Source organism: Homalodisca vitripennis, unplaced genomic scaffold, assembly GCF_021130785.1.
Source record: "Homalodisca vitripennis isolate AUS2020 unplaced genomic scaffold, UT_GWSS_2.1 ScUCBcl_7342;HRSCAF=14994, whole genome shotgun sequence".
Taxonomy (NCBI): Eukaryota; Metazoa; Arthropoda; class Insecta; order Hemiptera; family Cicadellidae; genus Homalodisca; species Homalodisca vitripennis.
Window position 1 is genome coordinate 1 of NW_025783523.1, and position 72,068 is coordinate 72,068.

The 72,068-nt window shown below is 32.2% G+C and overlaps 2 protein-coding genes across 3 annotated transcripts; both read left to right on the forward strand.

Moving 5' to 3' along the window:
- The first annotated feature begins 14,574 nt into the window (after positions 1-14,574).
- LOC124374168 (gastrula zinc finger protein xLCGF3.1-like) lies at positions 14,575-19,854 on the forward strand. Of its 2 annotated transcripts, none has more exons than XM_046832429.1 (2): positions 14,575-14,847; positions 18,940-19,854. In XM_046832429.1, the coding sequence occupies exon 2, from the start codon at positions 18,991-18,993 to the stop codon at positions 19,852-19,854; it is 864 nt and encodes a 287-aa protein (XP_046688385.1). In that variant the 5' UTR covers positions 14,575-14,847; positions 18,940-18,990. The 2 variants fall into 2 exon arrangements, with proteins under 2 accessions (XP_046688385.1, XP_046688386.1); XM_046832430.1 differs by having other exon boundaries at positions 14,589-14,674.
- Positions 19,855-19,906: 52 nt separating this feature from the next.
- On the forward strand, positions 19,907-20,874 carry LOC124374169 (zinc finger protein 513-like). Its single transcript, XM_046832431.1, has one exon. The coding sequence runs from the start codon at positions 19,907-19,909 to the stop codon at positions 20,516-20,518; it is 612 nt and encodes a 203-aa protein (XP_046688387.1). The 3' UTR covers positions 20,519-20,874.
- The last annotated feature ends 51,194 nt before the right edge of the window (positions 20,875-72,068 follow it).

Genomic DNA, 72,068 nt, shown 5'->3' on the forward strand with positions numbered 1-72,068 from the left:
TGAAAAAAATTGAGGCTTGAGGCGGTTTTTCATGACCCGATTGATTAACAAAATCTTTCTGAATATTTGGAAGCACAAATCTATCAACAACACTTATAAAAAAAGTCATTAAAATATATTTACCAACAAGAATTTGGTCTGATATGGATATGCCATCCCGGACTAATTGTATGTTTATCAAGTGATTCTTGGTGCCATTATTGATTTCAGATTTGATAACTTTCCAAGTTATTTTGACTTATTTGTAGATTTCTTAATTTTACTGTCAAAAAAACCTTTTTTTGTCATTGTTTATTTGAATTTTATTTTCAATTTTTAGTTGCTTAATTAATTGTTTTTTAATCATTAGTTTTTCCAAACCCTATATGTTTTCTTCCAATTGCGCAAATTTTTCCTTTTCAATACTTTACATCATCTGAAATCAAACTATTTAGGTATTTCTCTTTTTCAACAGATATTAATTTAGGAAAGCTAATTTAAAAAACATGAACAAATATTGAGTAAAAAAAAATCATACTTAAGTTTTTTAACGCTAGCCTGGTAAACTTCTAACCAATTTTCACTAGCCAATAGCCTTAAAAATAAATCTGTGTTAGTTTTTGAAAACTTTCTACAATACCTTTTACAATACATAATGAAGAGTATTTTGTACACCAAGAATTTCAAATAATTGCCCATCATGGTCTGATATACATGTTATAAGGCCAGTGTTTTTAATTTCTTAGTTGTAATATTAGTGAGGAAGTTGTCTATGCTGGTTTCTGAATCGGAGGTAACTCTAGTAGGGAAAATTTACTTTATAAACTAAATCATAAGAATTTAAAATACTAACAAAATTCCTATATGTACTGTCTTTGTTCAAAACATTGATGTAAAATGTCCTGTTATGATAATATTCTTGAATTTATCATTTATTGTATTACATAACAAATCAAGTTACTCGGCGATACTGAGTGCAAACACTGGATACTTGAAACCAACATTATTTCCTAACTGTTCACGTTTTAAATACTAGAACTCTAAATCAGTATTTTATATTTGTAACGTTTTAAATACTAGAAGACTTTAAATCAGTATTTTTAACGCTTAAAATACTGAGAATATTCCCTAATAAACACAGTTTTATAAGTACTCTCAGGACTAGTAAAGTAATCCGTACGAGAAAAATATTTGTACCTTGTAACAGAGTACTAGATACAAAGTACCTGTTATCTGTATTTTTAGTTCTGAGTAACCGTTACAGATACTGTAGAAAAGTAACCGTTACAAAGTACTGATTACTGAAATACCGTCTCACCGCTAGTGGTTCGGCATCTCCGGTATTTATCAGTGAACCGTCCCTGGCGTAGGTTTATTCTATTTAATTCTGCACGTGCAATATATTATAATGAAAACTGGCAGAAGAAACAGTATGGAATAGTTGTTATTAGTTGTTTAGTGTAGTGTTTAAAAAGTGTAAAAAGTAGTGTGTTAAAGTAAAAGTAAAAGTTAGTGTGTTAAAGTAGTGTTAAAAAAGCTCAACCGGCTTAGTCTTCATTACTACAAATATGACGGTTAATGCACACAATTTTCTGTTTAAAGTGGCTACAATATGTATACGAGGATTAACCTAAATATGCTCTACGATTTTCCAGGTGAATTGATTTAATAGATTAGATTTTTTAGCACATAACCTAGATAGATTGGTTTTTGTCAGCACTTGGCCTATAAAGTTATTGTGGCTCCGGAAATGAGGCTTGTATTTTAGTATAGTAGACCATGTAGTGAATGTGTATAGAAAGTGTGATCAAAATTGGTTCGTACGTTTTTAAGGTATGAGCCCTTTTATAGGGTTTCTCAAAACTTGCCTTTTAATTGAGTATAGTCTTGAAAATTGCCGCTATAAAAGGGGATTTTCATAAAAGTACTGTTTGTTCATTTAAAATCTTCATTTGTAGTATTTATATTCACGTTATTAATTAAACATATATTTTGTATGGTTTGAGTTGATGAACTAGGTTAGGATTCATTTCGGAACTAGTTCCCGGTACTCGTTTCTTTTTATGGATGGAATCTATGGCCAGTTTCACGTTGGTGTATATTCTTATGAGTGATAGCCATAATAATAACTACAGTATATAACTCTTTAGGATAGAACAAAAGGAGTAGGCCTAACATGATTTTGGCTATTTATAAAAACTTACAGAATAAAATAAATGTTACAACTTGTAATTTAGGTACTCTTCCTCCACTATGTATTTACTTACGAGTATTTTCATTCAGTGGGGACCTTCAACGATTCATACTAACTTACTTCAGAAAGTACTTTTATTTTTAATGCAAACTGATATAAAATATGCATAAAAATATTACATTACACTTATGATAAATGTTCTTAAAAACGTCCGGTAACCTAGATGTTGGCACTGATGGGGTTAAACAATATTGAGGGAGAATTTAATAAGCAACTTACACTTCTTAGTCGATTATTATCGAAAGAATTTATATATTATCCGATATCGATTTTATATTATAATTTTAGGCAATAAGAATTATATTACATTAACGACAAAAATATTACATTATGATTCTAAAGAAAATAAACATGACAATAAAATTAACAAACAACAAAACCAACAAACTATTGCCTCTAGACCTAAGCGCTCTTCTCACAGTTTTTTTCCTCTTCTTTTAGGCTATGCCTTTTTATCCTTGCTGCCTCGCAGTTCACTTTTGTGGTTGCTTCACCCTTAGATTGAATTGTTGATTATGATGATCTACAATTAGATACAAACAAACATAAGTTAGTGTTACATAATGATTTTTGATTTAGCAATTTTTGTTAATCAGTGGTCAATAGGTTGACTTTTAACATACATATATCACTCAACATAATTCCTAGTGTTATTTTGTCTTTTTAGTGTTGAAAAAGATCAGGATATCTAAGAAAAGAAGGGTTTTCAGAATGGAAAAGGTGGGTCACTTTTCTTTGCTAGGGGCCCATCAAGCTTTCCTATCCCAGAAATGGGGAGGTAGGCCGCGGATGAAGAATCCCGAATGGATACCACATTAATGTGTTAGTGTTGGAGTGAGTTTGTGTGTAACTTTAAAATTACATTTTTCTTTTGATTTGTCTAAGGAAATTAGTTGTATCGTTATATATTTCAATTTGGTTTGATTTACGAGCTTGGGTTAGATTGTGTTGGTATTTTTTTTTTATATTTCTTTCAGATGCTGGTTTCTGAAAGTATAATAATGTGGGCATTCAAATATCAAATGTTCTAGCGTTTCGTCTTGATTTAGTGTGCATTGTAAACACAAAGGTGTAAAGTATTGATTTTTAGAATGTAATATTTTGTTAACTCTAGCATGGCCTAGTCTTATTCTACAAATTGTAATTGTGTCTTGTCTGTTCAGAGTTATTTGTGAAAACCAGGGTTTTTGGGGAATGTCAGGCTGTATTTTTTTGTGCCATCTGCCTTTTGGGGACTCTTTTATTTCCATATTATATTTTCTAGTTATGTCTTTCTTTCTCCCTCGCATGTAGTCTTCTATGGGGATTGTTATGTCCTTTACAATATCTCCACTAGTTGAGGCATCTTTGGCAAATCTGTCTACTGCTTCATTGTGTGTTATTCCAACGTGTGACGGTATCCAATGAAAAATGAAATGCTTTTTACTTTTAATTGTCTCAATGAGAATTCTATTGAGCAAATCATTGTCTTGTTTTTTATTTCCATAGTATTTTAGAGCATTTATCGCTGATTGTGGGTCTGTGAATATTACAATATCTTTGTTCTGTAATTCCCTACAGTATAATATACTTTTGTAAATGGCGTATAATTCAGCTGAATAATTTGATATAATTCTGGGTAATTTATATTTGGCTATGAAATGTAGCTGTGGTATATAGAAGGCAGCCCCTGTCCCTTCCTCTGACTTTGATCCATCAGTGTAAACAAACAAGTTATTTCAGTTGTGCTTTCGAATCGGTAGAGTGAGTGAGTATTAGAAATAGTTGTGGTTGCCATTACAATCTTGTACTAACAACTCTATTCCTGTACACTAACCTTAAAGTGATTATGTCGAAATAACTATTTCTAGCATAATAGCTAAGTAATAGAGCATGAATTAAATTTGATTTTCTGGAATTTTAATTTCTGAATAAATACAATTAACACATACATTGAAAATACCAAAAATATTTATTGATAGGCTGGACCTTCGCCATGGCGTAGGGTCTAGCCAACCCTAATCTTTCAAACGAAATGGAAACAGAGTTAGCAGTGGCCACAATAATTGAAATCCAAAACAATAATGATGTTCTTAACACATTTGATAATACGAATTTAAGTATGTCACCCTGTAATGTAAGTAGTAGAGGAAGGTTGCCTGAATCGTACCACTTTTTACATTTTATTTTTTTTATACCTTATACAAAAGAACACTTCAAAAGTTCCAATACCCTTCAAAGTATTGGTTCTTAAAACAAGTAAATCTTATTTTTACTAACTAATATGGTGATATTTAGCTGAGATATAAAGCTTTTTGTAAAGCTATGCAATCGGTACGATTTAGGAAACCAGTTGCCTAAATCGTACCACCTATTTCCTAAATCGTACCACCTGGTTACAGCTGGAAATAAAAGGAGTCAAGGAATAAGACGAATAAGAGTGTATTACCAGTAAACATTTAATACTACAGTATTCTATTACAAGTTTAGATACATTTAGATTTTTAACTTGTTTTTAAGCTTAATTACTGTTTTATATGAGTGTTTTTTTTTTCAAGAACTACAGTTAGAGCATACATATTTCTTTATTCTTGCCTTTGACCCAGCACAACTTTCGTGGACCCATTTACCGCAAAGCAAGCACTGCACCATATCCTCGATAGCATTTTCCTCGCAAACTGAGCAGAACCACTCATCAGGATTAATTTCAACCATCACATCACTCTGGGCAGAAGATCCAGCTTGGTTTAGGACTAATGGATTTTGCTTCACATTTAACCCAATAGTTTCCTGAACTGGTTGGCATTTTCTTATCGGTATCTTAGTGGTCAATGTTTTTGATGCGTTACAAGACATGCCTGAAACCTCTTAAATATACCTTAAATAAAAACATGTCAAGCTTTTCATTAGAGCTGTTTGCAATATATAGAGCAATTTCCCATGCAAATAAATTAAATAATCAAGAAATAATTATATGCTCAGATTCTCAAGCAGCTATTAAAACAATCGAATCTACAAGCTATACCGGTAAGGGTGAAGGGATAATTATGAATATTATTGCAGACCCTATTATGACTAAGAAAAAAATCACATTTCAATGGGTTCCAGGACATGTAGGAATAACAAACAATGAAATAGTTGACAAATTAACCAAAGAAGCCATAGATAATGGCGAAAAATGTGATACAACACAAATACCAATGGAAGACTTTAGGATGTACCAAAGGAATTATCATGTTAATAAATTTATGAAAGAAGTTGAAGAGAATAAATCAGGTCAAGGTATAAAAAAGTTCAACCTAAATTTTCTAAATATCCTTGGTTTCAAAACAATAAATTACAAAGATGGAAGGTAATAAACTTATGTAGACTAAGATTTGGACATGCTAGGGTAAATTATCATCTTTTTCGAATCAAACAATATTTTACCCCATTGTGCCTACAGTGTACTATGGGAGTAAAAGAAACTGTAGGCCATCTAATCATGGAATCTCCTAAGCAACATTTTGCTAGAGAGCAATGCTTTAAAAAAATTAATAGCTATATATAAAGCAGTGCAATATCAATAAAACCCAATATGATAACGTAGTTTATATGTACAGATTCTCAAGCTCCTGTTACAGCAATATCTAATTATAGCAAAGATAAGAGTAAAAGCCAATTAATTATAAGCATAGTATATGAGCTGAAAGCCTTGAATAAAAATATAGTATTCGTATGGATTCCAGGACATGTTTCACTGGACTTTAATGAAAGAGTAGATAATTTAGCCAGGGATACAATAACGACAGGTGTAAAAATTCCAGAAATTAATATCCCTTTGGAGGACTTTAAAGTAGCAAGAAAAAGAAAGGGGATGGAACACTATCAGGTAATCTTTGAATTAACTCCAAAAGCTCACTGGTATAAAAATATTGTAAAAAAGCTAAGTTATGTCCCTTGGTTTAAAAATAGTAAACTATTAAGAAAGGAAATCGTCACAATATCTCGTTTGAGACTGGGCCATGCCAGAGTTAACGGTAAGTTGTTTGCAATAAAAAAGTACTTTACTCCATTATGCTTAAACTGTTCTTTAGGTGTAGAAGAAACAATAAACCATGTAGTACTACAATGTCCACATTATGAATATGCTAGAAAAGAATGTTTTAAACTAATAGCAGGTAAGTTCAAACATGTAAACTATGACATAAAGGATGTTCTTAAAACCAATGATTTGAATATATATAAGGAACTAGGAACATTTTTTGTTAAAATTAAAAAAGACATTTAAAAATAAAAACAATTATTATCTCTTCCATTCTGTCACATAATTGTTACCCTACCTGGGAGTCTTAACAAAATAAAAAAACCGAGGTCCAAATCTTTTCGGGTTAGGAAGCTGGCCTGATGGACCCCTGGCCATGAAGATTCCAAAAGAGCCCTGTCGTTTTAAATTCACTCCCTTAATTATCACATTCCTCTTTTAAAACTAACAAATACACAACATTAATGTAATTCCCACTCCATTAACATTGAATAATTAACATATATTATGGAACTACGAGGCTGCATGTATTTTACGAAGCCTGCTCTTTTGAGCAAACCAGAAGAAAACAAAAAAAAATCGTTCAAGGTCCCCACCGAATGAAAATACTCGTAAATACATAGTGGAGGAAGAGAACCTAAATTACAACTTGTAACATTTATTTTATTCTGTAAGTTTTTATAAATAGCCAAAATCATGTTAGGCCTACTCCTTTTGTACTATCCTAAAGAGTTATAATATAGTCATAAGCGTGAGAATTTCAGTGTCAAATTAAAAGAGAAAAATACTCTTTTTACATTTTATTGTTGTTATTTATTATTTTTCTTGTTGTAAAACATAAATGTTTTAAAAATTTGCCAATAAATAACAAAGTTATGACCTTTTCTAATAACATATGCAAATGCTAAAATTTTTGCATGGCACTTTTGGATACATGTGCAAAAATACCTTTGACATTATTCACCAATATTCCAAAATAATGTCTGGCACTGAAATGTTAAAATGAATGAACTACGACTTTTTAATAAATGTATGTAGTTCTGATATCATAAGTATGTGCAAAAATACCAAAACATATTGTCTATAATTGTAAAAATGTTTGTTTTGTATAGTTATAAAAATAAGTATAGTATTATTTTCTATAATATTAACTTAAATGGGTAAGGTACGATAAGCGGACCCGGTTTTTTATATCGGAATTGGCAATCGATATTACTTATCATAACCATCGATATAATCAATCGATACTAATTAATTATTTTGAACAATTAATTAATTAGCTTAAGTTATATACATCAACAGCTGCAAACACTTTCAAATAATACACGTAAGGTAATATTTCAATTTTACAACATTACATTATGAAGAATGGCAGTCAATTTTAGAAAACTACACAACAATGCTTTGAAAGATGATAGGACATGTTTTACGTGGGTTCAACACGTTGGACTCGTACCGAAACACCTATTATGTGAAATTTGTGAGAAAGAAACATATGTGACTGTGAGAGGAGCAAATATGGTCGTCTTATGTTTTCCTAATTTTGGTCACAATAATTTGTTTTATCATTTTTAATGTCAAATTCAAATTTTAATTTAAAACATAAGTTTGTTATTGGGGACTATAGATACTTATATATCGATTGATAGTCTAGGATTTGAGATGTGAATATTAAGTATCGATGATTACATTCTTCGATATAAAATACTGGGTCCGCTTATCGTACCCTACCCACTTAAATGCCTATATTTCTTTTACGTTAAAAATATAGTTCACTATAATACAATGTTAAAAGCCTAACACTCAATTTGGTTCAACATTATTGGGCTGAAGTATAATAACCAGCTCCCAACACAATCGAACCAACACTTGAATGACCAAACTTTTGATTAGAACGATTTAATGCTGTCAGACATGTGTACCATGTAAAGGGATAAGTAAAAGTACTACGCCCCTTAAACTTAGTATAGATAAAGTTGTGGTATATTCTATACCACATATATAAAGTGTATATAGTGAAATATATAAAGTGCATATATTTCTTTTACATATGGAAATATAATACAATCTTTAAAGTCTTAACGTAATTCAATTTGACATCATTGTTCCAAATTAATCCAAACAAAATTAAATTATTTGATTAATGGCCGCTAGAGACGGAAAATACTCTTGTTTGTCAAAAACCTATTAGAAATTAACGTGTTGAGATATTATATTCCAGTAACCTCTTACCATTGTAACTGATCTAAACCAACGTAATCTGACGTCGTAGAAGTTGGATGATCTGTTACATGATCTGAGGTCAGGAAAGCACCAGCCAGAAATGCCCTTGGCCATCAATTCGGGCTGTGGTGGCGCCTTTTGCACTCCCAGCACTTGTGAAAAATAAAGAAAACAACCCTCGAGATAGTAACCAAATTCAAACTCAGATTACATGATCCCTTGTAAAGGTTATCTTTTAACTTTGGTACTACTAGTAACATATTTATGATAACCTATTCTAAACCTACTTATATCGCATAACATTAATATTTAATATTTCCATTCCTAGTCTCATTGTTTTTACGAAATGACTGCGGCTGTTATTATTAGAACAAAACATTCAGCCCAGTTGAAATGCTGTAGATGGAGCTTATATTGGTTACTGTTAACTTAAATACATTAAAACATAAATCCAATATTTAATAGTACTTTTATTTTTTTTGTGATGTGTTTGAAGAAGATAGCCTCGCTATCGAAAGACCTCACAAAAAATATAAGTATTAAATATTGGTTTTATGTTTTAATATATTTAAGTTATTTAGCCTAGTTGTTACTGAAATAACAATATCCCCTTAAGTTTTCTACCGAATAACCTGTTACTGCCACTAATACTGCCTATCTGTAATGGAACTATATTGTTATTTGAAATACCTATTGTGTACTTTGGTTCGACATTTTGTTTTAAGTATTTTTAGATAGACATGAATATCAAGGAATAATTCTATTGGTGTGGTGGCTGCTTATTATACTGCAATTATTATTGTTCACAATTAATTCAAACTAAGTAACATTTTAGTAATGGTATTGACTAATGGCCACAAGTACAATGGTAATGTACATGTATTATTTGAGTCACAAGGTGTCAGACAAGTTTATCCTCCAAAATAACAAAAAGTAGCTAAATGTTACATTGTTTTATTTGTTACATTTGGTTCTTTCTACATCAAATCAACAAATAAAAAGAGTTTTTACTTTGAACATTTCAAATTTTGTTGAAACTTGTAGACACTAGTTTTGTTAAAATAACCTTTGAAACAGACAAGCTGCCAGGAGTAGTCTGTTTAAATTATGTCAGGATGCAAATTGAGCCATATATAATTCCGGTGAAACAATGTTTTCGTTGTTTCTCCTATGGCCATGTAATGAACTCGCCATGTAATAAAACACGTGTTTGTCTGGATTGTGGTGATAATTATCATTCAGAAGTGTTCCAAGCCAAAAAAATGTGTGCATTGCTATGCCCCTCATAGCAGTAACTCCAGGCAGTGTCCTGAATATATAAGGCAAAAACAAATAAAGGAGCGCATGAGCACTATGCGGGAGGATTACTTTACAGCTAGTAAGTACTTTCCGATTACTTATAAAAAAACTAAGTACGCTAGAATACAAACTTATGTCGATGTTACAAAATCTCACTTAGATTTTACAAGCAAAGTAAGCTACCCAAACTTAAAAAACAACATACTAAGAAATTTAACCCCGACAGAGACAGGTAGTAAGTACAATATATCCACTACTAATAGCTTTAATAGCCTAAGAGAGATAGAGGAAATAGAAGAACATGAGGAAGGCCAGGATAACAGCTCATACATCAAAATAGGCAGCTCCAGATCTAGAAAAATAAGTAACACAGGCGCTATTAAAAAAAAATCCTATATCAGGTAAGCAGGATGGTGTAGGTATAAATAAAAATCAAACAAATATGGCAACTAGTAAGGAACTCAGTTCCAAACTAACATTACAAGAAAAAATTAAATTGAAAGCAGCAATCAGTGAAAAAATTGCTGAAATTAGGAAGAAAATCCAAAGTTCAAATATTAAAACTAAAATACAGATAGATGAGGTATTACAATCATATTTAATGAAGATGAGCCTAAAAAAATCCAGAGCATAGTTCCACCAGACAGACAGGGAAAACTCAACAGTACAACAGGTAATTTAAAAAAAAACTCACACATAGTACTTGAAGGAATATGGAAATAAATGAGTTAAACATTATTCAATTTAGTGCGAGATCTCTAAAACCTAATTGGCCAGAGATCATACAACTTTTTAATACCAATAGAATACACATAGGTGTATTACAAGAAACATGGCTACAGAGTACAGACATTTTATTAGATAATAATTATAATATCGTTAGAACAGATAGGTCTGATGGCTATGGAGGAGTAGCTTTTATTATTCATAGAAATATCACCTTTAGCAAGAAAATAAGTTTTAATACTGATAACATGCACCTATTAGCAATAACAATAAATAATTTTAGTGCCCCTATAACCATATACAATATTTATTGTACAAATAGGAAAGTACACAAAAATTTTTGGAAAGACAACTTATTTTCTAAAAGTATAGGCTTTTGCTTATTATGCGGAGATTGGAACGCACATCACCCCTACTGGGGTGCTGCCAAAGCAGACACTAGGAGTAATGATATTTTTAATGCTTACTCAAATTCTGAATTTATATTATTAAATAATAACCAGGTCACTACAGTTCCAACACTATACCATCAGTCATCTACTTTGGATTTAACTTTTGCCACACCCAAATTACACTCTATACTTAATTCTTGGGAGGTAAGTAATGATTGTTTAGGCAGTAATCATCTTCCAATACACATATCTTTGATACTGTTAATTTAATTAAGAAGGAATCCACTACTGTTAATTTTAATATAAGTAGTAGTAATGAAAGAAATTTTAAAAAAGCCAACTGGGGACAATATGCTACTTATATAGATAACTATCTCAAAAACTTAGAGATCCTAACAACAGAAAGTAAAATTGAGGAACTTTATAATACAATAAGCCTAGCAATAGATAAATCTGTTCCCAGACATAAGGGGCCAAGTGTAAATGCAAAAGGATTTAAACCCAAAATGTGGTGGAATGACAACTGTTCAAGGGCGGTAGCCTACCGTAGATTGGCTTTCACAAAATTTAAACAAAAATGACAGTGGAAAATTATCACACCTTTCAAATGGCTCAACTTAAAGCGAGAAATGAAGTACAATTAGCAAAAAAATATGGATGGGAGGATATTTGTAGTAAAATAGATGATAAGAAAAACATATCTTTTGCTTGGAGAATTAAAAAATTACACAATAATAATAGCCTAACTGAACAAAATTAAATACAAAACAACTATGAACTTTGTGAAAAATTTATAAAACACATTGTAGGTAGCTGATAATGTACCCCACTACAACGAGTTGCATAGTCCAAATCTCCCTTTGACAAATAGCCCATTGGAAAAAAAAACTTTACAATAAATGAAATTAAGGTAGACATTAAGTCTAAAACCAGAAATACATCTCCTGGAATGGATGGGGAAAGTTATACAATGATAAAGTATTTACCTGATAGTGCACTAGAACTTATGCTAAGTATTTTTAACGACATCTGGAATGGAATATCAAATATTCCGCAAGAATGGAAAAGAGTCAAAGTAATAGCCCTTCTTAAACCAACTAAAGATAAGCTACAAGAAACTTCATATAGGCCTATATCTTTAATTAGTTGTCTTGTTAAAATAATGAATACAATGATAAACAAACAGGCTAGAATGGATCTCTGAAAAATTAAGAGGGATCCCTCCAACCCAATATGGATTTAGGAGAAAACAAGGTTGTAATGATTACCTTGTAAATTTTATGTCTGATATTTTAACAGCTTTAACATATAATAAGACAACCATGGTAGCCTTACTTGATATCACTGGAGCATATGACAATGTATACATTCCTGAGCTATGCAATAAAATGATTAGACTTAATTTTCCCAGTAAATTTATAAGGTACCTACATAGCTGGCTAACTGACAGACAGGTAAATGTATCAAGTAATTATATATCTTTATTCAGGACTACAACAAGGGGCCTTCCGCAAGGTAGTGTGCTATCACCATTGTTATTCGCTATATATATTTCTCAAATTAATGTAAGTCTACCCAATAAAATAAAGTCCTTGCAGTATGCTGATGACATAGTCATATACTTTTCACACAAAAAAGGAGAATTGGTAAGTAAAAACTTACAGTGTGCACTAAACAAACTGATTACTGCATTTGATAGCCTACAATTATATTTTAATGAATCAAAATGCAACACTATATGTTTTTCAAGGAAAAGACAAGACAATATTGAACAAGTTACAATTAATGGTCACCTGGTTTCAATTAGAGATAACGTTAGGATCTTAGGGGTTATACTGGATCATAAATTAACCTTTAAACAACATATTATGGACCTAGTAAATAGAGGCTCTAAAGATCTTAATATTATTAAGTCTATTATTTGTGGAACAAAGGGCTGCAACCCTAATTTCGCCATACAAGTATATAAAAGCCTAATAAGATCAAAATTAGATTATTGTTGTGCATTGTTTGGTCATGTATCAAAAAGTAATTTGGGTAAACTAGATTTAATTCAAAATCAGGCACTCAGACTTGCCTTAGGCTCCTTTTGCTCAAAACCAGTTATAGCCCTACAAGCTGAAGCCGCTGTGATGCCACTGGGAATCAGAAGAAGTATTCTTACAGATAACTTAGTATATAAGATACTCTTAGAAAACAGTCATCCAGCATTTAGAAATATGTGTTACTTAAATATGTTAAGTCAAAATAATGATTATTGGCAAAAGAAAAAGTTACCCTTATTTATAAAGTCATATAATAATGTAACTGAAATGATGCCTAACATCATGGAAACTGAAGGATTTAAAAATGACTGGGATTTTGAATTACCTTTATTTATGGAAGAAAATAGTATAAAAGGCGATACTAGATTAACAAATTTAGAAGTAAGTAAAAAGAATACGAGTAAAGAAACTCTAAAACAATTGTGGTTAGAAGAAATGTCACTATCATATTTAGGTTATGTTTATGTTTATACTGATGGATCCAAAACTGACGATGGTTGTGGCGCTGCCTTCCTGATTCCTCGGACCAATACCACTGCATTGTATTCTCTTAGCAAATATATGTCTAGTTATAGTTCCGAATTAATAGCTATATATAAAGCAGTGCAATATCAATAAAACCCAATACTGTATGATAACGTAGTTATATGTACAGATTCTCAAGCTCCTGTTACAGCAATATCTAATTATAGCAAAGATAAGAGTAAAAACCAATTAATTATAAGCATAGTATATGAGTTGAAAGCCTTGAATAAAAATATAGTATTCGTATGGATTCCAGGATATGTCTCACTGGACTTTAATGAAAGAGTAGATAATTTAGCCAGGGATGCAATAACGACAGGTGTAAAAATTCCAGAAATTAATGTCCCTTTGGAGGACTTTAAAGTAGCAAGAAAAAGAAAGGGGATGGAACACTATCAGGTAATCTTTGAATTAACTCCAAAAGCTCACTGGTATAAAAATATTGTAAAAAAGCTAAGTTATGTCCCTTGGTTTAAAAATAGTAAACTGTTAAGAAAGGAAATCGTCACAATATCTCGTTTGAGACTGGGCCATGCCAGAGTTAACAGTAAGTTGTTTGCAATAAAAAAATACTTTACTCCATTATGCTTAAACTGTTCTTTAGGTGTAGAAGAAACAATAAACCATGTAGTACTACAATGTCCACATTTTGAATGTGCTAGAAAAGAATGTTGTAAACTAATATCAGGTAAGTTCAAACATGTAAACTATGACATAAAGGATGTTCTTAAAACCAATGATTTGAATATATATAAGGAACTAGGAACATTTTTTGTTAAAATTAAAAAAGACATTTAAACATAAAAACAATCATTTCTTCCATTCTGTCACATAATTGTTACCCTACCTGGGAGTCGTAACAAAATAAAAAAAACCGAGGTCCAAATCTTTTCGGGTTAGGAAGCTGGCCTGATGGACCCCTGGCCATGAGGATTCCAAAAGAGCCCTGTCGTTTAAATTCACTCCCTTAATTATCACATTCCTCTTTTAAAACTAACAAATACACAACATTAATGTAAATCCCACTCCATTAACATTGAATAATTAACATATATTATGGAACTACGAGGCTGCATGTTTTTTTACAAAGCCTGCTCTTTTGAGCAAACCAGAAGAAAACAAAAAAAAAAACAAAAATCGTTCAAGGTCCCCACCGAATGAAAATACTCGTAAATACATAGTGGAGGAAGAGTACCTAAATTACAACTTGTAACATTTATTTTATTCTGTAAGTTTTTATAAATAGCCAAAATCATGTTAGGCCTACTCCTGTTGTACTATCCTAAAGAGTTATATAGTTATTATTATGGCTATCACTCATAAGAAATGTACTAAAGTCAGTAAAAGAAATGGATAAATTATATAATCAAGGTATAAGCAATATTTGAGTTCCTCAAAAAAGTGAGTGACAAAAAATGCTATATTTATATTTTTTGTGATAATTGAATAAAGATTAGTGGATATGTTTAAAATAAAGTATCCTTTAAGTGAGCTTGATTTTATTAAGCGTAAGCATTTTTGTGTGTACTTATTTTAGTGTCATAAACTGAAAGAGAAAAAAATACATTTTTTATATTTTATTGTTGTTATTTATTATTTTTCTTGTTGTATAAGAGGTTTTTGAGTCTATTCAATAATAATATACATATTTTTGAAAAACATAAATGTTTTAAAAATTTGCTAATAAATAACAAAGTTATGACCTTTTCTAATAACATATGCAAATTGCTAAAATTTTTGCATGGCACTTTTGGATGCAAGTGCAAAAATACCTTTGGCATTATTCACTAACATTCCAAAATAATGTCTGGCACTGAAAGGGTTAAAATGAATGAACTACGACTTTTTAATAAATGTATGTAGTTCTGATGTCATAAGTATGTGCAAAAATACCATAACATATTGTCTGTAATTGTATAAATGTTTGTTTTGTATAGTTATAAAAAATAAGTAAGGTATTATTTTCTATAATATTAACTTAAATGGGCAGGGTATGATATACTGACCCGGTTTTTTATATCGAAATTGGCAACCGATCATAACCATCGATATAATCAATCGATACTAATTAATTATTTTGAACAATTAACTAATGAACTTAAATGATATATATCAACAGCTGCAAACACTTTCAAATAATACACGTAAGGTAATATTTCAATTTTACATAAGTAACATTTCATTATTAAGAATGGCAGTCAATTTTAGAAAACTACACAACATTGCATTGAAAGACGATAGGACATGTTTTACGTGGCTTCAACACGTTGGACTCATACCGAAAAACCTATTATGTGAAATTTGTGGGAAAGAAACAAATGTGACTGTGAGAGAAGCAAATATGGTCGTCTTATGATTTCCTAATTTTGGTTATAATAGTTTGTTTTATCATTGTTAATATTAAATTCACATATTAATTTAAAACATAAGTTTGTTGTTGGGGACTATAGATACTTTTATATCGATTGATAGTCTAGGATTTGAGATGCGAATATAAGGTATCGATGATTACCTTCTTCGATATAAAATACTGGGTCCGCTTATCGTACCCTACCCACTTAAATACCAATATTTCTTTTACGTTAAAAATATAGTTCACTATAATACAATGTTAAAAGCCTAACACTCAATTTGGTTCAACATTATTGGGCTGAAGTATAATAACCGGCTACCAACCCAATCGAATCAACACTCGAATGACCAAACTTTTAATTATAAAGATTTAATGCTGTCAGACATGTGTACCATGTAAAGGGATAAGTAAAAGTACTACACCCCTCAAACTTAGTATAGATAAAGTTGTGATATATTCTATAACCTAAAGTGCATATATTTCTTTTACATATGGAAATATAATACAATCTTTAAAGTCTTAACGTAATTCAATTTGACATTATTGTTCCAAATTAATTCAAACAAAATTAAATCATTTGAGTAATGGCCACTAGAGACAGAAAATACTCTTGTTTGTCAAAAACCTATTAGAAAATAACTTGTTGAGATATTACATTCCAGTAACCTCTTACCGTTGTAACTGATATTATCCAACGTAATCTGACGTCATAGAAGTTGGATGATCTGTAACATGATCTGAGGTAGGTAAAGCACCAAATTCAAGCTCAGATTACGTGATCGCTTGTAAAGGTTATCTTTAACTTTGGTACTACTAGTAACATATTTATGATAACCTATTCTAAACCTACTTATATCGCATAACATTAATATTTAATATTTCCTTTCCTAGTCTCATTGTTTGTATGAAATGGCTGCGGCTGTTATTATGAGAACAAAACATTCAGCCCAGTTGAAATGCTGTAGATGAAGCTTATATTGGTTACTGTTAACTTAAATACATTAAAACATAAAACCAATATTTAATACTTTTATTTTTTTGTGATGTGTCTGAAGAAGATAGCCTCGCTATCGAAAGGCTCACAAAAAATAAAAGTATTAAATATTGGTTTTATGTTTTAATGTATTTTACTTATTCAGCCCAGTTGTTACTGAAATAACAATATCTCCGTAAGTTTTCCACCGAATAAACTGTTACTGGCACTAATAATGCCTATCAGTAATGGAACTATATTGTTATTTCAAATATCTATTGTGTTATTTGGTTCAAAATTATGTTTTCAGTATTTTTAGATAGACATGAATATCAAGGAATAATTCTATTGGGGTGGTGGCTGCTTATTATACTGCAATCATTATTGTTCCCAATTAATACAAACTAAGTAAAATTTTAGTAATGGTATTTGACTAATGGCCACAAGAACAATGGTAATGTACATGTATTATTTGAATCACAAATAATACATTTGTATCAAATCAACATTTCAAATTTTGTTGAAACTTGTTTTATTTACACTCTCTGAGACCCTGAACTAAAATATAATTAAAAAAGTCTATCCATTTACCCACCCAACTCCTAACTATAGTTGTACATAACTTCACGCTAAAAATATGCTCTTCTTGCTTGCCTACCAGTGCAGAATCTGTACTGGAGTATTCAAGACAGCAGTAGGTTCCCATTCATGACCAGTTGATTGACACAGCTGACTACCGTGTTCTCTCGCGGAAGCGCCAAATTGAAACTTATAGTAGCACTCGCAACAACATACCACTGTCAGGAAATTTTTGGGATCATTTGAACTTGGTTTCGTTGGTGTTTCGGAGTTCCTTATGAACAAATATTGTGAATTTGTTTTGTTTCTCCCTGAATCTAAAAGTCTATTCTGATCTGATTACTTTCTCGATGCCTTTAAGATATATACTTGTGGAACTTGATAATTCTTGGACGTGCAGAAAAGTGGATCGAATACGAGTATATACCGTACCTATTTAAGTATAACGTTCAGTTACAGAATTACATGGTTAGTCTAAGTAAATAAATTAATTAAGGGAGTAATGTTTACCAATGTTCAAAGATGTTAAAATAATGATTCTTCTAAATCTGTGTATATATATATATATATATATATATAGCTGCTTGATCGATGGTAAGGGATCTTTAAATAACCTACGTAGAAGAAAACAAACCCATGATTATTTTAATAGGTAAAACAATCTTCTAATTATTTTAATAGGTAAAACCATCTTCTAGGCTTAGTATTAGTAAGATTAGAAAAGCCAGAACGAGTATGTATGAAGATTGAATTATTTAATAAACTGCCTAAGAATGCATGGGATGTGCACTTAAAACAGTTAAGAAAGGTAATAGATTGGTGAAGAAAGATAATGTTTACTCTATTGACGAATTTTCGGCCTGTGATATTAGCACATTAGATTTTTAAGGTCTGAATTAGGTGTTTGCCTAATTGTCAATATCTATAATATAGTTTTTGTCATTGTAATTTATATTTCAGTATTAGTATTTCAATATAATATTGCACTGTTGTATTTTATAAATGTGTTGTTTATAGGACAAAGTTCATGTATTTTAATAGGGCAATGTTGTTTGTTTATTTAATTTCATTTTTTATTTATGATTATATTGTTTATTAAACTATATATAATTGGTATTGTAAGTAAAATAATAAATACTCATAAGCCTTTGACTTTGGTAATTACACGGTTTGTGTTTAAGACAGTACAAATTCATGATTCTTGTTTTCTTTTTAAAGAACAAAATAGTATTTTGCGTTTATGTAGACGACACTTATTTTGTCTTTACTCAATTCTTGTTTTTGCGTGGCATTGTTTATTGTTTGGGGGTGGTCTGCTGAGGGCAGAACTCAATACTCATTGTTTAACCATAGTGCCTTTATCCTTATAAAATTCTTCTTTCCTGTACCTTTTTGTGTATTGTAGATAGAACAAAAAATAAAAATACACTACAAAAAGGACTTGTGGCCATGTGGACATGTTTTCACAAATATCTAATCTCGTTAGTGATATTAGTTGATTATAGTTTTTAATACGTATAATCAATTCTAACTTTTTAAAGTTTAGGTTTATCTTGTTAATATAATCTTAATATTGTTTTGTTTTCAGGATAGATGTACCATAATTGATAGCCACCCAAAAATGTGCTGAATTCACAACATGGATGACAACCCTTTTAAATGTTCCCTGTGCAGCTATACAAGCATGAAAAGTGTGCAATTAAAAAGGCATATGTTAAAAACGCACACAGGAGAGAAAAAATTTAATTGTTTCCTGTGCAACTATGCAAGTATAAGAAAAGGGGATTTACAAAGACATATGTTAACTCACGCAAGTGTAAAACCATATAAGTGTTCCCAATGCAGCTATGCAAGTGTTACAAAACGGCAGTTACAAAAACATATGTTTACTCACACAGAAGAGAAACCTTTTAGGTGTTCGCTGTGCATCTATTCATGTACTCTGAAATCGGATCTAAAAACACATATGCTAAATCATGCAGGTGAGAAACCATTTAAGTGTTCCCTGTGTATCTATTCATTTACTCGGAAGGAGAATCTAAGAAGACATATGTTAACTCATACAGGCGAGAAACCATTTAAGTGTTCCTTGTGCGACTATGGAAGTATTTTGGAAAGTAATATACAGACGCATATGTTAACTCACACAGGAGAGAAACCATATAAGTGTTCCCTTTGTGACTATGAAACTATTTCGAAACGTAATGTACAGACGCATATGTTAACTCACACCGGTGTGAAACCATATAGGTGTTCCCTTTGCGACTATGGAAGTATTGTGAAATGTAATGTACAGACGCATATGTTAACTCACACAGGTGAGAAACCATTTAAGTGTTCCCTATGCATCTATTCATGCACTCAGAAGGAGCGTCTAAGAATACATATGTTAACTCATACAGGAGAGAAACCATTTAAGTGTTCCCTGTGCACCTATTCATATACTCGGAAGGAGTGTCTAAGAAAACATATGTTAACTCACACGGGAGAGAAACCGTTTTAAGTGTTCCCTGTGCACATATTCATGTACTCGGAAGGAGTGTCTAAGAAAACATATGTTAACTCACACGGGAGAGAAACCGTTTAAGTGTTCCCTGTGCACATATTCATGTACTCGGAAGGATCATCTAAGAAGACATATGTTAACTCATACAGGCGAGAAACCGTTTAAGTGTTCCCTGTGCACCTATTCATGTACTCAGAAGGAGCGTCTAAGAATACATATGTTAACTCATACAGGCGAGAAACCATTTAAGTGTTTCCTGTGCAGCCATTCATATACTCGGAAGGAGCATCTAAGAAGACATATGTTAACTCATACAGGCGAGAAACCATTTAAGTGTTCCTTGTGTGACTATGGATGTATTGTGAAAAGTAATGTACAGAGGCATATGTTAACTCACACGGGAGAGAAACCGTTTAAGTGTCCCTTGTGCGACTATAGAAATATTTTGAAAAGTTATGTACAGAAGCATATGTTAACTCACACCGGTGAGAAACCATTTAAGTGTTCCTTGTGTGATTATGGAAGTATTGTGAAAAGTAATTTACAGAGGCATATGTTAACTCACAAATGTGAGAATCCATTTAAGTGTTCCCTATGCATCTATTCATGCACTCAGAGGATGTGTCTAAAAAGTCATATGTTAACTCACCATGTGAGTTAACATTCGGTGCATCTGTTAATGTGCTCATAAGGCACATCTAAATAATCATGTTAAGGACTGCCTTTGCAGCTATAAGTATACTTCAAGTTCGGGCTTAACCCTTTCACTACAAATATTTTTAAATTTTGTTATAATCTTGTTCCTTTTATTAAATTATAGCATGTAATTTTTTTAAATTTTTTATTTTAATATTTACTATTTTTATGACCTTTTTTAAAATGGAACACATATGTCCCAGTGGTATTTAATAATGGGACATATTTGTCCCAGTGGTATAGGTAAATAATAATCACTGTTTTGCAAAATATAAGTTTATTATTGTTTTGTGCAAAACATTGTTAATATTACAAAATTAAGATTTGTTTTCTGTTTAGTTACAATTTATAAATGATAATTTGAAAAACAGTCCTTACAAAGAGGTATATTACATTCCACACACATGGTTTTTGTTCTCTTTTCGACTTTATTTTCAGAGCAACTTTTCACCTCCTTCTGGTGGTCCCTTCAACTGGTAAATGTGAGCCAACATTTACCATGTATTTTGCCCTTTTTGATGGTCTCCCACAGCTCATTCTTCTTTTCACTGATGTTTTTTCCGTCCTTCACACAACAGCTGCTCAGCTAGTGGAACAACAAATGACAATAAAGAGGTTTTTTATGTTGAATCTCTTCATATAAAATCCAAGCATTTACAACAGAAGTTTAGCAAGAGCTTATAAAATACCTTTTTCCACCAATCCTTAGATTTTCTGTCAAAATCATAGATACTAACTTTCTGATCGGAAAGATCTACACCGCCCATGATTTCGTTATAGAAAACAGTTGATTCAGGACATGGAACTAGTTTTTTCTCGCCATTTTTTTGCATTCGCTGAACATGTGTAACAGTATCCATGTAGAAATTGCTGAGGACCACACATTCTTTTGAATCCTTCCACCTAGCAGCAAGGACACCAAGATCATTCCCCAAAAAGTCGAACTCTCCCTTTTCCAGCTTTTTATCAAAGTGTGGCACGTTTTTTTTTATTACTAATACAGGTAGCAACACAAGGGTGGCTGATGGTATTCAGTATGTTTACAGAAGTAAAAAACCGATCAAACGGTAGTGCAACATTTTCTTTATCGCCTCGAATGCTAGACGAAAGTTTTTCTATAACTCTTTCGCCTAGAGTACCATTGACATTCTCCGTCTCCTTCCCAGCATAATAAACATTCAAATCATAACAGTACCCAGTCTCAGCGTCACACCTTTCCCATAGTTTGATGCCTCTTTTTATTGGTTTTAAAGGTAAATATTGTTTGAGGGAAGATCTTCCCTTGAACTTTGCCATAGACTCATCTATGCTTTGATAACTTGCTTCACTTCTTGCTTTACGAAAGGTAAATTTCAAACATGATATCATTTCATCGATATAATATGTCTTTGAAGCATTTTCGGGTTGCTCAGGCAAATTGAAATACATTTTAGAAATTAATAGCTGAAATCGTTGCCTTGAAATAGCAAGTTTGATTGCTTTATTACCCATTGAGTCATGAGTTGACCAATAATCTGAGAGGCTAGGTAGATGGTTGTAGCACATGACCAGAATACATCCCACTAAAAGCATAATATCATAACAATTTGTCATTTCTACTTTTATTTTTATTTTTTTCTGTAACAAGTCTAGTCTCTGGTTAGTGCAGTGAGAAATAAACATGAATAGGCTTTTAGGAAAAACTTGAAAGATAATGTCCAGTTCGCTTGAACCTCTATCAACATTTGCAAGTATTATTGGACGCCTTTTTTCAGGTTTCTTTTTCCTTGGTAGAAAAGTATCACTTACCTTTCTCCATGTCACAGAAGTTACATTATTACATGTTAATGATGCAGCAGGAATGACTGATGATGCTGCTGGTAACTCAGAGATTGCATCCTCCAACTCATGATCAGAAAACGGTACATTCTGCTCACTATCAGAATTGTCTGTCGGAATATATTCCGGATCATTGTCACTATCGTAAAATAGTTCGCTGATTTCAGAAGGAAACTCATCCAGTTCCTTGTCAATTTCACTTCAGCCTAAATTGTCACCCATATTAATTCCTATCCCAATGAGATATATTTGTCCCACTGTCCTCTACCATTGGGACATATGTGGGTACTTTGGGATTATACCGACCACACCCAGACATGAATCGTTATTTGACATTTTGCTTCTACTGATTACTAGATTAGCGTAGAACAATATTTCGTCAATATAAAACAGGAATTGTCGTATCGCAAACCCCTCCCCATCCTCAGACAGAGGTCAAAGTCGAGTGGTCTAGTAGGTAACGTGGTTGCAGAGTCTCTCCGCCCTTTCAGCTGGTGCATCGCTTTGTTGTACTTCCGTGTTTTACCCCTACATTTCTCCAAACACAAAAATTCAATAAAAACAAACATTAATAAACTCTTTATTGAAAAAAACACTCAAAACTTGTTTTTATTCTTGATCACACTCCGCCACCCAAAATGCGAGTGCCTCCGGCCATCAGCGCGGGCTTCGGCCGGTGCTGCCCCGCGCTGATGTCGACGAAAGAAAAACATCCCTCGAGATAGTACCTATCAGTAAAATATCAAATTCTAGAGGGGCTGATCAGAAATATAAATTGAATTGTAATGGAAAGGCAATTATGTAGGCTACCGTGCAAAATCATGTGATGCCGCGCGGCCTGCCGTAATCGGGATTCTCGAGAAAGATAAGATAACAGCGACAACGATACCGATCACAATACCTGGAAACACTTGTAAGTTTGTAATTTTATAATTAAACAGTTGTTTTTTCGTTCTATCATGTTTGTTTCTATAAATTTATATTTTTGTGTTCTTCATACTGGTGTGGTCGGTATAATCCCAAAGTACCCATATGTGTCCCGTGAAAAAATTACAAATTTAGTTCACTGAAAAATTGGTAAAAACTTATACCAAATATAAAAACTACTTATATGACCAACGTGAACACCAAGTCTAACTCACTAATGAACTAAATAACACGTTTAAACATAGTAGACAATTATTTACTAACATTACATGACCATAACCTCAAACAACACACGTTTTTTGCAACAATATGGCCAGTATAAAAAAGCTTTTTTTTTTCTTTAAAGGCTATGACTTTGTCATTTAGCCCCGTTGTTCACTGAGTTTTTACAATTAAAATTTCATCTGTGGTTGAAGGTCATTCTTTTTCTTTTACATCTGAAAAAATTACATTTAAATATTAGTTACATAAATGTATGTTTATGTTAGAGTATAATGTTAGTAAAAGTGGGATGTAGGGAAGTTAAAGGTATGATAGAGGTTAAAAGGAGTCTTCTCGTCATGGGTCTATATGACATTTCTAACCCGAAAGGGGACGACCACGGATGAAGAATCCCAGTGAATAGGTATACATAAATGTTCTTGTGTTTTATAAATGTTTTTGTATTATGTTCAAAAAGTCGCATAATTTTCTGTAAATGTCTGTGTTGTTAGTTTGCAAAATGTCTTTGACTGGATGTGTTTTATCTTGAAATGTCTGTTTGATTTTATTTAATTCTACTCTAGCATGTTCATATTGGGGACAATCTATGATGGTATGATCTATTGTTTCCTCAGTTCCCATGTTGCATTTAAGGCAGAGGGGTGTAAAATATTTCTTTATTTTGTATAATTTACTGTTGATGTTAGCATGTCCAAATCTCATTCTATTAATATTTACTATGTCATTTCTTGGGTACGGTCCAATAAGCGGACCCGGTTTTTTATATCGAAATTGGCAAACGATATTACTTAATCATAACCATCGATATAATCAATCGATACTGATGAATTATTTTTAACAACTTAAATAATCTATATGAACAGCTGTAAACACTTTCAAATAATACAATTAATTAAGGTAATATTTTAAATTTCACGTAACATTGTGTATTAAAATGGCCGTCAATCTTAGGAAGCTTCACGAAATTGCTTTAAAAGACGATAAAATATGTTTTTTATGGCTTCAGGATGTTGGGTTAGTACCTAAGAATCCATTATGTGATATTTGTGGAAAGGTAACAAATGTAACTGTCAGAGGAGCTAACATGGTCGTCTTCAGATGCAAAAAAAGAAGGTAATGGTGGACACAACTTTAGTAAAAACGTTTTCGTTCTGTTTCATTTAGTTAAAGTTATGAGTTATGGTTATGTTCATTTATTATTTGTTATCATTAAATTCACATTTTAATTTAAACATATGATTGTTATTACTTTTATATCGATTGATAGTCTATGATTCGATATGCGAATATTAGGTATCGATGATTATATTCTTCGATATAAAAAAACCGGGTCCGCTTATTGGACCGTACCCCATTTCTTTTCCATTTTATGTGTTTTAAACCATGGGTTGGGCTTAGTGATGTCTAAAATGTGTTTGTACCAAATTGCTTTGTTTGTTGATATTAGTTGATTATTTACTTTTTCTTTGTAATATCTCTTTCTGAGATTTTTAAAATCTTCATGGGGAATAAATGAATTTTTTAGCTCTATTCCTTCTATAACTGCCCTTTTTGCTAATTTATCAACATGTTCATTATGGTTTATGCCACTATGACCTGGAACCCACATAATATTTATATTTTTGCCTTCTGATAGTACTGTTTTGAAAATGTCAAGTACTAATCCGTCTGTTCTTTTGCCCCCGTTCACCGCGTCTATTGCTCGAACAGATGATAGTGAGTCAGTGCAAACTATGATATTATTTTCGTCTATTTCATTAATAAACTGCAATGCTTTATATATTGCAAGCATTTCTGCATTGTACGAGGAAAATGTGCTGTTAATTTTGTACATTTTTGCTATGCCGTGTTGAGGTATATAGAAGGCAATGCCCACGCCTCTAGTAGTCTTTGATGCATCCGTAAATACTTGTAAACAATGGCCAAATTTTAGGTTAAGCATTTCATTGACCAATTGTCTCAGATAGGTTATGTTTGTTTCCTTTTTACTTTGATTATAATTTTCTAAGGTTGAGATACATTTAACTATTTTGTCTGTCATAAATAAGGGCAAGTCAAAATCCCAATATGTTGTGTTGTTGTCCATAGTGTGTATATTAGGGTTATCTTGTTCTATATTGTTGTAAGAATTTATATACAGTGGTTGTTTCTTATGTATCCAGTATTGTGAATGAGTGCAGAGTAGATTTAGATAACTAATGCTGTTGAAAATAGGATGGTTTTTTTCTGTGACAATCTTGTATACAAGTCTATCTGTAAGCATTTGTCTTCTTAAGTTTAATGGCATGAGGGAGGATTCGATTTCTAGTGCAACAATCGGTGTAGATCTAAAAGCACCCAATGAAATTCTCATAGCCTGATTTTGTATAAAATTGAGTTTTTTCAATTCACTATAAGGTAGGTTACCATAAATGAAACAACAGTAGTCTAGTTTGGACCTTATTAAACTTTTGTATATTTGTAGGGCAAAATCTGGGTGTGCACCGTATCTACCACATGTTATTGATTTAATTATATTTAGGTCTTTTAAACACTTTTTGAATACATTGTTAATTTGGGGTTTAAAAGTAAAAGCTTTATCCACTATAATGCCTAGTATCCTTAGACTGTCTACAATGGGCACTTTTTCGTTGTGAATAAGGAAAGGCGTTCTCAATTCATTATTTCTTTTTCTGGAAATTATTATGGTATTACTTTTACTAGCATTAAATTCAATAGCCCAGTCAATCTAGGTAAAAAATCATGCAAACCCGGAAATGCGAGGTATAAAGCTGAATTTTGGCACAGATGTTCTTTATGATATCCTTGACCATATACTAAAAGTCCCCTACCGTCCCCTGTGTGCTTCTTTCCGGTATAACGAAAATAGGGGGGGAGGGGGGGCGAATATTACTTATAAACGCTTACTGCTTTAGAACGGTAAGATATACAGAAATATAAAAACTGATTTAGATTCAGTAAAATGTGGCCATTAATAAAGGTCATGTGATAAAATGTGATAACTGTAAACCGTTAAGCATTAATAATTAATTTATTTATTGTTTTACTCTCTTTTTAGCTAGAATTGTGTTATAATGCTATATTCTAGTGTTATTTCTTGATGTAACAAAGTTGTAAAAGCTCTATTACATGTTAATAAAGTATACACAACTTATAGACAATCGTGAGTGTTTACTTAATAGCGAAGCCGGACGCCCGCCGCGCCGCGCCGGCACGGTGCGATGACAGCGGTCTTCTTATCACCACTTTTGATAGGTTTGAGCATGTATGTTCATAACCATTATGGTTCAAGGCTTTTGGTTGATATTTTGAATAGACTTGGTTTCGGAGCAAGCTTATACTGAAGTACAGCGTTATGAGTATTCTCTTATGGTACAAAAAAAACGGTAGAAAGTTCCCAAAAAAGCTACATTCAGTTTGTATATGATAACGCGGATGTAAACATCCGAACACTAGATGGAAAAAATACCTTTCATGCAATGGGAGGTATTAAGTGTTCCACTCCTCAAAATACTACTAAGCCTAGCAACGTCACACGAGTCTTATCAGTTCCAACAGCTGCAGAAAATAGCTAAAAAGGGCTCCATTCAGATTTCTTGGTATAAAAAAACCTGCAACATCAGGTCTGAAAAGAAAAGTTTATAAAAGAAATATGTTCTCCATCTGACCCCAAAAATGAAAATCTTAGTACATCCATCGATGTTTTATGGATGGTGGGCTCTTGGAAAAGTCTGTCTCCTAGGCCGTCTTGGAATGGTTATATGCAAGGAGCGTTTCTGGGATCTGGATGTGGAGTGAAAAGCAGCATAGAACCAGTTCCTTTTATCAACCTTGATCCAAGCAACTTGAGCACGATCTATACCGGCACTACAATTTGCAGCTGAACATTGTAGAAAGAATGGTCAAAAAAGTTGTTTTGTGACATTTGACCAGCCTCTGTATGCAAAAGCTGTCGAAATCATTGCTTCAACTACAGACTCAACTCTTGACAATGTCATAATCAGATTAGGTGGTTTTCACCTTTTAATGTCATTTTTGGGAGCCGTAGTAGGCTACATAATGAGTGGGAGCGGTCTTGAAGGAGATTTGGATGGAAATTTATGCGAAATCTTCAATCCCACATATGATAACAGGGCATGCTTATGCTAGAGCTCTACGGGCTCACTTTTTGACACAGTTGGGCGCTGGGAGTTATTCTGCTTGAGATGGTGGACAACGTACCAGAGGAGGACTTGCTTGTACTTAAAAACTCCACACTGACTTCCTCACAAATGAGACTAAAAAAGACGGTTCAAGTGTAACCGTAGTTTTTGATGGCTATGAGGGACCAGCGACCACAAAGAACCAAGAGCAAGATAGAAGAGCATGTCGAATTCAATCAAGAACAATACATTCGACTTAAACATGACAGCATCAGTGACTCAGGCTGAATTTCTTGGTAACGCTGCAAATAAAAGCCGACTTATAAGTGAACTGAAATCACATTTTGATCGAGCTGGCTTTTCAGTTGTACAAGCTGTAGCAGATGCTGACTTTTTGATTGCTTCAACAGCTCTTCAGCAGTGTTCTAAAGGTATGAAAACAGCTGTGGTTGGTACAGACACTGATCTTCTAGCACTTCTTGTGCATGGAGTTTAAAAGTTCTGATACATTATTCTTCATCAAACCAGAAGGCAGTAAAGGTTCCTACAAAGTTTACCCAGTAGCTGAAATTAGTAGTAATTTAGGCAATATGAAAGACTGTATACTGTTTGCACACGCATTTTCTGGATGCGATACAACATCCGCCACGTTTTAGAAAAGGGAAGAAAGTGCCATGGAAAGTGTTGGAAAAAAGTGCGGAACTTAAAAAAATGTCAAACATTTTCAAAGATCCAACTGCTGAGCCTGACATGTTAACATCATGTAGAGAACAAATACTTTCTTGCGATATACGGAGATACAAAGTGCAAAACATTAAATGAACTAAGGTACTTTATGTTCAATAAACTGATAGCTAGACAGAAGATTACTTCAAGCTTTGATTTGTCTGTTTTACCACCCACTTTAGATGCCGCACGCTTAAAACACCTTGCGGGTTTACTATCAAGTGCAGAAATGGCTTGGGAAGGATCTGGATCCATGTTCATGGGGTTGGCTTGAAAAGACGGTGTTCTTGTACCACAATCTATGACTTTGCCACCGGCACCTGATAAACTCTTGAATTTCATTACATGTGATTGCAAGAAAGAGTGTGCCCGATCGTGTGATTGCATAAGGTCAGGATTAGCTTGTTCGGCAATGTGTGCTCATTGTCAAGGCAGAGACTGCAACAACACACTGCAGACAATTGATTTAGAGGAAGAGGACGTTGATAGTAACTAAAGGTCAGTTTTAAACAAGATAGTGGATACAACACACTGTTCAATACAATTGCTTTTTGACATACGGTTGTACATTTTAAAATCATTTAAAATAAATTAAAATTGGGTATCATATTGAATATAGTTAATATGATTTGTACAAATATTATTTTTAATTAATAATATTTTATGATTGTACTTAAAAAATGTAATTGTTAAACCATTAAATTTTACTGTATTCTGTACATTATTTATTTAATACCATGCTAATGTTATACTTTTTAGACCATTGACCACGTTCATTCTACATACTTCAACTGGAGTTTATTCATATACCAGTTTATTTCCCAACTGAAATATACATTTAAGGAAAGAAAATAAAGTGTAGTGTTGACGCAAAACCATTGATAAAATAAAAATATAGGAGAAAAAAAACTTCAGTATTAAAACCTTAACAATAAAGAGTAAATCAACATTTTTTTTGTTGGTTAACAATTTTTCATGCACTAACTAAAACTGATTAAAAGAAATCATCATAATATTTTGTAGCTTATATTTTTCTGAATTAAACACAGTTGTTATTTTTCCTCCATCTGCTTTTGTTCTCGAGTAATGTGCGTTTAAGTAAGCCGCGCCCCCCCTCCCCCCTTTATTTCGTTAAAAACGGGGGACGCACACGGGGGACGGGCGGGGGACTTTTAGGATGTGATTTGGTATACCATAACGGACATCTGTGCAAAAAATTAGCTTTATACCTCGCATTTCCGGGTAAAAACCTAGATTGACTGGGCTACAAGGCCAATTCTTTCAAAGTTAGTACACATGTTATTTAGGGTGCATTGCATTATTTCATGTAATATATCATTATTCTTACTGCAAGAATATATTACAATATCATCTGCGTATTGTAAGCACTTTACATTTCTTTCAATTGTACATTGTATGTCCGCTACATAAATAGAAAATAATAGAGGACTCAACACGCTTCCTTGGGGTAAGCCCCTACATGTTTGTCTTGTAAAATTGGCTTTTGGCGTAATCATCTGTATTTGTCTATCCATCAGCCATTTCTGACAGTACGTCACAAATCTTCTTGGAATCCCAACTTTGTTCATTTTGTTTAATAATGTTGGTATATAAACTTTGTCATAGGCATTAGATATATCTAACGATGTTACAACTATATTTTCGTTATGTGACAAAGCTATGTTAATGTCACATATAAGGTTAAGAATGTAATCGTTACAGCCTCGTTTTTTTCTAAACCCATATTGGAAACTGGGTATAATGTTGTGCTTTTCAACTAACCATTCTAGTCTGTTTTTTACCATAGTATTAAATATTTTCATCATGCAAGGTATGAGTGATATCGGTCTGTATGAAGTGGATAAATGTTTATCTTTATTTGGTTTTAACAGGGCTATTACTTTAAATTTTTTCCATACCTCTGGGATGTTACATTGTTCATTCCAAATCATATTGTATATATTAAGTAAATATTTTAACGCTATTAAAGGCATATGTCTTAACATGCTATATGTAATGCCATCTGGTCCTGGGGCCGTATCTTTATTTTTGGAATTTATAGCTATTTGTAATTCTTTAATAGTAAAGTTCACTTCCAGATTATTATTTTGGTTTGTATTCCATTTTATTTTGGGCTTAAGTTCGGTTTCATGCGGGACATAGTCTTGTATTATATTTTTCATAAAACTATTACATAGTTCCTCATTATATTGTATATCTGACATGTTAATAGCAAGTTTATTGTTACTTTTTAGTTTTTTAATTATTTGCCATGTATAAGAGGTGGTATTTTTTTCACTAATTAAATTACATATGTTTTGCCATGCAGTTTGTTTTGCTAATCTAATTGTTTCTCTGGTGGTATACTGGGCATATTGATAATTTTGAAAATTCAGTGGTGTCATGTTGTGTTTGAATTTAGAAAATGTTAATCTTCTGTGAGCGACAGCCCGGGAACAGTCTTCATTCCACCAAGGTTTTGGTGAGGACTTTCCACTTTTTATTTTAAATTTGGGAATGGCTAAATTAGCTGCATCTTCTAAAATGATATATAAAATTTTAATACAAGGATCTTGTACATTTTCTAACACTTCTTTAAATTGTTTTTGAATAACTTCAGTATATAGTTCCCAATTGGCTTTTTTCATATTTCTTTTATTATTTGTTACCCAAGTGTAGTGGGGGTTTTCGGTTACGATAGCTGAAGTTTGAAATGTTATAAAAATTGGTAAATGGTTGCTTCCTACAGAATTTGTTCCAACTTCCCAGTTTTTGAGAAGTGCATGTAATTTAGGTGATGCAAATGTTAAGTCAATAGTCGAAGACTGTTGATTTATAGTGGGAATTGTTGTATGTAAATTATTATTTAATAAAATAAATGCTGAGTTTGAATATGCATTGAAGATATCATTACCCCTTTTGTTTGCCTTTTTATCACTCCAATATGGATGGTGGGCATTAAAATCCCCACATAAGACAGTGAGACCATTATCATTATTAAATATGTGATCATTCCATAAATCAGGTGTTATCTTTTTGTCTGTAGCATATATATTAAATATTTGTATTGGATGATCATAGTTGTTGATTTTTATTGCTAAAACTTGTATTACATTGTCATTGTATGAATAGATTTTTGTAATGGATATTGATTTGTGTATTATAAATGCTACACCACCATAGTTATCATTCCTACACAAGTTTGTTAGTTTATAATTGTTGTCATTTAAATTGTCATTTTCATTCATCCAGGTTTCCTGAATGACTCCAATGTGTATGTTATTTTTATTTAAAATATTTATCAATTCAAGGAATTTTGGTTTTAAAGATCTGGCATTCCACTGTAATATTTTTAATTCATTTGGTTTTACCTGAGACATTTCTGTCAACTGTTAAACCATGAGTAGAGTTTTTACTACTAGATGTTTTCATATTTTTATCTGTTGATTTGTTTTTAGAAAGTATTTCCTGGTCCATGTACGGTATTAATATTTCTACCATTTGTTTTTTTAAGGTGGCAGATAATGTTGTGCTGTTAATTTTGTAACGTATTTCAGCTAATTTTTCATGTAAGAGATTCTTAAAATGTTCTCTAATTTGAGGGTCAAGTTTGTAATCTGGCTTGTGTAAATTTTGTAGTGAAGTGGTTTTTATTGACTTTTCTTGTGTTTTATTGGTAGTTTGGGGTCTACTTATGCTACTGTGAAATTTATCAAATTGTTTTGTGTTGGGATTACTAAGTAATTTGTTGTAAGTTTGATGCGGCTGATTATTTTCAGATGTTACTTGGATTTTCATTAGAGGTGAGTATTTATTGTAATTAGGTAGGCCTGATTTGTGAGTTTGTAAAGGGTCACATGGGTGTATTGAGTTTTCAGGTAATCTAGGGAAAAAATTTTCATCCAAGTTAGTTCTGGTTATTTGAGCATATGATGGATTTTTGTTGTACTTTATGGATTTATAAGTAATTGGATACAAAATACTAGCCGTATTGAAGTCTTCCTTAAATAGACTCATGCGGGTTTTTATTTTTCTCTGTCTGATATACTCAGGGCATTGTTTAGAGTTACTGCAGTGATCTGCAAAGCAGTGAATATATTTTATAGGATTTTCACATTGATCGGAATGATACATATCTCCACAGCTGCGACAAAGGCACTGTCTCTCACACGGTGCACTTGCTACGTGCCCATATGCAAAGCAGCGGTAGCATTGTTTTACTGGAATTATATATGTTTCTACTTTAAGCCTTAGATAATTCATATAAACTACCTCTGGTAGTTCATCTGTATCAAATGTTACTTTAACAAATTGACTATTGATCAGATCTTTACCTACTTTCTTTTTAATTCTTTGCACCGATAAGATGTCACATTCAGTTACCAAATCTGTCAAAATGTCATTTTCGGTTATATCCGAGTCTATGTTTAAAACTCCTATGGAGGTTATTTTGTTTGAGGGTACAAAAACATTGTATTCAGGAAGATAAGGTGAGTTAACCAATTCATTGGCAGAAGTATAATTCTTACAGATAACTGATAAATTTTTACCTGAGCGGTTACTATATTCTATGTCATTATGATGGGTAATTAGAATTTTACCTACTTGAAATGGATTTATCTTTTTTTATCTTTACGTTGAACTATTACTTCAAATGGTCCTTTATGTTCGGGTTTGTAAACACGTTGGATGTGTATTCGTTTAGTGTCTGGTGAGGGGGTTTTGTCATTATTAGAGGAATGTGTTTTTTCATTGTTAAGTGCTAATGCTGTACGCTTTCGGTTTTGTGTTGGGGTTTGGTCTAAATGTTTAGGGTTGTTTGTGTCTGTTTCCATATTTGTATTCTGATTTAATTCTGCATTTAATGTTAATGATTCTGAATTGTCATCCTTTGTACAATAATTATGTTCTATTATGGAGTTAATGGCTATTTCTGTTTCCCTAATGAGGGCAGTATCCTGTCCAGCCATGGCTAGACCTGTTGCTGTGCAATCAGGTCCAGCCTTACGGAAGCGGTATGGGTTTGTATTAAATTGGATAAATGTTACTGTATGTCTAATAAAATGTATTTGTTTTACTTACGGTTTTTTTTTCACCACCTAACTTTACCAGGTTAGTTTTACATAATTACAAATTAGTTACAAATTACAGTGTAAGTTATAAAATTGCGTGCTGATACCGGTTAAAACACACTTTGATTATTGAACCACAGATGTCTATTCAACGAGGTACACTACGCGACTGGGTATAAAAAAGCTGTTGCTAGCAAAGTTGAAGCTGTGAAGCAGCTGGTTGCCAACCTAACAAAAACTAAATACCCCACTTACATAAAACACTTAAATTTACCTTTATTTTCGTACAAATTATCATTTATATTTTTTTCTGTTTTGTCTGGGACATATGTCCCAGTAGTAGTGAAAGGGTTAAGAAGGCATTTGTTAACTCACACAGTTGAAAAACTATTTGAATCGTTTCTGTGCAATTCTAAGTGTACTGAATCAGAATTAAAAGTGCATACGTTAACTCATAGGTGAGGAACCATTTAAGTATTCCCGGTGCAACTTCAAGTTCAAACAGGGTGAGTTAAGACACATGTCAACTCACAGGTTAGAAACCATTTAAGTGGTAGCTGTGCAGTTTTAGGTGTACCTTAAGTTCGTGTTTAAGGAGCCATATGTTAACTCACAGGTTAGAAAACATGTCAATGTTTTGTGTGCAACAGAATTTACTAGCACTCTTAATTAGAATATAAAAAATATTCTCAAACTATTGAGAAACCATTTGAGTCTACCTAATTGATATAATCCTTCACTAAGAGGGTGAGTCTAAACACACACGTTAATTCACAGAGGTAAGAAATGATTTAAGATCTGTCTTAAGTAGCTGTAACTAAAATCATCATCGATTGTAAACTAATAACTTAAGAATCAATTTAACAATATTTAGTATTTAACACACATTTAAATATACCACTTGCACGATGACTCTTACATAAATAAACTAAAAGTAAAACAGGAAACATTTCAGTTACATGATTATACTAACAAATATTTTAATGAAACATACTTTTATGAATATATAGGGCCTCTAAATGCAAAGCCCGTGCTAAGGTTCCTTCATAATAAATTAAATTCATGACAGCTCAGATAGAATGTTGACAATTAATTTTGATTAGAAAAACTCCCGTTTATAAAATATCTATGTTACTTCTAAATGTATACTTATGTGCAACTCTGATCCGAATAAAACGTTTTAATTAATGGTATGCAGAAAACAATTTATATTCTGTTTACTTAATAGCCATAATTTCAATAGTTTTGAAAAAATATGTATATTTTTTTAATTACTTATATCTTTTGGTATCGTATTAAATATTTTAGGTCCTAAAACAATAGCTTTTTCTAAAAATAGTTAAATTAGGTTTTGGAACTGCTACTTTGTCTTTGTGCCTTAATTTATTTTTGTAGATATTAATTAATACAGGCAAATTACCACTAGTGACATAAAATATTTTTAAAACCTTATACACAAACAAATATGTAATTGGAAAATTTTTAAACTTATAAATAATGGATGAGATGGCTCGTATCCACATTTTATTTTAACTAATCGAATGAATTTCTTTTGTTGCATTAGAAGCGGCTTTAAATTCATTTCATAGGTTCCACCCCAGCAAAATATTCCGTATTCTAATCTACTGTTTACTAATGAAAAATATATCCCCCCTACACAACACAACAACAACTTCCTCTGTATAAATATTTTGTAGAAAATAAAAGGTTCTTAAAACACCATTAAGTTTTTTCTTTACCATGTCTATGTGTTTTTTCCAGTTTATTTCCCTATCCAGCAAGATTCCCAGGTATTTCAAATTGTCAGCCTGACACTCATTTGCACACTCAGGACACTCTGTTTGTACACAAACAACTCACACAATTGTATAAAATTTGATTGGTAAAATTTTGTGGATCTTTTTCAGGCTAAAATTTAAGTACTTTGTTTTCCGAACTTAGTAACATATTGTTCTTTGAGAACCACCATTGAAGGGCTTTTAAATCTATACTCATTGCTTCTTCTATAACATTCCTGTTATCTTTTATGTAAGTTAATGCTGTGTCGTCAGCAAATGATGTTATTTACCATATAAATTTGAATTACAATGATCATTGATATATACTATAAACAATATTGCACCTGCAATATTGCAATACTGACCCTTGGGGTACTCCACTTTTTATTATACCAAAGTCACTGAAGGTATTGCTAATTCTTACACATTGTCTCCTATTATTGAAGTAATTTGAAAACCAGGAAAGAACGTTTCCTCTGATACCGCAACAGTATAATTTATTTAAAAGAATGTAATGATCTACAATGTTGAAAGCTTTCTTTATGTCCAAAAATAATCCACTAACTTTGCGTCCTGAATTTATCGCTTCAATTATGTCATCCATAAAGTTTTTTAACGCAGTTTCAGTACTCAAGCCCTCTCTGAAACCGAACTGATTTTTACTAAAGAAATGGGTTTGCTCAAGAAATTTAACTAATCTTTTTTTCATAATTTTTTCAAAAATCTTTGCAAAAGGTGAGAGTAAAGATATTGGTCTGAAATTGTTGCAGTCATTATTCGGTTCACTCTTATGCAAAGGAATTACCACAGCGGTTTTTAAAATATCCGGAAATATGCCCTTTTCAAAACTTAAGTTAATTAAGTACAGTAAGACATTCATTATTTTTGGATACATCAATTTAATTAGAGGTGAGCTAATGTTATCAATTCCAGGCGAGGTGTTATTTTTCAAATCTCTTATAACAGATACTAAATCATCTACCACTACTGGAGCTAAAAACATGGAATTGCTTGAATTATATAATTTAAAAAACCTCTTATAACAACATAAGTCAAAGTTATCAGGTTTAATTTTTTTATGTCTATCTTATCTACAATAGACAAAAAAAATGAATTAAACTCATTACAAATTTGTTTAATATCGCAGATTTTGTTACCATTAATATTCAAAGAGTGTATGGGAGGTCGTTTTGACGTTTGTCCTTTTATTTCGTTTATAACCTTCCACGTAGTCCTCGAATCTCCGTTACGAAAAGCATTTTCGTAATAAGAATTTTTTAAATTTCTGATTTAAAATTGTAGTTTATTCCTGTAATTTTTATAACCAAATTTTAATTTTTCATTGTTTGGGTGATGCTTAACGAGTTTATTTTTTATTTTTTTACAAATAGGTACACCCAATCATCCAGGGTTTAATTTTAAAAACGCCGTGTGTTTTGCTCGATTGTTCAAATTTACTCTCTGAAATTATTATTTGGATGGTATTATGAAAAGTATCAAACGCAGTTGACGTGTTTCTATCGTCGTAGACTTCTACCCATTTAACCTGTTCAAGTCGTGCAAGAAGCCTGTCGTAATCTACACGATAGGAGTGAGGGGAGGGGCCGGCAGAATCAGCTGATATCTGTCCGTCCACCCTCCCTCGCCTACGACCACCCGCACACACACAACAGCCATCCTGTGATCTGTAATATTCGCGTCTATTACCTTTACATCGACTTGAGTCTTGACTTTGTTTGCTAATCTAGCAAACACGTGATCGATGCATGAAACTGATTCCGATGTTACTCTAGTTGGTTCTTTCAATAAACAATCGAACTCGTTTGAGGAAAGAAATGCATTGTAATTGTCAATTATCATGCTATTTTTAAACAAGTTAAGTTTGCGTCCCCGATGAAAAGAGCGTTCTTTTTTGTTTTAAAATTATTATTACGAAGAAAATGCTTATTAATCTCAACTAGGAAATCGTCCTTGCTGAAGCTATGCAGCCTGTAAATTGCAAACAAACAAAACCTCTGTGAGTTATACTTAAATTCTAATATCATTAGATCTGCTGTTTTAAAGTTTACCGATTTACATATAAAAATTTCAACATCCAACTTTACAAAAATTGCTAAACCTCCTGCCCTCTGATTTTCATTTGCATTTGAAAAACTTCTATAATTTGGAATTTTTAAAAACTGTAACTCTTCATTATCCATATAACTATCCATATTTCTGTCAGTACAATTATTTCAGGAAATAAATGTCTGCTACTTAATTCAGCAATGAATAAATCGAAGTTACTTCTCATACTACGAATGTTTTTATGCAATATTGTAACATCCAACCATTGTTCAAAGTTACACTGATTAGTCGTATCCATTATTTTACATTTTGAAATTTATTAACGGTTATGGTAAAAAACTTTAATTGCAACAATTTTACAATTAAGTTGACTACTATGAATATAATTAAATCTAGCAGAATGTTATTTGCTTATTAAAAGAAATAAATAAATAACGTATCGTAAAACCCAAATATTTCTATTGCTTAAAACTATTTTTAACTTCAAAGAGAAATTAAAATTAATATAACTTATGTTTCCAGTAACAACAGTATTAAACAAAAAGAAACCAAAAATACGTAGCATATATTATACGATGAAAATATTACTGAAAGTGAAGTATATATATTTACAATTTAGTTTAGTCCAAGTCCTCCTCTCGTGTGATAACTCTGACTGGCGCCTTTTCTTCTTTCCTGAGGAAGATCTTGCCGTTTCTCACCCAGAGGAACTTGAAGTTTTTCTCGCGCTGATACTTCCTCGCCAGAGCGTAAGGCGCCCGTCTCGCCGGTGACAGAGACTCTTTGACGTACTGTAGGAAATTTATAGCATGACCGGTGACTTCGAGATGCGCCGTAGGCAAAGACGGAACTAAAGTGGTGGGGGGTGGAGCGGCTCAGTCTGTTGCCGTATTCAGCCTTGTGAACTTCGGTCACCAGTCTTCTATACGTGCCGCCCTAAAAACATTCGCTTGTGCCAAATCAATTTGTAATATAATTGCATTGTGCTCATTACGTTTTAAGTAAAGAGTTTGTGATGGATCGTAATGTAAAAAGTAAAATTGGAGTAGAAAGGTTATACACAGCTAAACAAGAGAAGTGATTGCAAATGTTTACCATTTTATGAAACGGGAAGCAGAAACCAACACACTTATAAATTTGAAGAAAGTTCAACAGCGTGCCGTAGAGGCAACTGGAATTTCAGAAAGCACGCTGAGACGAATTTTGAAAGAGGAAAAAATAAGTCCAATTGGCAATTCTTTTAGTACGTCCAAGAAAGTAAGAAAACGCAAACATACTAAAAGTGATCTGGACAATTTTGATTTGGGTGTAGTTCGAAGAACAATAAATAATTTTCATCGACAACAAGGCGAACGGCCTACATTGAAATCGTTATTAAATGTGTTAAGGGAAAAAATAGATTTTAAGGGAAGTAAGTGGACGCTTACAAAAATATTGAAGAAGTTGGGATTCCGCTGGAAAAAAGCTACTAACAACAGAAATTTTTTAACCGAACGTTTCGACATCCGTGAATTACGTATTAAGTATTTAAAACGTTTAGCCGAGTATAGAAATCAAAAAACGCCAATAGTGTACATAGATGAAACATATATTCACTCAACACACACCAAAACCAATGGTTGGACAGATGATACCACTTCGGGACTGATGACACCTCTAAGTAAAGGACAACGACTTATAATTGTCCACGCAGGCGGGGAAGGTGGATTTATTAACAATGCTCTACTTACGTTCAAATCAGGGAAGAATTCAGGGGACTATCACGATGACATGAACTACGAGAATTATGAAAGATGGGTAAACACTAAATTAATTCCAAATTTGAAAGATAATTCTGTTGTTGTGATAGATAACGCCCCCTATCACAACAAACAAGACGATCCTGCACCAACAACATCAAACAGAAAGGCCGAAATGATTAAATGGCTTTCCGAGCGTAACATTGTTCACTCAAGCACTATGTTCAAACCCGAATTGTATAATCTTATACAAGCCTACAAACCCACATACAAAAAGTACAAAATTGATGAAATATTTTCTAAAAGTGGACACACTGTTTTGCGCCTGCCACCCTACCATCCAGATTTAAATCCAATTGAACTAATTTGGAGCCTACTTAAAGAAAGAGTAGCGAAGAAAAATGTGACATTTAATATAAATACGGTGGAGCAATTGGTGAAGGAAACGTGTGATTTAGGAAACTCAAGAAGATTGGAGGAAAAGGTGTGATCATACGATATCTGTGGAACAAACTTATATGGAACTCGAACGTCAAATCGACGAAATGACAGAACGGATTGTTGTGAGACTCGGCGAGGACTCCGATAGTGACGAATGGGATGAAGAAAGTGGCAGTGACGAAGACAGGGAACCTATCGTTGACAATAGTGACAGTGGTGATGATGACTTAACGGGAATTGTGCCCTTTGAGTGTTATTAAGCGCAGCGAAATTCAAGGAGTAGTTCTGTCAACAGTGCATGTACAAGGTAAGAACATAATAACAATTAGTAATATGTTTCATTTATGTTGTAAGGCGATGATTCCAATATTTAAATTTTTTTTTTAATACAATGATATCGCAATGGGGTTTTTTTATGTTAACTATTGCGTGTGGATCGTTGGCGTTATTGTTATTTTAAGTATACATCATTAAATTAACTTATTCTACTGTGTATATTGACAAATTAGTTTAACCAGTTTTATATTAATTTTTAATTTAGCAGCTAGGATATGTCAGTTGAAAATTTTGTAGTTACAATTGTATCTACTATCGTAAATCCTGAAGCTTACACGGTTAGTATATGTTAATTGGATTTTAATGGCAACAAAGCGTAACAATTACAATTTTGAACTGTTGTCGTAGTTGGAGATCAAGAATAATATAAATTCCTAACCTTTCCCAATTATGAACCCTTTCTTACCACCAGGTATCTCTACTGCGAACTCATTAAGAAGGGTGAGCTATGAACACAATTTTGGCAGAACATAGTCATATTGTTAAGATCACGTACATCCGGTCCCAATATTTCCAAGATTTCCTTTATTGAATTCCCCATCATAAAAGTCCGTCGCCGTAACTTCAAAAGAGTCTAGACATGTTCAAATATTCTCAAGGTCTCCTATACTAAGTTGCTCATCATAAAACACCACCGTGGTAAGAACATAAGGGTCTAGAAATGTTGGCAAACACTACAATATTCGGCTCCCGCCACCATTATGAGCCGGGAGCCGAAAACTCTCAGTAGGGTTAGTAGCACCGTATTCACTCCCCTACTTTAGATTGTGCCCCCACGCGCTCAACTCCTCCACTCCTCACGCGCATCCCACCGGTCATGCTATAACTTCCCTAGAGTAGATGGGACGGTCATCAGTTGCACCGATGTGACGAGTTGAGAGGGTCCTCTTCACACGTCGCCTCCGTAGAAACTCCGTCTTGTCCAGTCGACGAACGAACTTCACAATAATATAAGAAGATTACAGTATAATATAAGATATATATATATATATATATATATATATATATATATATATAATATAATAATACTAGTGGTAACCTCATTCTCCTCATTTTGGATAACGTATAAACGTATACATTTGTTAACAGATCAGTATGACAGTTAATTGAGCGGTAAGTATAATAATAAATATGAATATTTAAATTATATTCATACCTTATCCTTGATTCTTACTATTTGTTCATGTCCTACCTAAACCAATGTCATCGAAGTTGTCCTTACCTCAGCTCTTTAAATGTTACCAACATAGTTTCATAAGCAACCATATCAAAGAACTCTTTGAAATCGACTTAAAAATGTGTTGATTTTGCCTTTTCATTCATATTTAATAGACTGTCCTTTAGTATAACCAGACTGGTTAGGGTTTACAAACTTATTGCATATAAGTAAACTGTACTAGACCAGTCGTCATCAATATTTCTAAAACTTTTGAGTGTAGCGGCTAATAATAAGTCTCAGATTATCAACCCTATGGGAAACAGGCTTTTTCATTAATTATAAGTACTCTCTCTCTCTCTCTCTCGACGAAGGTAATAATTTACCGACGTCATCAACTACGTTGAAAGCATCCTCATTCTTCGTCAAGGGTATGCAGGTATCTCAATAGTACATTCCTTGGAATATTGCGCCATATGTCTAATCTGCATCTTTCTCATTTTCTGTTTTTTTTTTTTTTTGTTTTTGTTAAATTTCTGTTCATGATTCTTTCGAAGTTCTCCTGTTTATGAACCTCGAATTACTTATTAACCTTGTAACTTGTAGTCGCTTCGTCAGTACTATTTTTTTATCAACTAACCTTTCAGAGGAGAAAGGAGGAGTTCATCGATTTCTTAAACATACTCAACTCTCCGCTGTAAGCTTTAAGCTCATTAAAAACATTTTTAAAGCTTTTATGATCGTATAAGAAACTCCTTTGACATTGTGTTACGTGATGGTGTTGACTTACTGTTCATATGGTCAATGCAGCTTTGCTGTTGTCCTTATTACAGTTTTCCACATGAAGTATCTCTTAGAACCTCGTGTTTTCATTTCCACGGTGGGCCACACATTAAATGGAACTAGATTCCACAATTTTCCGAACACTTATCCGTTTCTGAGCTAAAGAAGCCGGTTCGCCACAAATGGCCTACCACAGTCACCAGCCATAATTGCCCAAAATTGTACCCTTCTGTAACTTAAGACTTGTGTTGAACAAGTACGGAAATGGAATTAGCAACCCGCGCAATAGTGGAACTTGCTGAGCTTACGCGACTTCTAACAACTGTGGCACTCCGTTTAGGAAGAAAAAACATTTATGGATTGTGCTGTGCTGAGTGTGTTAAATTAAGCAACTTCGGTGAGTTGGCATAACATTTAAACTCTCTCTCTATACGAATATTACCTTCTCTCCTAGCCATAAAATGCGGTAGTTCGATTATGAAATAAATAAATGAATCGTGATTTGTTAAAAGGGCCCTAGTCCATTTGGTAAAACTTTCAGGAATTAACAAAAAACCATCTTGTTTGGAAAATATTTACTTTATGTTTTATATTTTTTTTAGTTATATTTAGTTTATTACTATTTTTAATTACTGAAACAATAGATATGGTGTTTTTTGTTCATTTATATTACTTTTTAAATTATTTAAAACTATGGACTTGTGCCCTTTTAACAAAATGCACTAAAAAAGGATAAAAAATAAACAATTTCTGATCAAACTTATGCTTTTATTGCTTACATTAGTAGTTTGGTATAGCATTTGGATTATAAATTAGTCAAATTAACAAAATAAACATTTAATTTGATTTGAGAAAATATTTTTGAGCCATAGTATTAGTTGGTCACTTTTTAATGTGTTATAAGATTTCATACCTCTGGTACTCAAATCTTCTTCTTCAGCTGTTCCAATGGGCCCATTAACAATTTCATTATAAAATTCCAGATGTTCTACTGGTACATACTGAAGAGCTTTCTTGATGTCATTGGCCTTGGCTTCCCTCAAGGGAATTTTCCCTCCCGGGTATGCAAGTCTGGTTAGAGCTGAAGGCGTACCTGATTGAGCAGACATGAAAAATGTTTGCTTGTCTAGGCCATTAATTGTGGAATAGGCTGTGATGTACCCTTTTAAGTCTGACCTGTACACAAAGTGGTATAGTTTACTAATACCAAAGCAAACCCAACTCTCTCTTTTCAAGTTTTTCGTCTCATCAGAAACTGTGCGGAGTTTGTAATGCTTGCCCCACCAGTTTTTGAAATCCAATATTTCATCACAGTTCACTTTCTTAACCAAAAACTTTCCTGGTATGCTGCTTTTAACAATTTGCTCCACAACTTCATAGGGGGTGAAGAGTCTGTCATGTTTCTTCAGTTTTCTATAAGTTATTATTGTAAAAAACTTACCCGCAAGATAACTTTGGACGTTTTTCATTCACAAAGTTTCCTTTGTGGTTTGTGTATGCCTTTCCTTTCAAAATGGAACATTTTATGATGTTCCTCTTGTAGGACTCAGGATCATATTTCCTCTTCTTTGAAATATTATTTTTAATTGCAACTTCGTCATTTAAAACAGGAAACCCGTCGTTTGACATGTTAAACACAAAGCATTTGACAACAAAAGCAAGTTATTACCTTAAAATGCAGAAGGTTAGTCTGGAACAATAATCTGGGAATAGGAAACAGCTGAGACACAAACTAAACAACACAGCTAAACACACTAAGCAAGACAGTGCTGCCAACAAACGTTTTGTAAAAGGGGCACAAGTCACGGACTAGTGCCCTTTTAACAAAACTGTCAATACCAAACAAGCTCTGTAGCTAATGCTATGTGGTGGATTTGTGCCTTTCTAACACAGTTAGATGAATCTATGTCTGAAGAATGCAAAAAAAGTGAATTTCTCAAAAAAATGGACTAATGCCCTTTTAACAAATCGCTATTCAAATACATTTTGGGTCCACTTCGATCCGTTTCAGTTTATATCATAAGTTATTAAAACACTCATTGCTACTTACGACCACCCCGGTGGGTCAAATAAATTAAACTTTTATATCAACACACCATTCATTAGTCCTGTCATTGTCTTTAGAGACTGTTTTATATTTCTACGCCGTTCACATAAGTGTTATTTGGAATAAAGCCAGTAAAGCAACTGATTCTTTTAGACATTGAAACTGCCACACTTTTTATATATCAAAGAAACAATGGAAATGTAATTTTTAGAGCCACTAGACATAATGCTCCAATATGGTAAAAAAAGGCTGGCAATTCTAGAGTGCAAAGGTTTGAAAAAGCTGTGACAGACATTGCAATAAAGATTGACATACTCGTACAGGTGCTAAACCGAGAGAAGAGAGCAGTGATTGGAAAATCCAGACAACGGACTGTGGGTGGGGTGGATTTACTGTTTGAAAAGTATTGAGTGTTAATAAAAAAATAATATTAATTTTATTTCTTCAATTTCCCTTAAATTGTTTTTTATGCGTATTATTTTTTAAGTTAGGTAATATGTCATATACATGGCAACATGCAGTAAAAAGTTAGTCTTGTAGCTTGTGCAACTACTAAGAAAAAAAACAACAGCTGTAACTGTGTGAGGAGGACGTAGGTTTAGACAATAGTTTGTTAGATTTGTTAATCACATTCGCGTAGTGTACCTCGTTGAAGTTACATCTGTGGTTGAATAATCTAAGTGTTTTTTAACCGGTATCAACACGCAATTGTTATAACTAATTTTAATTAGTAATAATTACACTACACTTTAGTTTGTAACTAATTTGTAATTATGTAAAACTAACCTGGTAAAGTGTGATAGTGAATAATCAAACCGTAAGTAAAACAAATACATTTTATTAGACATACAGTAACATTTATCCAATTTAATACAACCCATACCGCTTCCGTAAGGCTGGACCTGATTGCACAGCAACAGGTCTAGCCATGTCTGGACAAGATACTGCCCTTATTAGGGAGACAGAAATAGCCATTAACTCCATAATAGAACATAATTATTGTACAAATGATGACAATTCAGAATCATTAACACTAAATACAGAATTAAATCAAAATACAAATATGGAAACAGACATAATCAACCCTAAACATTTAGACCAAACCCCAACACAAAAACACAAAACCGAAAGCGTACAGTACTAGCACTTAATAATGAAAAAAAAACAAATTCCTGTAATAATGACAAAACCCCCTCACCAGACACTAAACGAATACACATCCAACGTGTTTACAAACCTGAACATAAAGGACCATTTGAAGTAATAGTTCAACGTAAAGATAAAAGAAGATAAATCCATTTCAAATAGGTAAAATTCTAATAGCCCATCATAATGACATAGAATATAGTAACCGCTCAGGTAAAAATTTATCAGTTATCTGTAAAAATTATATTTCTGCCAATGAATTGGTTAACTCACCTTATCTTCCTGAATGCAATGTTTTTGTACCCTCAAACAAAATAACCTCCATAGGAGTTTTAAACATAGACTCGGATATAACCGAAAATGACATTTTGACAGATTTGGTAACTGAATGTGACATCTTATCGGTACAAAGAATTAAAAAGAAAGTAGGTAAAGATCTGATCAATAGTCAATTTGTTAAAGTAACATTTGATACAGATGAACTACCACAGGTAGTTTATATGAATTATCTAAGGCTTAAAGTAGAAACATATATAATTCCAGTAAAACAATGCTACCGCTGCTTTGCATACGGGCACGTAGCAAGTGCACCGTGTGAGAGACAGTGCCTTTGTCACAGCTGTGGAGATATGTATCATTCCGATCAATGTGAAAATCCCATAAAATGTATTCACAGCTTTGCAGATCACTGCAGTAACTCTAAACAATGCCCTGAGTATATCAGACAGAGAAAAATAAAAACCCGCATGAGTTTATTTAAGGAAGACTTCAGTACGACCAGTATTTTGTACCCCATTACTTATAAACCCACAAAGTACAATAAAAATCCATCATACACTCAAATAACCAGAACTAACTTGGACGAACATTTTTTCGCTAGACTACCTAAAACCTCAGTACACCCATGTGACCCGTTACAAACTCACAAATCAGGCCTACCTAATTACAATAAATACTCACCTCTAATGATGAAAATCCAAGTAACATCTCAAAATAATCAGCCGCATCAAACTTACAACAAATTACTTAGTAATTCCAACACAAAACAATTCGATAAATTTCACAGTAGCATAAGTAGACCCCAAACTACCAATAAAACACAAGAAAAGTCAATAAAAACCACTTCACTACAAAATTTACACAAGCCAAATTACAAACTTGACCCTCAAATTAGAGAACATTTTAACAATCACTTACATGAAAAATTAGCTGAAATACGTTACAAAATTAACAGCACAACATTATCTGCCACCTTAAAAAAACAAATGGTGGAAATATTAATACCATACATGGACCAGGAAATACTTTCTAAAAACAAATCAACAGATAAAAATATGAAACCGTCTAGTAGTAAAACCTCCACTCATGGTTTAACAGTTGACAGAAATGTCCCAGGTAAAACCAAATGAATTAAAAATATTACAGTGGAATGCCAGATCTTTAAAACCAAAATTCCTTGAATTAATAAATATTTTAAATAAAAATAACATACACATTGGAGTCACTCAGGAAACCTGGATGAACGAAAATGACAATTTAAATGACAACAATAAATTATAAACTAACAAACTTGTGTAGAAATGATAACTATGGCGGTGTGTAGCATTTATAATACACAAATCAATATCCATTACCAAAATCTACTCATACAATGACAATGTAATACAAGTTTTAGTAATAAAAATCAACAACTATGATCATCCAATACAAATATTTAATATATATGCTACAGACAAAAAGATAACACCCGATTTATGGAATGACCACATATTTAATAATGATAATGGTCTCACTGTCTTATGTGGGGATTTTAATGCCCACCATCCGTATTGGAGTGATAAAAAGGCAAACAAAAGGGGTAATGATATCTTCAATGCATATTCAAACTCAGCTTTTATTTTATTAAATAACAATTTACATACAACAACTCCCACTATAAATCAACAGTCTTCGACTATTGACTTAACATTTGCATCACCTAAATTACATGCACTTCTCAAAAACTGGGAAGTCGGAACAGATTCGGTATGAAGCAACCATTTACCAATTTTTATAACATTTCAAACTTCAGCTATCGTAACCGAAAACCCCCACTACACTTGGGTAACAAATAATAAAAGAAATATGAAAAAAGCCAATTGGGAACTATATACTGAAGTTATTCAAAAACAATTTAAAGAAGTGTTAGAAAATGTACAAGATCCTTGTATTGAAATTTTATATAACATTTTAGAAGATGCAGCTAATTTAGCCATTCCCAAATTTAAAATAAAGAGTGGAGTCCTCACCAAAACCTTGGTGGAATGAAGACTGTTCCCGGGCTGTCGCTCACAGAAGATTAACATTTTCTAAATTCAAACACAACATGACACCATTGAATTTTCAAAAATATCAATACGCCCAGTATACCACCAGAGAAACAATTAGATTAGCAAAACAAACTGCATGGCAAAATATATGTAATTTAATTAGTGAAAAAGATACCACCTCTTATACATGGCAAATAATTAAAAAACTAAAAAGTAACAATAAACTTGCTATTAACATGTCAGATATACAATATAATGAGGAACTATGTAATAGTTTTATGAAAAATATAATACAAGACTATGTCCCGCATGAAACCGAACTTAAGCCCAACATAAAATGGAATACAAACCAAAATAATAATCTGGAAGTGAACTTTACTATTAAAGAGTTACAAATAGCTATAAATTCCAAAAATAAAGATACGGCCCCAGGACCAGATGGAATTACATATAGCATGTTAAGACATATGCCTTTAATAGCGTTAGAATATTTACTTAATGTATACAATAAGATCTGGAATGAACAATGTAACATCCCAGAGGTATGGAAAAAATTTAAAGTAATAGCCCTGTTAAAACCAAATAAAGAAAAACATTTACCCACTTCATACAGACCAATATCACTCATACCTTGCATGATGAAAATATTTAATACTATGGTAAAAAACAGACTAGAATGGTTTGTTGAAAAGCACAACATTATACCCAGTTTCCAATATGGGTTTAGAAAAAAACGAGGCTGTAGCGATTACATTCTTAACCTTATATGCGACATTAACATAGCTTTGTCACATAACGAAAACATAGTTGTAACATCGTTAGATATATCTAATGCCTATGGCAAAGTTTATATACCAACATTATTAAACAAAATGAACAAAGTTGGGATTCCAAGAAGATTTGTGACGTACTGTCAGAAATGGCTGATGGATAGACAAATACAGATGATTACGCCAAAAGCCAATTTTACAAGACAAACATGTAAACATTTAGAGGCTTACCCCAAGGAAGCGTGTTGAGTCCTCTATTATTTTCTATTTATGTAGCGGACATGCAATGTACAATTGAAAGAAATGTAAAGTGCTTACAATACGCAGATGATATTGTAATATATTCTTGCAGTAAGAATAATGATATATTACATGAAATAATGCAATGCACCCTAAATAACATGTGTACTAACTTTGAAAGAATTGGCCTTGAATTTAATGCTAATAAAAGTAATACCATAATAATTTTCAGAAAAAGAAATAATGAATTGAGAACGCCTTTCCTTATTCACAACGAAAAAGTGCCCATTGTAGACAGTCTAAGGATACTAGGCATTATAGTGGATAAAGCTTTTACTTTTAAACCCCAAATTAACAATATATTCAAACAGTATTTAAAAGACCTAAATATAATTAAATCAATAACATGTGGTAGATACGGTGCACACCCAGATTTTGCCCTACAAATATACAAAAGTTTAATAAGGTCCAAACTAGACTACTGTTGTTTCATTTATGGTAACCTACCTCATAGTGAATTGAAAAAACTCAATTTTATACAAAATCAGGCTATGAGAATTTCATTGGGTGCTTTTACATCTACACCGATTGTTGCACTAGAAATCGAATCCTCCCTCATGCCATTAAACTTAAGAAGACAAATGCTTACGGATAGACTTGTATACAAGATTGTCACAGAAAAAACCATCCTACTTTCAACAGCATTAGTTATCTAAATCTACTCTGCACTCATTCACAATACTGGATACATAAGAAACAACCACTGTATATAAATTCTTACAACAATATAGAACAAGATAACCCTAATATACACACTATGGACAACAACACAACATATTGGGATTTTGACTTGCCCTTGTTTATGACAGACAACATAGTTAAATGTATCTCAACCTTAGAAAATTGAATGAATGAATGAATGTTTATTCCATCAACTATACATGAAATACACTTAAAATTAATGACAATAGTAAAGCACTAAACATAATTGTTTTGAAAACAATAGTTTACTAGTTATCTAGCTAAGATATTACTTAAATAATTAATAAGGAATAAAGCCTGCATGGGCATTCAGCCTGTGCGCAGGCTTCAGTTGATCATCCGCCACGATAACTTAACATGAAGAACTTGATATCTTTAATAGCATTTAATAAAATAGAATGTGCTAGAATTTTGAACATAAAATTTATAATTTAAAATAAAAGAAAAAAACCACGATTTAATATGAGAACTGGCTTATTACGTTTAGTAAAAAAAATAATTCAGTGTTAGTTTATCTATAATAATGCAAACGGCATCATATCATTGTGTTTGGCCCCAGGGGAGATCAAGTCAGCATGGTTATATGTAATAATAGTGTAGTAGTTTGGTGTGTACTAATGTAGCGTCTAGTATGAATGGTAGTGTAGTGTATTGTAGCAGCAGTAGTAGTATGGTTTAGTAGTAGTATAGTTTAGTAGTAGTATGGTTTAGTAGTAGTATAGTGGTCTAGTGGTCGGGTTAATAATATTATAAAGTGCCTGAGGATGGGTGGTGTAGGTCAGGCCGCTCGGTAATCTGCAGATATAATGGACTCTGCTTGTGTGATACCTAATTGGAGTAGCCATTGTTTCACTCCATTTTTAAAAACAGGCAAGGAGGGTGATTCAAAGAGAGTGCATCTATTATGATGAACACGAATATTTCTATATAGAATGTTAGATATATAAAAGGGGTTTGTTGTAGAATACTCTTTACGTAACTGTAAAGTAACAGTCCTAACATTATGCGCATATCTAGTATCATGATGGTGGGTAATTTCTGAAAAGATTGTGTTTAAATTGAGGTAAAATGTACATCAGGAGAGTCTTTTAAAAAAAGTTGGCGAATAGTAAGAATAGCAGATTCACTAAATAGAGTGTCAGTAGAATAACGTTGACTTTTGTTAAACCCTATTTTTAGTATGCGTTTTTGAGAAACAAAGAGGGGATATAGAAATAGATGGTCTTGCCCCTCCCCAAGCAATTATTCCGAAAGAAAAGAAGTGATTGAATGTAAGCATAGTAAGCTAATTTAATTCCTTTTTCCATCAAAATTTCACTAATTTGTCTGAAAGCAAAGGCATATTTTTTAATATTTTTGTACTAACATATCTATATGGTGGGTCCAGGTCATCCGAAAATCAAAAATTACTCCAAGGTATTTATAGTAATCCACCTTCTCTACTTCCTTGCAAGTACACGTTATTAATCAGATAGTTGTTACCACAACTATGAATAACCAAGTTTTGTAAATTATAATCTGTATTATTTCTTAGGGAAATCGGCATAAACTTTGTTTGTTATATTAAGAGAAAGGACATTTTGGTCAAGCCAAGTTTTTAAAAGAGTAAGGTCTTGATGCTTTTGCCTGTACTTCTGGCCAAGACTTTCCTCTTAAAAATACAAGGGTGTCATCAGCAAATAAGAATAATTTACCATTTAAATGCAATTTTTGATATATTGTTGATATAAATTAAAAATAAAATTGGACCAAGAGTGCTGCCCTGGACCACACCGTATTCCACAGGTAGTGTATCACTGTTTATTACCTCCAATAGACACACATTGTAACCTATCGGTGAGATAGCTCCGAAACCATGAGAGAGCAGCGCCGCGAACCCCAAACATGTTCAAGCTTCAATAGTAATTTGATTCTGTCTAACGGAATCAAAAGCCTTTTTTAAATCCAGAAAATTAACATTGAACGCGTTCCATCCGAAATGCTATCATTTATCTCTCTATTGACGTCAAAAAGAACGTTTGTGATGTTTTTTTGTCATTCCTAAACCCGTATTGAGAGTCACACACAGTATTTCGTTTTCTTGGAGATATGTAACTAGTTGATCTTTTACTATGCGTTCTAATACTTTTGAAAATACACTCAACAGGGAAATTGGGCGGAACTCGTTAAACTTATGTAGAGGGAATACTTTTGCCAACTTGAAGAAATTTGGAAAAACGCCATTTACGATACTTAAATTGATTAAATGAAGTAAGGGTGGAAGAAAAAAACTGGATATTTAGTTTTAGAATATTGGCCGAAACATCATCGAGGCCCGGCGCAGACCCTCCCGCAGTCCAGCCACCTGATGAATGATGTCCAATTCTGTCACAGTGTGAAATGTAAAGTCAGTGTTCTGTCTATAGTCAGCATCATTTTATCACTGGATGACCTCCCGTATTGATTTCATTTGCTAGATTCTGTCCCACGGTCGCAAAGAAAAAATTGAATTCGTTAGTTATTTGTTTTAATAAATTCGGTTTGTGACAACAGATGCCGTAGACAAATATTTACTAATGGGAAATGATTCTCGACTTTTAGATCTCCCTGCTAATTCATTGACTATTTCCCCAAAATAATTTGGGATTGCCGTTGGAATGAATGATTTTGGTTCTATAATAGTCCCTTTTAGCTTTTTTTTCAGCGAAGAAGAACTTAAAAATCTTCTATAGTTTTGATATTGATTGCGTAAAACAACATTAAATGGCTGTTTTTTTTTATTTTTCTACTTAACCCATCCCGAGTACGAATACAACGAACGAGATCAGAAGTAATCCATGGTTTTAGTTTTTTGTTTCTGGCAGAGTTAATTTTTATTGGTTTTTTAGCAGTTGAAATTGAATTTTGAACTCTCTCCTTAAATATATTAGCACATTGACTAACATCAAAACATGTTAAGACGGGGGTCCAGTCGACAAGTGGACAAAATTGGTAGTCAGCAGTGCGTGGTCGGTATAAAGTGTGGGGGCGTATAGTTGTCGGCGTGAATATTCGAGCGGGCAGAGCCGCTGCAGAGATAGTGAGTCCAGTGCTGTAGTGGTCAGTTATATTTGTCTGGATCACAGCTGATCTTACTCTATTTATATCACTGATCCTCACAAATATATGATCCAGACAAGATTGAAGGTTGTTTGACACTCTAGTAGGTTTAGAAATACACTGTGTGAGCCAAGCGCCATGCAGACAACTTAAATATCTATTAGTCATTGAATTAGTATTCAATAAGTCTATATTAATATCTCCAACAAAATATGCATGTATTATTTAGTCCAGTACTGTCATAGTAGTTTTCTAGTCCATCCAAAAATAATTCAAGATTACTGTCGTGGGTTCTGTATAAAGCAAGTAAGTTAAACATTTTATTTGAGTAAGTAAAGTCCAGTCCGATACCATAAACGTCACCTAACGCTATCTGAGCAGCCTTTACTGATAACCGTTTGTTTACTAATATAATAAGTCCATCGTTTTGGTTCCGTTGTGTGTTAGTAATTAACATATCAAATCCCTGAACGTGTACGTCCTCTTCTCCTCCCTTCAGCCAACACACTCCGACATAATTACCAAATCAAGTGTATGACAAAACTCGTTTAAGTATACCATTAATTCATCAAATTTTTTTGAAAAACTTCTTATGTTTGTATGAAAAATTCTTAAAACAATCACTGCCGTTATCATGAAAAAAATCTAAACAGCTATCATAACTTTCCAGTTCAAGGCATTTGAAGGAATATTGTCATCAAAAAACGTCATCCAGCATTGAGCGGTGTCATCACAGCCTCACATCATTCTGCTGCCCAGGACAACAATAATATTTAAATGAAGTGCTAACTCGTGCCATTGACTAAAACTAAAATTATATCTTTAAAGTATTATGAATATTTTTCTGTGTCAATCTAAACAGGAATCTAATCAATGAAATGAACAAAATTTACTTGTTTAAGACAAAATTTAGGTCATAATAAAAAAAGTCTTTTAGTTACATTATGTGTATATACATAAATTAGTACAAAAAAAATATTATTAAAACCAAAACTAATTCCACTTATAATACTAAAAGTATACTAAATGGTAAGAAATCTCTGTACATTGTGCAACTTCAGCCGTGATTAAATGTGAACAAGGAAAAAAATATAACATTAATTCAACTTTACTCTAAAATTATACACTTGTAGGGAGAAATTATATTCGAAACCAACAAAATAATGAGAAAAATACTACAACTCTTCGACTCTTAAAATAATGATACTGAATACAGAGTACAACATTATGCTATGGACAAGTAAACGACAAGTTTAAAATAATAATTTTTACGTAATAATTAATGATAATATTTACACTATATAGGCTATATAGGCCTTAGCGCATCAATCATATAAACTGATTCTTGTGTGATGACATTGAAGTTAAACATTGCATTAGTTACATTATGTGTATATACATAAATTAGTACAAAAATATTATTAAAAACCAAAAACTAATTCCACTTATAATACTAAAAGTATTATAATCAAAGTAAAAAGGAAACAAACATAACCTATCTGAGACAATTGGTCAATGAAATGCTTAACCTAAAATTTTGGCCATTGTTTACAAGTATTTACGGATGCATCAAAGACTACTAGAGGTGTGGGAATTGCCTTCTATATACCTCAAAACGGCATAGCAAAAATTTACAAAATTAACAGCACATTTTCCTCGTACAACGCAAAAATGCTTGCAATATATAAAGCATTGCAATTTATTAATGAAATAGACGAAAATAATATCATAGTTTGCACTGACTCACTATCATCTGTTCGAGCAATAGACGCGGTGAACGGGGGCAAAAGAACAGACGGATTAGTACTTGACATTTTCAAAGCAGTACTATCAGAAGGCAAAAATATAAACATCATGTGGGTTCCAGGTCATAGTGGCATAAACCATAATGAACATGTTGATAAATTAGCAAAAAGGGCAGTTATAGAAGGAATAGAGCTAAAACAATTATTTATTCCCCATATTACAAAGAAAAAGTAAATAATCAACTAGTATCAACAAACAAAGCCATTTGGTACAAACACATTTTAGACATCACTAAGCCCAACCCATGGTTTAAACACATAAAATGGAAAAGAAATGACAACATAGTAAATATTAATAGAATGAGATTTGGACATGCTAACATCAACAGTAAATTATACAAAATAAAGAAATATTTTACACCCCTCTGCCTTAAATGCAAAATGGGAACCGAGGAAACAATAGATCATATCATCATAGATTGTCCCCAATATGAACATGCTAGAGTAGAATTAAACAAAATCAAACAGACATTTCAAGATAAAACACATCCAGTCAAAGACATTTTGCAAACTAACAACACAGACATTTACAGAAAATTATGCGACTTTTTGGACATAATACAAAAACATTTATAAAACACAAGAACATTTATGTATACCTATTCACCGGGATTCTTCATCCGTGGTCGTCCCCTTTCGGGTTAGAAATGTCATATAGACCCATGACGAGAAGACTCCTTTTAACCCCTATAATACCTTGAACTTCCCTACATCCCACTTTTTACTAATATTATACTCTAACATGAACATACATTTATGTAACTAATATCTAAATGTAATAGTTTCAGATGTAAAAATACAAAGAATGACCTTCAACCACAGAAGAAATTTTAATTGTAAAAACTCAGTGAACAACGGGGCTAAATGACAAAGTCATAGCCTTTAAAGGGGAAAAAAAGACAAGGATGTCGTTAAGACGCGATGGTTTGAAAACAAGCCAGTGAACATGGTTTCTAACTTTATTGGAGTAGGAACTCCAGATCTTGCTACTCGATGTGATAAAGATCAAAAGAAGTTTGTTGATGTAGAGAGGCCAGAGGTAATTCGATTGTACAATTGCTTAATAGGAGGAGTAGACAAAACTGATTTTTTGGTTGCTCTGTATAGAACATTCATCAGGTCCCGCAAGTGGGCACTTAAGGTTATATTCCATTTCATTAATTTGAGTGTCACTAACAGCTGGCTGGAATACAAACGTGACTGTGATCTTTGCAACATAAGTAAGAAGAAAGTTATGGATCTCATGGAGTTTCACATTTCAGTCGTTACAAACCTAGTAGAAGTAGGGAAAACCCTACAAAGTCCTGTCCGGAAAAGAGGAAAGCCTAGCTCTGCAGACAGAGGCACAGCAACCACACAAGGCTCCAAAAAATTATGAATCAAGACCATCTAAGGCTGTGCAGTTCGACACAGATGACCACCCACATACCCGTGCATTCAGGAAAGAAGGAAGCTGGCAGATGCAAGTCAAAAGGATGTAAGGGAAAATCACACTTCAGATGCCAGAAATGTGACATATACTTAGGTCTGTCAAAGGACAGAAATTGCTTCTTCGATTTTCATGTAAAATGATAAAACCAACCATTTACTTTGAAACATATTTAGGTTTTGTATGTTTCCTTGAGCAATAAAGAAATTTTCAGCACAATTATTGCTTTATTTCAAAATATAACACCATGCCCTTTTAGTCATATTGTCCATGATCATGGACATCTTATATTTGATAAATATAATAACAAAAAAATTTGGTATATTTTGACTTAGAACAACTTAGTTTTACGAGTTTGATTTTACCCTCTAAAATCACAATGTCAGGGACTGTAAGGGATATAGAAAGGAGCGCCAACCCCGTTTTTTATTTAGGGCCTTCTCTGTACAACATTCGTAGGTAATGTTTGTACATTCTCTTACACTTTGTTTTAATACCTGAAAATGTTGACATTTCTTAGAGATTTCAATATAATTTATAGTTGATTTACAAATAGGTTCATGTTTGAACCTAAGGGAAAGGGGTTCCTTAAAATTCCATTGATTTTTGTGTTCAGAATGGTTAGCAAAGCTAGGGTTCATCTGGGTGACAGTTTTAAAAGCTTCAAGAAATAAAGGGTTATTTTTATGTTTTCAATATTGCTTATCATTGTAAATTGAATTAAGATATATTAAACTTAAATAACCTGGGTGATTACTTTGGGTAACTGTTTTGTACACTACTCTTTCTATTATTAAGTTTCTCCTTAAATTAAGGAATTATTGATGCTTCAGCATCTTTAAATATTGGTTTTGGATAAAGTCAATATTTCTTATTATATTTTTCCTACATCTTAATAGATTTTAGAATTTTAAATCCATACATTGTTGCAGTATATAATTAATATTATTTTCTATTAACCAAGTTCCTTGATTAATTGCTATATGAATATTATTCTTAATAATTAAAGTAAAGTAAATATGTCTTATTTTACTAGGCAAAGTTAGGACTAAGAAGTCTTCTAACTAATAAATTGTTTGTATAAATCCGAGGTTTAAGTGATTTGGCATTCCACTGAAGTAAATTGAAACCATTTACCATGTTTTCTAACTGTGAAAAAGAGTCCTTATAGGAGCCAATACTAAAAATATGGGTTTTTTTTCAGTGTTTTACCAGTATCACTACTACTAGTACTCCTACTTTTGGAATTGACTTACCAAACCTTAAGTGGGTCTAAAAAGTTATCCAATTGTTTCGTAGTTGAAAATTGCAAAAGTTGTAGATTGCATTTTAATTCTTATTTCCTCAATTTTTTTTAAAACAAATCATACATTTGTTCTCTATTATGCGTTATTGCAAGTGGACTTTCTGGACTTCTTGGTGAGATTTTTATTACACATATTAGTTAGCGTATTAATTATGAAAAGTTACGCCTAGTATTTTTATTTTTATTTGTGTTCATGGCATTATATTTATAAGAACGATTTTTTATAACTTGACCTACCATTAGTGTTTTTATGTAGCCCTACAGTGGTGGTTACTGCTGAAGTTGACCATTAGAGTAGGTGGGGCTCCCTAAGTGTTAAAGACAGTTGCTAGCCTAGACATAAGGGCGTACTGCCCCTGCCCTGTATAGAGATGACCATCTATGTTCCTAAGGTGACATGACTGAGATGTAATGCTTGCAGTCTTTCCTCACGGATCTTGAGAGGAAACAGCCCCTATCCACGGCCTTACCCATCGTCAATATCCTGTCACTTCAGAAGCCCAAAGATCCTTTTTAGGGTTAAGTGTAATGAGAGGTTTATCTGTTTCTTGTCCTCAGCGAACAACAAAGACCATTTCACTGTCTACTGTATACAATGTCCTTTATGTGGCCCCATAGGTAAAGTCCAAAGGCGTGAGGTCAGGGAACCGCACAGGCCAGAGTATCGGACCTCCTGGTCCAATCCACATCCGCCCAAATGTATTATTTGGGTCTCTCGTTAAAAGTTGCCAAAATGAGCTGATGCCCCGTCATGATGAAACCACATTGTCATGTCTAACTTGAAGCAGGAGATTATCAACTGAATCAGGGAGAATATCTTTTACTACATCAAATACGTTTGTGAAGTTAGGCAATTTGGACAAATGTAGGCCCTACCAATAAATCTCAAATTATATAGTCCAGACATTTACTGTAATATTCTCTTCATACCCTCTCACAACTGCGTGAGAGTTTTCTGCAGCACAAACATGTTTCGTCACACGATTGAGGATTCCCTCTCTGCTGAATCTTGCCTCATCAGTAAATAAAAACATTTTCAGGACATCATGATTCTCTGTAGCTTTGTTTAAAAAACACCGAGAACAAATCAGAAGGTGAGGGTGGGATTTCAAAGCCTGAACTTCATGAGGCTGATGGGGATACAGCCTCTCTTTATGTAGAACTTCCCACTCGGTGCTTTTTCCATAACCGGATTCCCGGGCAACGACTTTACAGATTGTTGGATGTTCTTCGATCCTACGTATTATTGTCAACCTCTTAACTCCTAACTAGATCTTTAATGTCCAATATCAGTCATAATATATTCAAACTTTCCTGTTTCTTTAAGTCCGTTTTGGACAACAGTATATGTTTAAAAATTTGGGTGACATCTATTCAGAACAGCCTTCCGCTTCTCTAACTACCATTAGCCTTACTATAAAATTAATGGATAACACAATATTCCTCTGCAGTAAAATCTTTGTTCACTGTTGTAGTAACAGTCAGCGAACTAAAATGCAACTCTCATCTGGTACGCTCTGTAGTGTTTGATGTTGATATCTTATACAACAGCGCTCAGCTGATTTCGTTTGTTGGATTAATCAGCTTGTGACTATAAATCTGTCCTCCTCCCTAGACTAATGGTTATAGTCTCGGCTCTCTAACCGAGAGATCACGGGTTCAAATCCCGAGGAGGTCCAATCATGTACTTTGTACTTTGGAAATAAAAACCAGTGCACTTCGAAGCCGGCATAGCTGACGCTTAAATGAGATTTAATAAAACTAAAATTCTTTTTACTTAGGCTTAATAAGTCTGCCTACGCACCTGTAAAATTGTAAACATTTAGTGCAAAAGCCAATTTAAAAGTGATTTTATGATAAAAATTAAACATCCTGTACAAAAAATTGTATTTAATTAAACTTTAATCCATTTGTTATCAATCAGGTTTCATTGGATTTGGAAATAAATGGTGCAACTTTATGTCTCTTCACATTTCTATGTTTTAACTAACTATGCTAATAGTTTCTATTGATTTTGAAATAGCTTTACTTTAAAACTTGAAAATTTGTATGCTGTTATTTTAGATATCAATGCTAAATTTCACATTTTTATCTTATGGTATGTTAAAATATATGATTAAAAATAAACAAATAGATAGACTTGCGGAAAAGTAGACCATAAACCCATATTGATATTGAGAAATAAGTTTGTTCCGAGCCAAAAAATAAATGTTTCAAAAACGTTCCAGTCAGTTCAGGGATACCATATATATTACTTTGTTTAAGTGGAATGAGGTTTAAAAACTTGATGGTATTTTATAAATAGATCCTATATTATTATTTTACTTACTTTCATATGATAATGGTCTTTTTAACGCCAACATGTAAGCAAATTAATTAGTAAATTTAACACACTTGCAAAATTTTGAAGTTATAAGGGATAGTTCAATTTTGTGCAGATTTTGTTTTGTCAAGAACGTTATACAATTTGACTTTATAAAATTAAGTAACAGATTATTATTTATGAATTCTTAAATAGTTGCTAGGCTCAATATAGGCAGAAATTTCTACCTCTTCCTGTGAACTTCTCGTTAATTCTGTTATGTATATATATATATATATATATATATATATATATATATATATAAGTAAGATAGTAATATGGGGTTCCTGGCGCACTTTCGGAGCCGACCGAAAAGCAATGTAAAATACTGTTCAATGTACCATAAAGGAAGCTGAGAAATAACACAGCAAATCTCAATGAAAAATTAACCGAATCTACAGTCGTTCGTCTCCAAAAGCGATCGGTACATTACTCTGTGGAATGAAAAATTAACCAAATCTGAGCTTCTACTTTCTTAAGCTGTGCTTTGTAAAATGTTGTCAAATCTGCTACGAATAAAGGAAAAATCTTCAATGACAGTCGAGGTGTGCTACTACAGACCGACCATCACGATAATCGCTTCGCCTGCGTCATATCCGTAGTGATATCACGCCGTGAGAGGCGCAATCGTTGGTTTACAAGCACCATTTAGTTAAATAAATTTTTCTATCTAAATGGAGCGCGATAAAATATCATGTCCGTTCTGCAAAATAGAAATTTTAAGAAAAAACTATGATCGCCATTATAATTCTAAAAGTCATGAAAAAAACAAGCAAATTTACAATAATGAACTAAATTATTTAAGACAGTGGACTAGAGAAAATAAAATTGCCGATCACGAAAACATGTTTTAATATTGAGAAATTACGTGAATTAAAGAGAAATTTCAAAGTTGAAAAGAAAAATCTCGACCTATTTAATGATGAAAAACTGCATTCAATAGCTGAAAAGTTGGCTATCGGTACTAACGATAAAACCAAGTCTGAAATGATCGAAGAAATTGATAAAACTCTTAAAGTAAAATCCGAAAATATCATTGATGTAGAAGTTTTATCCTCAATACACGGTCTTTTCAAGCAATACATTTTAACAAACTTGAACGACAATTCCATGTCAATTTACAAATATCTTTCAATTATGCGGTCAGAAATTAAAAGTTTAATCGAGAAATTTCAAGAAAATGTTAAAAATATGAAGGGCTATCTCTCTTTGGAATGTGAATACGAACGAACTTTAGTGAATGGTGAACCGCAAACATGTCTAATGTATTTTTACTATCAAAGCAGACGAAATCTTTGACGTAAACGACTTTATTACTAAGCAATTTAATAAATTAACACATCGAGAACAAACGAATAATCCAAATAAAGGTTCCGGATGGACATTTTAAAAGTTGTAAACAACTAGTTTTGAGCCTTAACAAACACGAAATGATGAATGCAGGATCATACATCGATTTACCAAAGAATATCAAAGATAAAAAAGCTTGTATAAATATAAAAAATAGAGATGATTTTTGCTTTATTTACTCAATAAGATGTGCTATTGAAAAACCAGAAAGAGACTGCGAAAGATCAAAACAATATGAAAAATTTATAAATGACGAGATATTTTCGGGCTTTGAGTATCCAATGTCTTTAAAAGATATACAATTATTTGAAAAACGAAGTCACAATTCCAAGTATAAATATCCAAAAATGTCTATAAATATCTACAGTTATGATGAGAAACTCAATATTGTTCCGTTACAAATTTCTGAAAAATATGATGCCGAGTTAGAAATCGATTTATTGTATGTTAAACAAGAAGACAAATCTCATTATGTTTTGATAACCGATTTAAATAAACTCGTGAGTTCTCAGTTATCCAAGCATAAGGAAAGAAAATTTCTTTGTAGAAGATGTTTAAGCCATTTGTACAAATCTGGAGATTTAACAGATCATTTAGAAATTTGCAAGCAACATGAAGTTTGTAAACCAATTATGCCATTTCCAGGTCAAACAACATCATTTACTAATTATCAAAAGAAGTTTAGCCATCCTTACGTTATTTATATGGATTTTGAGAGCATATTAGAAAAAATTCCGACATGCAAGAACAATCCACAAAGATCGACTACAACCAAGATTCAGAAGCACATTCCTTATGGTTTTACTCTATATTTAGTGTCAAATGTGACCAATCGTATGTACAAGCCGATATGTTATCGAGCAAAAAATGAAGAAGATTTGCCAAATGTTCCTGCAAAATTGTTTGAAGAACTCAATAAATTATCGAAATAAATAGCTACAAAATATAATTCTAAGAACAAAAAACCTATGAAATTGACTGAAGAAGAAGAAATTTCATACCAAAATGCAAACGTTTGTCATATTTGCGAATGGTCTGCTTATGATGTTGAGTCAATTCAGTATGGTTTTACTCCTGATAGTTGGAAAGATAAGAGTTATAATAAAGTGAGAGATCATTGTCATTTAACCGGCAAGTTTCGAGGCGCAGCTCATGCATGTTGCAATCTAAATTTGAAATTTCCTCAGAATATTCCCGTTTTCTGCCACAATATGTCAAATTACGATACTCATTTGTACATAAAAGAGATGGCTAAACAATATGGAAATGTTGATTTGATCGCAAACACCGATGAAAAATATATAAATTATTCTGTAAATTCTGGATATGGCTATGAGTTTGACAATGATAAACCTAGAAAATTTATAAAGTTCTCTTTCGTAGACACATTTAGATTCATGGCCTCGTCTATTGAAAAGTTAGCTAAAAAACCTCAAGAAAGAAGACTTCAAACATACAAATCATTTTATACAAGATGGTCTGAACGCAATTCTAGAAAGACAACCAAATGACGAAGAAGAAATCTTTAAAATTCTATCTGGAAAAGGCATATTTCCTTACGAATTTATCGACAGTATTGAAAAACTTGATTACACAGAAGAATTGAGAATTCAAGATTTCTATTCACTTTTGACAGACGAGAGCATATCTGAGAAAGATTTTCAACACTACTTAAATGTATGGAACAAATTAAGAGAGAAAAATCTAGGAAATTACTCTGATCTCTATAACATCCAAGATGTTTTATTGCTTGCTGATATATTCGAAAATTTCAGAAACATTTGCTTAAAATGTTATAAACTCGATCCGGCACACTATCTAACAGCTCCCAGTCTTGCATGGGACGCTATGTTAAAATTAACGAAGATAGAATTACAGTTAATTAGTGATTATAATATGTATTTGATGATCGAAAAAGGTATTCGCGGAGGCATTTCTCAATGTATTAAACGATATGTTAAAGCAAATAACAAATATTTGAAAGATTTTGATAAGACAAAACCTGAAAACTATCTGTTGTACGTCGATGCAAACAACCTTTATGGGTATGGTCCTTATGCAAAATTTACCATATAACGAAATCAAGTGGATGGATCCTAAAACGTATACAACAGCAGAATGGAAAGAAACAATTTTGGAACTCACTGGCGACGAAGATTATGGCTATATTCTTGAAGTCGATCTAGAATATCCAACAAATTTACATGAACATCACAAGGATTTACCTCTTGCTCCAGAACATTTTAAAAACAAACTTTGCACAACTCTACTGGATAAAACTGAATACGTTGTTCATTCGAGAGAAATTTGAAATTCTATCTGGAACAAGGAATGGTGTTAAAACATGTGAATAGAGTTATCGCATTCGATCAGAAGCCTTTTATGAAAGAATACATTGATTTTAACACAAACATGAGAACCAAAGCTACAAGCGACTTTGAAAAGGACTTTTATAAGCTGATGAACAACTCAGTTTTTTGGAAAATCTATGGAAAATGTGAGAAACAGATGTGATATTAAGCTTGGAAATGAAGAATTTTCAATGAAACAAGCTAAGAAAACAAATTTCAAATGCTTTAACATCTTTGACGACAACTGTATAGCGAGTCACATGTACAAACAAAAGGTAAAATTTAACAAACCGATTTACATAGGATTTTCAGTTCTCGACCTCTCAAAATTGCTAATGTACGAGTTTTATTACAACAAATTAAAGAAGTTTGATCCAGATTTGAATCTGTGTTACATGGATACAGACAGTTATTTTCTAGAATTGAAACGAGATCCTTTTAAAATTATTAAAGAAAATATAGATGACTTTGATACAAGTGATTATCCAAAAGATCATGAATGTTTCACTACTAAAAATAAGAAGGTAATAGGGAAATTCAAAGATGAGTTAAATAGCGAAGTTTTAGAAGAATTTTGTGGTTTAAGGTCTAAGATGTACTCGTACAAATATCTAGATAAAAACCCAGTTAGGTGTAAAGGAATTAAGAGAAGCGTTGTAAATAAAACAATAAATATCGAAAACTTGAAGAGATGTTTGTTCGAAGATAAAGAAGAATTTAGGGAGATGACAGTCATCAAAAGTTATAAACATGAGTTGTACACTGTTACCATAAACAAGCTGGCACTGAACGCTAAAGATGATAAGAGAATTGTCCTAGAAAATAAGATCGATACAGTACCGTATGGCTATAAAAATGAAGCAAAATCTGATATATTAGACGAATTAAATAAACTTGGAAACTTTGATATGTAAATGGAAGATGATTTAATTCACTGTCACAAGTGTAAAAAGAAAACGAAAAATATAGATTCAAAAATCGTTCAAACTCAAAATGGATTGTATAGAATTGCTGCAAAATGTTCAAAATGTAAGACAAACAAGAGTAAGTTTATAAAGAATCCAAATCCAAAACCTGTTAAGCAAGAATTGAAGACTAAAGATGAGATAGAGATTGAAGCTCGAGAAATTCATGCACCAGTACGAAAAAAAGTTTAAAAAGAGAAAAATTATAACATTAGGAATTGACGATTTATGGGCAGCAGATTTAGTTATAATGTCTAACTATTCAGATCAAAATGATGGATTTAAGTATATGTTAAATGTTATTGATACTTTCTCAAAATATGCTTGGTCAAGAGCTATCAAAAGAAAAAACGGCAAGGATATTTCAAAAGCTTTCGAAGATATAGTAAAAGATGCCATAAGGATCAATCACAAACCTCCTAACCTACTTCATACAGATAAGGGTTTAGAGTTTAAAAATAAAGAATTTAACGATGTTTTGAGGAAATACAACATTAAGATTTATCATACTGAAAACGAAGAGAAATCAAGTATTGTAGAGAGATATAACAGAACTCAAAATGAGAGAATGAAAGTAATTTTTGAGATTAATAAAAACTTTAAATGGATCGATATTCTTCAAAAAATCGTAAACAATTATAACGATACAGTTCACAGCACAATCAAAATGAAGCCCAAAGACGTAGATAAAGATGCAGAAAAGGAGTTATTAGAGACCGTTTTCAAGTATATTCCACCAGAAATTCATACAAAAACTAAATTTAAAGTCAATGATCATGTAAGAATTGTTAGTAAAAAACAAACATTTTCGAACAAATATAAGAACAACTGGTCAAGAGAAATCTTTGTGATTTATCAAATTAATAACACAGATCCTGTAACTTATAGTATAAAAGATTTAAATAATGAAGAAATAACCGGAAAGTTTTTATGAATATGAATTGAGAAAGTCAAAGCTGTAATTTTTTCTATATAAATGGAGTCTCAAAAGAAATGTACAAAGTGCAAAGAATTTAAAGATTTAAATGAATTTTATAAAGATAAAAATAGGAAAGATGGAATGCATTATAATTGCAAAGATTGTGAAAGGGAATATCATAAAGAATTATATGATAAAATAGAAAAATTAACTTTGGAAGATAAAGAATGTCTTAAATGTAAAGAAACTAAAAAAATTTCAGAGTTTAATAGTGATCACTATAGTAGAGATAAGAAAGACTCATATTGTAAAGATTGTGTAAAGAAGAATCACCATAGATTATATTATGAAGATACTCAATGTGAATGTGGAAGAACTATAAAATGGTTAAATAATTATCAAAAACATTTACAAACAAAATATCATAATTCAAGAGTTTAACATTTTCATCGTGTAATAATTTTTTCTATATAAATGGAGTCTCAAAAGAAATGTACAAAGTGTCAAGAAGAGAATAGAAAAGACTGTTATTGTAAGGAATTATACGTTAAAATGGACAAATTAACTTTAGAAGAAAAAAAATTGTTACTTTTGTAAAGAAATTAAAAATATTTCTGAATTTAATAACTGGCAGTATAGTAAAGATAGAAAAGATGCTTTTTGCAAAGATTGTGCTAAAAAAATTTTCAGCGAAAGTTATAAAAACGAAATGCCTTGTGAATATGAAAAAAAGATTTTACAATGGTTACCTAGTTATGCTAAACATTTACAAACAAAATATAATAAATCGAGAGTTTTTAGTAAAATTTAGAAACATTTTCATCGTGTAATTTAGATATTCTATAAATCAGTCGAGATTCTGCCATATTTGTAGTAAAATGATTTCCGTTGTATAAAATATTCAAAGATTCTTTCATTTGGTTGTAGAGATTGATAGAATTTGGTTCGTCATCAATGAACAAAATTTCTAATTCAGGATAATTTATTTTTTAGATGTTTTAATCGGTTTGGTATTTCTCGTTTCTGAGCTCTGATAACGTAATAAGGATATTCCCACATGTGATTCTTCTTAATTAACACAAAAACATGGTGTTTTTTCTTATCAAAATCTTTACATACCATATCTCTCTTCATTAATTCCATTCGCAATTCTTGATTCTCTATTTTCAATGATTTCATTTCATCTTTAATTTGTAACTGTTTTATTTCATCTTTTAACTGCTTATTTTCGTTTTCAAGTTTGTACCTACCATATTTTCTAATACTCGGTAAAACTTCTTCTAAAACCCAATTTTGAAACGGTTTCTCTTCTGCAATCTTCATTTTAGATTTCAGTATTAAAGAATATATGCCTGGTTCATTGATGAAAATAGTGTCTGGATGTAATTTTTGTAAGAGTCGCGATTCGATACCCTTGTCAGAATCTATGTTTTCAAAGCTTTTTTTGTATTTTTCTTTAACATGATCTATGATAGCTTGTCTCGTATTTTTAAATTCCAATATTTCTGCAACATCTTTAGCCTTTAAACCAAAATTCATTATTTTCGTCAACAATTGTAAAGATATGTTTGCTTTTAAATCTAAGTTGATTATTGAGTAGGTCTACAACTGACTCCATTTAGATAGAAAAGAAATTTAACTAGTAATTTTTATTTCAGTATAAAGTCCAGATTCATTGATAAAAACAGGGTCAGGATGAAGATTGTTAAGGGGCCATTCGAATAGCCCCTTGTTTTTTAAGTAAAAATATTGAATTTTGTCATCATCATCAACTCATTTTTATTCCTTTTTCAATCTTAAATATATTGTTGTTTTACTCTCATTATTTAATAAATTTCCCTCAGAGTCTTGAATAGTCAGAACGATTTTTTGAATTCTTTTAATATTTTTTCTAATTGGAATATAATCGATTTCATTCGGTTTTTCACTGATTTTTGATCCATAAGCAACATTTGGGAAAAAAGTGTACAAAATTTCAGATTCTTTGTGTAAATGTTCGGTATGATTTTCAAAACTAGGTTCAACGAGATTGCAGTGCACTTCAATTACATCGAACGGTCTAAATTTTGGCGTTTTATTTCCTAAATATACCTGATTTGGCTCAATAGTTTCTTGAACAAAACCCTAACAAATCTACAATAATTGCTGAAAAACATTATTCTTACTGGTGATTTTATTTGAATTTTATTAGAGAGATAATTTTTTTGCATTTCAAACTTGTTTTCGTCAAAGTTTAAAGATTTATCTGATTGTTTGAATGTTTTCAGATAATTTTTAAGGGAATTTTTTATTTGATCGAAAGTATAATATCCTTTGTTTAAACCATAATATTTTGTTATGTTCTTCTCACTAAATCCTATACAATAAGGAGAACTTTCACTAATATTTATTACAAAATTGTCAGAATAAAAACCGCTTAAACCGATAAAATAATTTGATTCTTCCTCTAAGTGTATAGGATGTTCCAAGTTTAAAACTAATTTAGAGCTTTCTGAAGTCAACTTGAACAGCTTCATTTTCGCAAGCGTTGCTTCAAGATGAAAATCTTCTATTTAAATGGAGAAATTTTTAAAGCAAAAAGATCAGATAAAACTTCAAACGTTTGAAGAAAATAAGAAAAATCAACCAATCAGATTGTTAATTGTTGGTTCAAGTGGATGTGGAAAAACAACTTTATTATTGAATTTTATCTACAATAGGTTGATTCCTTATTCCAATTTGTATGTTTTTAGTAAATCTTTAGAACAAGACGCCTATAAAAAATTACAAGAAAGATTTGAAAATATTGAGAAGAACTTAAACAAAAAAATATCACATTTTTATAATGCTTCTGAGGACATAGTTCCGTTAAGCGAATGTAAACCCAATTCGTTAATCGTTTTTGATGATTGTATTTTGGAAAATCAGGACGTTATTAAGGAATATTTCGTAATGTCTCGTCACAAAAACATATCTTGTATCTATCTTTTCCCAATGCTTTTCAAAGGTTGATAAACAAGTTATTAGAAATAACCTGAATATGTTGTGTATTTTTAAGCAAGATGATCACTATTCGAGAAAAATTTACAACAATTATGTGGGATCTGATATGAGTTTTAACCACTTTATTGAGTTATGTGATAAAATTTGGAAGGAAGACTACGGATTTTTAACTATTAATCTAACTTTGAAGCCTAAAAATGGTAAATATTTGAATAAATTTTCCAATATAAACGTGTGATAATCTAGTTGTTTTCATGTTTTTACGTTCACGTTCCACGTTCACGTTCATGTTTCACGTTCATGTTTCACGTTCATGTTTCGTGTTCTCGTTTCGTGTTCACGTTTCCACGTTCCACGTTCACGTTTTACGTTCCGTGTTCACGTTTCGTGTTCTCGTTTTCACGTTTCGTGTTCACGTTTTCCACGTTCCACGTTCACGTTTTACGTTCCGTGTTCACGTTTTACGTTCCACGTTTCGTGTTCTCGTTTCGTGTTCACGTTTCGTGTTCACGTTTTTTACGTTCCACGTTTCAAAATTTTCCTAAATAAATGGCGAACGAACGTAACTTCAGAAGAAGCAAAAAAACTTGATCAAATAGAAAAGAAATTAATCAAAGAATTTAAAGAACAGATTCGAATTGATGAAAAAGAACAAGAATTTATTCAAAAAATTAATCAACCTGTAACATCTGCAATAAAAAATGTTGAGGGCAAAATTGAAAATGTTTTAAGCGATAATCAAAATTTGATGAATTTGGTTCCAGTTGTACGACAATTTGCTGATATTTCGATACCAGAATCTGAGTTTGAATTGCCAAAATTACCATCTTCAACACCATTTTAGACCTCGAATCATTGAAGACTCTACCATAGTTTGAACCAATAAGTCCTGGAACAACGGATATAATTAATTGGTGAAATTGGTAAAAAAATTTCTTCCTAGAGCAAAGGATGATAAATTTGGTTTGTATTGGGACAGAAAAAAGAAAAGTTTTATGATTGGAAATTTGCCCGTGAATTTTGAGCATAATGATATCATTATTAATGAAAAAAACATATGAAGGAACTCAAGGTTTATGGAGATTATTAACAGGCACTGATGTTCCAAAAGACGGTTTATATTCTGAAGAAGACTTGAAAAAGTATACTGAAATTTTATGGAAATCTGATTCAATTTACAAAAATAATGATCCATCAACTAAGAAACCAAAGTCAAGTAAAGGTAAAAAATATCTCAATTTGATTAAACCAATTTGGGAAAAACGAATCGAAGGATCAGGTGTGAGAAAATACAATGATAATAAGATTGAGTACAGATATATCGACGATTTGACAAAACTCGATGGAATTATAAATTATATCTATGCTCAAGAAAAGGCTGGAAACAACAATTTTTTGAACGAAAAGAAAGCGATTAAAGATTTTATTTCGAACAAACTTAATGAAATGATTGAAAAACCTGATGGAATTAAATATTTAAAACGAGTTTTGCCGGCAATAAGTTCATCTATGATTGAGGGTAGTGGACTTTTGAATGATTTTATCAACAATTTACCTTTTGAATTACACGTACCAACTTATCAGTATCTGGGGCCTGGCACAAAACTCGAAAAAAGACTAAAAAGAGGAGATCCTGGTATAAATAAATTAGATCAAGCTGCTATGGAACACGATATTTTTTATGCAAAACATAGAGACACAAATTCCAGACATATCGCAGATAAAGTTTTGCAAGATAAGGCAATGCATAGATTTTTATCAAAAGATGCTAGTTTAGGTGAAAGATTTGTTGCGCTTCCAACAGCTGGAGCAATGTTTTTGAAGAGAAAACTAGGAATGGGAATCGAAGAGAACTTGAAATTTTAACTATATAAATGGAGGTGAATGTAAATTTCAGCAAAAATCAGAAAGAAAAAATAAAATCCGCTTTTAAGAAGAAAATACCCGTTAGTATTCAATTTAAAATAGATCAACTAAAAATGGCGAAGATAAGATATTTTTAACAAATAGACAATACAATAAACTCGAAAAAACATAAGAAAAACAATAAAGGAACCAGAATAGAATTTTCTTATAATCAGTTGAAAGAACTTAAAAATGGTGGACTTTTGAAAGATTTATTAGATTTTGGAGAAAATATTCCAGTTGTTAAAAATGTTGTTCCTTATGTTCGTAAAGCTGCTCCAATCGTTAAAAAAGATGTGATTCCTATTGTTCGAAACATTTTAAATTGGTTAGATAAAGAGTTGGAAGATGTTACAGGATCTGGATTAGATGAAAAAACTTTGAATTACGTGAAATCAAACATCGGAAAAAAAATTTGAACCTTTAACATTCGGAGAATTGGAAGGAATCTGCAAAAACATTAAACATTTTAGAGGAATCTTCATGAGAGATACATTACCTGAAAAAGTTAAGAAATTTGAATGTGGAATTGTGAATTTAGACTCGATTATGGGAAGTGGAACACATTGGATTTGTTATTATAAAAAAGATAAGAATGCATATTATTTTGATTCGTATGGAAGAATTGAGGACAAACCACCTATAGAATTGATTAAATATTTGAAAAAATCAAGCGTCTACTACAATGATTCTCAGATTCAAGACTATAAAGATCCCCCAATTTGTGGTCATTTATGTGTTTTTGTTTTGAATGAACTGAGTACTGGTAAAGATTTTAAAGAAGTTGTTAACAAATTATTGCTTAATAAATATGGATTCACAAAATATTTTTGACGTATTTGGAACACAAATTATTCAAAATGTAGATAATAGTTTGAATTTTGATAGTTTGAGAAATGAGTTTGATAACAAGTTTAGAAAATGTATTACAAAACCTTCCACATTCAGATATGTTTGCTGTCGAGATTGAAGATTTTAAAGCAGAATATGATAACAAACTTGCAAATTTCATGAGTTCAAATGAAGTTGCTGATAAAATAAAAACATTGGAAAAAGAAGTTGATGATGGTGTAAAAAAATTATTTACCAATTTAATGTCTCACATCGAAAAAGCTGATGAAATTACTGAAGCGATCAAAGTTGAAAAGAATTATGTTAGTTTGGCTAATAAGAAAAGAATTGTCGGTGTTCGACCTGGTATTGACAAACATGATGTTGTTGTTAAAGAACAAATTTTAAAACCTCTAAAATTATCAGAAAACATCGATATTGTTGATTTACATGATCCGAATGTTAAAAATGCCTTTAGATTTTAAAGGAAAAAGAATTAGCGGTGTTAGTAAAGGAATTAATCCATTTGATGTTGTTGTAATGATTCAATTAGAAGATCCTATTAAAATGTTTAATGAACTAAAACAAAATTATGAGAATCATAAACAGCATGTTAAAGATTTTACAACAGAAGTCTATGAAAAACTTGAAGAAAGAAGTAAAAGATCTATAGAAAATTGTGATGAAAAATTTACAAATTTTGAGGAGGAAAATTTCAATCTATATAAAGGCGATCTTTATATGGAAAAATAACAAACTTTTTGGAAGATTTCGCTAAATTTCAAGAGGGTTTTAATGAAACCGATAGAAAAAATGGTGAAGTTTTTAAAAGAGTAGTTACTAATCAATCTTTACTTCATGATAAATTAATTAAACTAGAAGAAAACTTTGGCGAAATTAATGAAAAAGTTATAAAAAATAAGCAGTCTTTTGATAAGTTTAGTTTAGATGCCACAAAAACTTTTGAGAATATTGATCATAAACTCGTTGAATACAACGATTTATATCTCGATAAAGTAAATAAACTAGAAGAAAACTTTAATAAATTTAAAGAAGATGTCGATAAAACTTTTGAAAAACATCGACAACAGATTTAATGGAGTAGGTGGTTACGATGACTAATTTTCCTTATATAAATCGGCGCTCATATATTGTGTGAGATGTAAAGAGAAAACTGCCACAAACGATATAAAATACTATGCAAACATTAACGGAGTTAAGAGAATTTCTGGAAAAATGTGCTGAATGTAACTCAAAAAAGAGCCAATTTATAAAAACTTGATTTTGAAATTTTTTCTTAATAAATAGAGATGGCGGGACATTACAGTGCTTTCGATCTTTTTATCATGCAACACGAAAGAGATTTGAAAAAAAGAACATTGGGATGACATTTCCTCAAAAATATGAATTATCCGAAGATATGATGAGATTATACGTTAAACAAATTGAATTGGTTATAACATTGCTAAATATCAAAACTTTATCATCAGAGTTCATTCAAGAAAATATACATTATCAATTAAAAGATCATATGTCTGTTCTTTGTCTCTCTATCAACACTTGAGTATAAAGTTTTTGGATGAAAATAAAGATACAGTTGATTGGAATAATATTATAGATAGCGGTTACTATCCTGTGCAGATTTTATTGAAATATGTGACCGAGATCGCAAAATTTAAGGAAGAGAATCCTGAATATGACGAAGTAGATCATTAAAAATGACTCTAATCTTTTTAATTATTTTACTAAAA

Coding starts and splice junctions, on each gene's coding strand:
- LOC124374168 (XM_046832429.1), top strand. CDS start 18,991: ATGGATGACAACCCTTTTAAATGTTCCCTGTGCAGCTATACAAGCATG.
- LOC124374169 (XM_046832431.1), top strand. CDS start 19,907: ATGTTAACTCACACGGGAGAGAAACCGTTTAAGTGTTCCCTGTGCACA.